The 72,089-nt window shown below is 43.8% G+C and overlaps 1 protein-coding gene across 7 annotated transcripts; it reads left to right on the forward strand.

Moving 5' to 3' along the window:
* The first annotated feature begins 2,156 nt into the window (after positions 1-2,156).
* LOC130362543 (uncharacterized) lies at positions 2,157-58,978 on the forward strand. Of its 7 annotated transcripts, XM_056567196.1 has the most exons (8): positions 2,157-2,261; positions 5,769-5,865; positions 7,713-7,763; positions 33,303-33,514; positions 38,220-38,403; positions 40,421-44,914; positions 45,035-50,042; positions 57,660-58,975. In XM_056567196.1, the coding sequence occupies exons 3-7, from the start codon at positions 7,713-7,715 to the stop codon at positions 45,227-45,229; spliced, it is 5,136 nt and encodes a 1,711-aa protein (XP_056423171.1). In that variant the 5' UTR covers positions 2,157-2,261; positions 5,769-5,865; the 3' UTR covers positions 45,230-50,042; positions 57,660-58,975. The 7 variants fall into 7 exon arrangements, with proteins under 7 accessions (XP_056423171.1, XP_056423172.1, XP_056423170.1 ...); XM_056567195.1 differs by lacking the exons at positions 2,157-2,261; positions 5,769-5,865; positions 7,713-7,763 and adding an exon at positions 25,893-26,005 and having other exon boundaries at positions 45,035-46,506; positions 49,922-50,042; positions 57,660-58,978; XM_056567199.1 differs by lacking the exons at positions 2,157-2,261; positions 5,769-5,865; positions 7,713-7,763 and adding an exon at positions 25,893-26,005 and having other exon boundaries at positions 45,035-45,131; positions 49,922-50,042; positions 57,660-58,977.
* Positions 58,979-72,089: the final 13,111 nt, after the last annotated feature.

A 72,089-nucleotide genomic window follows, 5' to 3' on the forward strand; every position in this document is an offset into this window, starting at 1 on the left:
TTTAGCCCTTCGGATCCGACAACTCCCGGAGTACACTAGTATATGCATTGGCCCACGGGAGGATAGGGTGGGCCTGTATGCTGACGACATGATTTTATTCATGTCTGCACCAGCGTGCACCCTTGCACTGGGCATAGGCCTTATTGACAGATTTAGGGTCTATTCACAGGTAGGGTCCAGTTTGCTGGGATTGCGAGTTGTAGACCAGTTTAAATATCTAGGAATCCTTATCAATAGGCAGTTTGGGGAGGATCATCGGACGAACATTCTACCATTGCTTCCCTATGTTCGCGATAAATTTCGGACATGGGCTGCTTTGCCCCTCTCTGTAGCGGGTCGCATTAATCTTATAAAACTGGTGATTCTCCGCAAGTGTCTTTACCTGTTAGAACATGCTTCGGCCATAGTACCAGTCTCCATCTTTAGGCAGTTGCACTCCCTCTTTCCCTCGCTTATATGGGGTTGTAATAGATCTAAACTAAAATTGGCTATGTTACAAAGGCCTAGAACTCAGGGGGGTTTGTCACTTCCCGACTTACAGCTGTATTATATGGCTGGTCAACTCAGGTACCTCAGACACTGGGTCTCTTCGCACCCCCTCCCCAACAGCGAATATCACCTCGCCCATAGTTTACATCTCTCCCATTTGTGGCCCATTCTGGAGGGTAGGATTGGCCTGGGGGGCCGGTGGCTTCCTTTGCATAGACTGGCTTTAAAACTCTGGACCTCTGCCAAGCGCTTGTTTGATTTCACAGATAACATGTTGGTCCGACAACTGTGGCATGACCCTACACTGCCGCACTTTTCCGCCCAACTTGACCCTCACTTCTGGAAATCCCATGGTGTGACCTTTCTTAGTGACGTACATGACGGAGACTCTTTTAGGGACTTTCAACACTTTATTGATGAGAAGTCTGTCCCTAGACAGTCCTTTTACCGCTACCTCCAGCTCAGACACGCCTTCCAAATGCAATTCCCTGGGTCTAGTAATCCCTCCTCCCGTTTCCCGATTATCACCACTCAGGGACCCCAGGGCCTTATTTCTGCCCTGTACACCGCCCTTTTGAATGCCAAATTGGGGGGTGAGCCATTATCGGTGGAGGCGCGCTGGAGGGCTTGTGTAGCTGACATGACTGATGAGGAGTGGGATGAAACCCTCTCCTCACATCTATACATCTCACCTTCCATAAATAATCGCTTGGTACAGCTGTACGTGTTCCAACAGTCGTACCTCACCCCGATATGCTTGACTAAAATGGGTAGACGACCTGACTCCTCTTGTCACCGTTGTGGGAACCCTGACTCTGATTTTATGCACATGATGTGGTCTTGCCATTATATAGGTTCATTCTGGTCCGATGTTGTACATTTTATCAATACATTGATGCAGCGTCCGATCCCGTTACTTCCGAAACATTGTCTCCTGGGTCTCTTTGATGAGGAACAGTGGACACCTACAGAGGTTATATTTCTCAGAGAGGTTTTGTTCCTTGCTCGCAAGGCCATAGCGTTGCGTTGGATGGACCCTAGAACCCCCACGCTAGCCAGCTGGAAAGCCCTTGTCAACGCCACGGTGAATTATGAGTATTTAGTTTATAAACATCGTAAGAACCCTGCCAAGTTCCATAAAATCTGCCTGGTGCACCTCCCCCCATGTTCAATACACTGTTTTCTGCCGTTAGAGACCACCTCATGTCCCATTCTTCCTCCCCAGCTACTTGATTCCTCTCCTCTTGCCTGTCCCTTGCTACTACTCTCCCCCTTATTCTCCGCCTTCCCACCTTTTCCCCCCCTCTCTCCCCCCCCCCCCTCCCTTCCCCCTGACCTGGATGGGTTTGTGTGCTGTTATGTGTTTGTCTTGTCTTGTCTTTGTTTTGTCCTTGTTCCCTCTTCCGAAGTTATCATGTTCCCACTATATAGTGGTTGGTTTACACTGTTATTATCTGTTTTAGTTGTGGTTCATTGCTAATGTATCTGCTACTATTGCACTATAAGATGTCGCTCTTTTTCCGGCGTGCCTGCCGAACGGTACCCGAATGACTCACTATATACTTTGATGATGTTTTTTTGTATGTACTGTGTTGAGCACTTACATTGCAATAAAAACAGTTAAAAAAAAAAAAAGGGGGTTGTGCATTGAAAACTAACTTATCCCTTATCCACAGGACAGAGGATGAGTAGCTGATCGCTGGGGGTCCAGACGCTGGGACCACCTGCAGTCTCCTGCATGGTGCTCCAGATCTCCCAATGCATGGGAGTCGGTAAGTGTCCTCCATTAATCTCTGAGGGAGAGCTGGAAATACACAAGTACGAACTGAAAAACACCAAGTGGATTTTTTTTTAACGATTTCTCTTTGATTTACAGCTAACATCTGGCCGCAGCATTTTTTGGCCAAAAAAAGCCATGCGGCAGAATTGGCGTTTTTCTTGGCGTTTTCCCCCCAAAATGTGCTGGTCACTGACTTAAAGTGGCCATAGCAGGGGCTGCTTGTTAAAGGTTAGCAGCCCGGCCATGGCCACTTTAAATCAGAGGCCAGTGGTGGTTTCTGCGGGTTCAGACTTCTCCCCGCTCTGCTTTTTATTTTTTATTTTCCTTGCGTCCCTTCTCCCCCTGCTTTTTATTTTATTTTTTTATTGTATTTTTTTTTATCAGGCAGTGGATCTTGCCGGCTGTGCGGTCAGTGAATCAGGAGAGTGATGTCCTCTGCCGGCTCCACTGCACAGCATCAGGGACGTCAATCATTATTCCCTGCAGCCGCCGCTGGTCAAAGTGGAAACAGCCCTGCTGCGGCCACCTTGGAACAGTGACCAGCGGCAGCAGCATTGAATGAAAAGTGACGTCCCTGATGCTGTGCAGCAGAGCCGGCAGAGAACGTCACTCTCCTGCTTCACTACCGCACAGCCTGCAAGACCCGCCGCCGGACCTGGCCTGCCGGGGTGCGGCTAGGTGAGGAAGATAAAAGAAAACAATAAAAATCAGGGGAAAAAGGGAGATGATGAGGCAGGGTGAGGGGATGCTGAGACGGGGACATGATGAGGGGGGGGGATGATGAGACAATGAGGAATGATGAGAGGGTGGGAGAATGATGGGGGTGATGAGAGGGGGGAATTATGAGAGGGTGGGGGAATTATGGGGTAATGGGGGGGGGAAAGGGGTGTAAATGTGGCACAGGGACTGATAAAAGGGAAGGAATGATGTGACACTTGGGTGAGGACCAAACTGAGGTGCAGGGGAAAGTTGGGGGGATGATATGGCATTTAGTCTAAGTCTTTTAACTTAAATTTCCCTGTTAAAATGGGGGTGCTGATAAATACGGTATGTGCCTGTTGCAAAATATATGCCGTGTGCAAATATGTACCTTGTGCAACCATAGCATAAAACAGCAAATAAAGACATTATTAATAAATATCCAACGATGTCACTGGACAAAATTAAAGGGGTACTCCGGCACTAAGACATCTTATCCCCTAAGGATAGGGGATAAGATGCCTGACCGCGGGGGGCCTGCCACTGGGGACCCCCGTGATCTTCCACGCTGCACCCCGTTAGCATCAGCCCCCGGAGCGTGCTCACTCTGGGTCTGATTACTAGCGATCACAGGGACGGAGCATAGTGACGTCACTGCTCCACCCCCGTGTGATGTCACACTCCGCCCCCTCAGTGCAAGCCTACGGAGGGGTCGTGAAAGCTGTCACGCCCCCTCCATAGGCTTGCATTGAGGGGGCGGAGCCATGACGTTACTATGCTCCGTCCCCGTGATCGCTAGTAATCAGACCCGGAGCGAGCACGCTCCGGGGGCTGATGCTAACGGGGTGCGGCGTGGAAGATCACGGGGGTCCCCAGCGGCAGGACCCCCACGGTCAGGCATCTTATCCCCTATCCTTAGGGGATAAGATGTCTTAGCGCCGGAGTACCCCTTTAACTTAGGGGCACAAACTGTGGAAAAAGCGACTTCCTAGAGTCCATCAAAGTCCTGGTCTTACTCATGCTTGCCCCTGTAGCTAGTCTGAGTTCCGCTCAGGTCGCTCTTGCAGCAATAGTCCTCTGGGAGCCCAGGCAACAATAGCGGAGGAGCAGAAAGTCATTGGCACAGTTAAATAGGGCAGGGATGGTAGAGCCACCAAAACAGCCAGCACTTTTTCAGATCATTACAACTTCTTGCAGCATGTCAAGGGAATACCTCTCTCCTAACACAGCACAAGCAAAGATAACTTCCTTTTTGAGGTGACATTATGATTTATTGCGAGCCTACAAGCTAGCAAGTTTGTAGTTGTTGGTAGGGGTCAGGGAAGTTTTTAGGAGTAGTTTCTGAGCACTGTATGTAACCATCAAAATCAATGATCATTATTAATTTACCATTGTTTAGATAATATCTAAATATCCTGCAGTGCAGTGACCGAAATATATTTCAACATATTAGGGACAACTCACAGTGGTGTGCACAATCCAAACTCCCACACATCTAGCGCCAATTTCCTAGGAAGCCAATTAACCTATATATTTAAGCATTGGAGGAAACCAGGATACTCTGGTCATGCTGCCCTGGGTCATATTCACACACATGCAGCATGACAACTGTCACTGTAAGTTCTTACAGGCAGAAACCTGACTAATATTACTAATATCACCTCATTGATCTTTTTCTTTGATCTGATTTACAGCTAATCCTAAAGTACAGTATAATATGTTGGCACTAGATTATTATAACTAGTGAGGCACCAGGCTGCCTAGGACTAACTTTTAATATGTGACACTTATTGTTACTCCCCTCACTTGGTCCTATTTTGTGAAGTGTCTCAGTCATGAGCAATTTCTTGAATGTCTTCCGTTTTTAGTTGTGAAAAATCATTACATTGTTCTACTGCCATTATATAATGGATATGCTCTTGTACCCGTCTCCGGAATTCCCTGCTTGTAAGACCCACATGTATTTTATTACATGGGCATACTGATGAGTAATCTGGTAGGTTTGTACCCTTCGTACCAGTGCCACATGTGTAAGAGCCCCATTTTGGACTTTTAGATCCAAATGCTGGAGCTGGAGTTGTGACCTGGTACTTATGGATCAAAATGTCCCCTAGGTTCTTTGTCAAAGTACATGCCTTCCATAATGTTTAGAAGGACAAAGTGTAATAGGACATCAATGGAGGCCAATATTTTTGTATCACAGAAGTCTTTTAAGACATCACAAAAATCTCACTTTGTCATGACCAAACCTGTTAACCTTCACTTGAAGAAGGAAATGCCAGGTACTATTTTTAGCACATACCTAAGCTCTCTGGATATTGCAGTGGCTTTATCCCCATTTCTTAAAACACACTCTTTAATTTGGTTTCCCAAATAATATGAGAAAATCCTGCAGGTTCTCAAAAATTGGCCATTCTTGAATATTTGAATAAGGATGGCAAGGGTACATGGATAATGCATGAAGTATGGTACTTGCAGATGTATGTAGTCTAAGATGTCATCTATATATTGCACCCAGACTTTTTCAATCCCAGGTACTAGGTCCACAAAGAACATACCCCTCGCCAAAGCCCCCAGAATACATTTGCATATCAGGGTGCACAATAAACCCCCATGGAGCTGTAGGTTGAAGGTTTTTCAAAATATAAAATAAAAATTTATGGGAAACTACAAATCCTTATGCCTGAATAAAAAAAGTCACAAAAATTTGGATCTAGTAAACTTGTACACAATAAGAACCCTAACTACATTGAGTCTGTCTTCATGACATGTAAAAGCATAAAGCGATTCTACATTGCAGGTGGCCAGCATCATGTCTGTTTTCAATTGAAGGTCATACAGTTTTCTGAGTACATCATTGATATCCTTTATAAAGATTGGTAATACTTCAACCAAAGGTAAGAGAAAGAAGTCATTGAACTTGCACAATGGTTAACATAGGCTTTTACATCCTGATACTATTAGTCTTCAAGAAGAACACTGCAAAACTGCTTGTTTTCTATAGGAGAGCACCTATTGCATGTCTTAGTAGGTATACCATAGCAGTGATCATAGTGTTCTTTCTGCTACATGGCATGTCCTACAGGATATGACTTGATAAAGTTCCAAGACGGACCAAAACATCATCTATTATTTTGAAATCAAAATAGACATTTCCCCATATTGGCTGCAGTATGTGTTTTATTACATCTATTGGTGATATGTTATGATCAATAAAAGTTTTCATCATTTACATCTAAATTCTTAGTGTGTTGTGGATAATGTTTTGGAGATTCTGAGAACAATCCTAAAAAAGAAAAATCTAAAAGTGTACCTGTCATTTTAAAAACTCCTATAGACTTGAATTAAAAGGCTGTCTCTGTTGCATAGTCATCAGGATAAGTCTGAACATTCAGACTTTGATCGATCAAAACTTTTCATTGCTCTACAAAACAAAACAAACAAAAAGTAAACTTGCCCTTGTCATGAAAAAAAAACAAAAAAAAAATAAAAACTTTTGACATGTGACAGACATTTTCGATCTGTTAGGTTAACAGTGAATGGACCCCTAGGATCACTATAATGAGTGGGGAGCAGTGTGTGCTTAAAGGAGTACTCTGGTGAAGAGTATTCCTGCTCCCTCCTGCCCGGGCTGCAAAAAAAATGAAAATAAACCATCTCTCACCTTCCTGGGTTCCCGCGGAGTGCCACTACAGCTGATCGGTCCTCCGATCCATCCTCTTCATACTTCTGTGTTTAACGAAGCGTCACATGGCGCTCACCCTATCGCCGGCCGAGGCTGAACATCGCGGCGGCCGGCAATAGGCTGAGCGCCATGTGACGCTTCATTACACACGGAAGTATGAAGAGGATGGACTGGAGGACCGATCCGCTGTAGTGGCGCTCCGTGGGAACCCAGGAAGGGGAGTGATGGTTTATTTTCATTTTTTTTGCAGCCCGGGCAGGACGGAGCAGGAATACTCTGCACCAGAGTACTCCTTTAACCATTTCCATCCAGCTTCACTAGGCGGCCCCTTTAAAACTCTATGTGGCCATCTTGTGAAACACAGCTTGTTCGGATGAGACCCCGACTGATCAAAATTCTTGACATGTTTCTTTGACCTGTTAAAATTATTACTATTATTATTATTATTTATTTTTTTAATGACAGGGACATTTTAAGACTGTGTCCAGAGTTTCACCTTGATAGTATTACTTTTCACTACTATAAATGCATATAAAACACTGATGCTGCTACTGTTAAAAGAGTACTCTCCGCAGAAAGCACTATGAATATTATCTATTAAGATGAGCAGTTCATTGGTTTTCAATAGCAATGGTCCAGAATGTAAATGTTTCAAACAATGAGATAGATTGGCAGCTTCCACTTCCTACATACCTGCATCATCACATGGAATCAAATGTCCAGAAGTTTTGGGGTAGTAAAAGGTTGTAAGATTTTTTTTGTATTCAAACACCAATATTACAGAGCATAGAGCATGTAAATTTACTGATGCACTGATGTATAATATTTACTAGGATTTGTTTTGTGTCTTTGAGGCTAAAATACTCATGAGGTAAATAGCCTGCAGTGCACTAGGTAAGAGTAACATTGTATTATTTCACAGAATAAGCTGTATAGAGCTCAGCTTGGTAATAATACTCCGTGGGCCTTCAGGTCGTGGTGACCAGTTGTCATTAGTTGCTAGGAGACTGCTTGCTTCCTGCAGTCGAGATGAGTGATGTAAAATCATGATTTATTTAGATGATGCGTGCACCTAAACTGAGAGAAAAGCTGAAGCAACGAGAGGACAAGGTAAGAAGGGTTTCTCTTTTATAACATATTCTTTCATTTCCCCTTTAAGTTTAAAAAAAAATCTTTCCGTTTTATAGTCTGCAGCCCAGGTGTTCTGTTGTATAAACTGTATTCATGATAAATATTCCCCAGATCTATGCCGATAGACAGGGCAGCTGCTTTATCAGGATAAGGTTTTGTCCGGAATGTGTATAATTGTTATTAGAAGCCATACAATTGTAATAGACAATATAGTAAAATCCAGAAACACTGATATTTGTATACATTTCCTTTACATTCAAGGTTATCATTTATATAACAATATTAAAGGAAAGATTAATAAGAACTATAAACAGATTTTTATAGACCTTTAGACAGTAAAGAATGTTCATGTGTTCCCTAGTGATTTCAACCCATAAGGTAAAAGTAAAAAACATCCTTTATATTTATAAATAAGAAGTTAGAGCAGCAGGCAATACTTTCTTTAAGTGACAGAGATATTAGCATCTATTTTGTTATGTTGGCCATTTTTGCCAAAGTAACTAACTAAGAAGGTAAAATTGTTGTTACTTTTGTCACAACATGCCGGAAGGAATAGACTGGCACAGCTTAGCACAAATATAGCACTTCCACAGAGATTACTGACATGTTGTAGGGGGCAGTAAAGGGTTCACCACAAATGCATGAAGTCCCGTTCTCAGTGCTCAATCCCAAAGGGTAAGATTCATGTAGGAAAGCAAGTACAGTGGATACAGCAGGCTGCGTCCACACTTGTCCGGTTTTCCTGCACTAACGCAATAAAGAAACGGAATCTTGCACTATTTCCGGTGGTGAGTGCCTCCTGTATCTACTGTACTTGCATTGTTACTTTTGTAATAGTCTCCAAGAACTGAAAGGAAGTTGTCATTCTGTAGTTGTATTCTGTTATTTTTTAATAAAACCCTGCAGTGAATATATTGTATTACTTAGACCTACAGTGAGGTTTCACTGAAGATCCATCCTCTCACATCATAGACCTCCGATTCGGCTCAGTCCCCCGCCCCTGTATGCAGCTGGACTACTATCGCCCATACATGGCTGCCCATGGAGGAGGACATGACAATACACATCACTCTGCCTCTTCCACTGTGCCTGCACTCCTTGCTCCTTGCAGTGTATTGCTATGGAGGAGACAGGGTAACATGTATTGGGTTTGCAGGGTTTTATTTAAAAAAAATTGTTAAAGGTGGACAACTTCTTTAAGGCCCTTCAAGACTTGGCTGACCAGGGCACAATAATAAGAGTTCATCTCAGTGATCAGTGCTTGTTTATTGAGCCTTCATTCTGAATACGTTGTATTGTTCATAGGGCCACACATTCTCTGTTTACATCGGGCAATGTGCAGCCAATACTGGTATATATTTGATTGTCTGCGCAAAAGATGTGATCAGCCGACAAGTAAGAGTCTTGTCATTTTGTCAGCTTTTCTCTAGCCTTTTTACACAGTCCAGTTAAGACTCATTTAGCCAATAATCATCTGGAATAAAGGACCTATAGGCCAGGATAAAACTGTATAAATTGAATGGATGCTAACAATAGATTCTACTGTATGCCATGCCTTACATTATTAAAAAAAAAAAAAAAAAATCATTGAAATATACGGCATATGTTTTATTGCTGGACAGAATAGTTCAGAAAAAAACTATATTACGGAAACTACTGAAACGTAAACTGCAGTGTGGATCTAGCTTTAATAACAACATACAAAGTTACTGTTGGAGATGCATCTTTTTCTATGGTTTGACTCCACGAAAACTGGAAATGGGAACCATGGTGACTGACAACGGGAAGAACATCTTGCGTGTACTGCGACTGGAAAGGCTGAGCCATGCGCCCTGCATGGCACACGTGTTTAATCTGGTTGTGTAAAAATTAGGGATGCACCGAAATTTCGGCCGCCGAAAATTATCGCCTGAAAATGCCCCTTTCAGCCTTTTCGACTAAGGGAATTTCCTGCCGATAATTTCAGTGGGCATGGCCTAAAATAGGGGCGTGGTTTTCAACTTACACTCACTCCGGTGTGAGTGCCGGCACCTCACACCGGTGCTACACCCCCCGGCCTCGTGCGGCTTGTTCCAGCCCCCCCCCCTTCCCCAGGTTTCGTGCGGCGCGGTCCAGGCCCTCTGTCACTCCTCCCAGCAGTGCCGAGAGCGCTGGGAGGAGGTGACTTAACCCTTACACGTGTGTAAATGGTGCAGCCGTGCGGCAGGCGTTTGATGCGAGCTCAGGAGCTGAGCTTGCTTCATGCTGGCTAATTCCGGACATCACTGACCCATGTGATGTCTGGCATTAACCCTTTAGACAGCACAATCAAAGTTGATTGCGGTGTCTAAAATGCTGAAATACATCTGCGGTAGCTCAGTGGAGCTGATCGGGACACCCGTGGGATCCGGATCAGCTGAGAGGACAGGCGGAGGTTCCCTACCTTTGTCCGTCCTGTGTGATCGGCCCTCCAATAATGCAGGCAGCCTCAGCAGCCTGTAGAAATGGAGCGCCAATAACACTGATCAGAGCTGTGCTATAGCCTCCTAAAGCATAGCATTAATCAGTGTCCAGAAGTTAAAAAAAAAGCTTACATTTGTGTGCCTGCAGCTGTTACAAAACTACAACTCCCAGCATGCTCTACAGCCATTGGCTGTCTGGGCATGCTGGGAGTTCTAGTTTTGAAACAACTGGAGGCACACTGTGGAAAACACTGCCCTATGGGGACAAGGCAATAAATGTAAAAAAAAGAAAAGCCTCTCCCCCAAAATAAAAGTTCAAAATAAAAGGAGAGGAGGAGCAGCTAGAAGAGCTAAAGGGTTATGAGGAAGGCGAGACAGAGGACCCAGACACACCGTGGCAGTATGCAGTGGAGGCAAGGAGTCCCTCTGAGTCACTTGCACAAATGGCACGATGCATGCTAACTTGCTTGCGTAGAGACAGCCGAATTGTCACCATTCAGCAGCGGGATGACTTCTGGCTCTCCACCTTATTGGACCCTCGCTACCGCCACAAAATAGGGGCCTTTTTTACACCCACTGAGAGGGAGGACAAAATGACCTACTACAAAGGCATCCTATGTAGTCAGTTGGCCGATGCCTATCGGGGCCATCGTCCATCCTCTCGCAGGTCTTACTCGGGGGCCCTCTGTGCTCCCTTTCTACTGCCATGGCTGCTGGGGAGGGGTGGGGTGGCAGGAGCGGTACCAGCTCCATAAGCAGCAGCCTGAGTCTACAGTCGCTGATGAGTACCTTTCTTCACCCGCCTAGTGAAGCAACTCATCAGCAGCAGGTAGACATGGAGCAGGACCTGAACCAGCATGTGGTGGCATACCTTGACATGGCCATGCCAACAAACCTTGAAGATCTGCTGGACTTCTGGGCAGCCAAACTTGATTTATGGCTGCAACAAGCAGAGTTTGCCCTGGAAAAGCTGTCCTGCCCAGCCAGTAGTGTGCCATCAGAGCGGGTGTTTAGTGCGGCGGGGCCATAGTCACCCCAAGGAGAAATCGTCTGTCCATGAAAAATGTGGAGAGACTGAACTTTGTGAAGATGAATCAGGCATGGATCAGTCAGGATTTCCACTCACCAATGCCTGATGAATCAGAGTAGATTGAACATGGTGCTACACCAACACTTCACAAATATAGATAGTGCCAAACAGATTTAAGGCCCTGCTCCCCAGTTACAAACATTCCAGCCACCTTCATCACCGGGTACTGGTATTGCCACCCACCGCACCACTCTGTCACCGGGTCATTTTCAGGACTCCTGATGCTGCTGCTGCCACCTCCAGGCTGTTTCATTCAGCCACTATTTTGTCCCCATATGCTTCTGCCAACTCCAGGCTGTGCCATTAAGCCACTATATTGTCTCCTTATGCTTTCCCCACCTCCAGGCTGTGTCATTCAACCAATATATTGTTTTCTGATGCTGGTGGGACTGTCTTGGATATTACCTACAATTTTTTAATGGTAGCACTAGCAAACATACATGCTCAATAGAGATTTCAACATTGATCTTTTTATGTTAGGGGTTGTGAAGCCCTCTCATGTACGCATCCTGCTGCCTGATCCAGGCTGTGTGTTTCAGGAACTACTTGGTTTATTGATGCTGCTGTGCCTGTGCCTAAAATTTGTTGATGTTAGCACTAGCTAACATGCATCTTCTATTCAGATTTCAATATTCACATTTTAATGTTAGGGGTTATTAAGCCCTCTTGTGTACTTCTGCTGCTGCCTGATCCAGGCTGTGTTTTTCAGCAACTATATGGTTTATTGATGCTGCTGGGCCTGTGCCTAAATTTTTTTGATGTTAGCGCTAGCTGACATACATCTTCTATACAGATTTCAACATTAACATTTTAATGTTAGGGGTTGTGAAGCCCTCTTGTAAACTCATGCTGATGCCTGCTCCAGGCTGTGTGTTTCAGGAACTACTAGGCTTAGTGAGGCTGCTGGGCTTGGACCTTAAATTATTTGATGATAGCACGAGGTAACATACCTCTCCAATAGAGATTTTAACATTGATCTTTCAATCTTGGGAGTTATGAAACCCTCTTGAGTACTGCTGCTGCCTGCTCCTGACTGTGTCTTTCAGGAACTACTTGGCTTACTGATGCTGTTGGGCCTGTGCCTAAATTTTTTTTATGTTAGCGCTAGCTGACATACATCTTCTATACAGATTTCAACATTAACATTTCAATGTTAGGGGTTGTGAAGCCCTCTTGTAAACTCATGCTGATGCCTGCTCCAGGCTGTGTGTTTCAGGAACTACTAGGCTTAGTGAGGCTGCTGGGCTTGGACCTTAAATTATTTGATGATAGCACAAGGTAACATACCTCTCCAAAAGAGATTTTAACATTGATCTTTCAATCTTGGGAGTTATGAAACCCTCTTGAGTACTGCTGCTGACTGCTCCTGACTGTGTCTTTCAGGAACTACTTGGCTTACTGATGCTGCTGGGCTTGGGCCCTAAATTTTTGGATGTTAGCACTAGCTTACATACATGCTTAATTGAGATTTCAACATTGATCTCTCAATCTTAGGGGTTATGAAACCCTCTTATGTACTCCTGCTGCTTACTGCTCCTGTATGTGTCATTCAGCAACTACATGGTTTAGTGATGCTGCTGGGCTTAATCCTTACATTTTTGGATGGTAGCACTAGCTAACATGCATCTTCAATAGAGATTTCAACATTCACCTTTTAATGTTAGGGGTTGTGAACCGCTCTTGTGTACTCATGCTGCTGCCTGCTCCTGTCTGTATGATTCAGCAACTACATGGTTAAGTGATGCTGCTGGGCCTAGGACATTACCTATATATGTTTATGGTAGCACTAGGTACCATACATCTTCAATGGAAATTTCAAAATTCATCTTTTATTCTTAGAGATTGTGAGGCCCTATTGTCTCCTCATCTGCCGCCAACTCCAGGCTGTGCCATTCAAACACTATATGGTCTCCACATGCTTCAGCCAACTCCAGGCTGCGCCATTCAGCCACTATATGGTCTCCTCCTACTGATGCCACCTCCAGGCTCTTTCATTGTGCTGCCATGTGACATGTGACTCCTTGTTACATTTGGTCCTTTGTACTCACACGCCGGGGCCCGGGACACTAAAACTTGGGAGTTAAAAGTTACATAGTTACATAGTTAGTGTGGTTGAAAAAAGACATACGTCCATCAAGTCCAACCAGGGAATTGAAAGGATTTGAAAGGATTTCAAAATCCTCAATTTCAATTTCAAAATCTTAAACTTCTATTTCATATTCTTATATTTCAATGGTCTCCTCATGCTTTTGCCAACTACAGGCTGTGTCATTCAGGTAATATATGGTTTACTGATGCTGCTGGGCCTGGGTCTGGGAATAAAATCTTTTGTTATGGTAGCACTAGCTACCCAAAATCTTCGGTTTAAATTTCAGAACTCATTTTATAATCTTAGGGATTGTGAAGGCCTAATGTCTACTCATGCTGCTGCCAAATCCTGGCTGTGCCATTCAGACACTATATGGTCTCCTCATGCTTCAGCCAACTCCAGCCTGTGTCATTCAAACAATATATGGTTTACTGATGCTGCTGGGCCTGGGAATAATTTTTTTTTATAGTAGCACTAGCTACCCAAAGTTTTCGGTTTAAATTTCAGAATTCATTTTATAATCTTAGGGATGTTGTTACGCCGAGCGCTCTGGGTCCCTGCTCCTCCCCGAAGCGCTCGCGGCGTTTTTCTCCCTGCAGCGCCCCGATCAGACCTGCTGACCGGGAGCGCTGCACTGACATTGCCGGCGGGGATGCGATTCGCATAGCGGGACGCGCCCGATCGCGAATCGCATCCCAAATCACTCACCTGTCCCGGTCCCCGGCTGTCATGCTCTGGCGCGCGCGGCTCCGCTCTCTAGGGCGCGCGCGCCAGCTCTCTGAGATTTAAAGGGCCAGTGCACCAATGATTGGTGCCTGGCCCAATCACCCTAATTAGTTTCCACCTGCTCCCTGGCTATATTACCTCACTTCCCCTGCACTTCCTTGCCGGATCTTGTTGCCATTGTGCCAGTGAAAGCGTTTCCTTGTGTGTTCCTAGCCCGTGTTCCAGACCTCCTGCCGTTGCCCCTGACTACGATCCTTGCTGCCTGCCCTGACCTTCTGCTACGTCCGACCTTGCTCTTGTCTACTCCCTTGTACCGCGCTTATCTCAGCAGTCAGAGAGGTCGAGCCGTTGCCGGTGGATACGACCTGGTTGCTACCGCCGCTGCAAGGCCATCCCGCTTTGCGGCGGGCTCTGGTGAATACCAGTAGCAACTTAGAACCGGTCCACCGACACGGTCCACGCCAATCCCTCTCTGGCACAGAGGATCCACCTCCTGCCAAGCCGAATCCTGACAATTGTGAAGGCCCAGTGTCTACTCATGCTGCTGCCAACTCCTGGCTGTGCCATTCAGCCACTATATGGTCTCCTCATGCTGCTAACACCTCCACACTGTGTCATTCAGCCACTATATGGTCTCATGCTGCCAACACCTCCCCGCTGTGTCATTCAGTCACTATATGGTCTCCTCATGCTTCAGCCTCATCCAAACTGTGTCATTCAGCCACTATATGGTCTCCTCATGGTACAGCCTCATCCAAGCTGTGTCATTGAGCCACTATATGGTCTCCTCATGCTGCCAATACCTCCGCGCTGTCATTCAGCCGCTATATGTTCTCCTCATGCTTCAGCCTCATCAGAGTTGTGTCACTCAGCCACTATATGGTCTCCTCATGCTGCCAACACCTCCACACTGTGTCATTCAGCCACTATATGGTCTCCTCATGCTGCCAACACCTCCACGCTGTGTCATTCAGCAACTATATGGTCTCCTCATGCTGCCAACACCTCCACGCTGTGTCAATCAGCCAATCGAATTTTTCAAAAGTTCGCACATCTCCAGTTCTAGGCTTGGACACCCCTACATGTAACTCTACAGTGCCATGACAGTGCTGAGCTTCTTTATACAGCACCACATTCTCTATCCATTTATATTAATGATTCACCAATTATTATTAAAGGGGTATTCCAGGAATTTTGTTTATTTGACTATGCTACAGGGGCTGCACAGTTAGTGTAGTTCATAATATAGTGTCTCTACCTGTGTGTGATGGTTTTCTAACAATTCTTCTGTGATTTTCACCCCAATATTTATTTTTACCAGCGTACAAAATGACTGTTGTCTCAGATTTTTCCCAGGTTGCAATGCAGCCGAGACCTGACTCACTAGTCAGCTGATGACAGGGAGCCTGTCTGCTTCAGTGGGGGGAGGGATCGCTTGGTGGAAGAGAGATCAATCTGCTACTAATGCAACAGCTGTAGGCACCCTGATTGAAAACCACAGGTCTTTTGATGGATGCAGCTCATTTATGTTTCAATGGGTGGGAGGGAGGAAAATGGATGGGATTTGTAGTCAAAAAAATAAAACACAAACAGGAAATACCAGTTCACAAAAAGCTAGCCATAGCGTTATGGTAATCTCACAACATAGCAATTTAGCCCCAAGACAAGTGCATGTTCCTAAGCATGTTCATTACTGCCTGCCAGGTACGTACTAATATCACCATATGGTGGATAACCCCTTTAAATTGAAGATGGCATGAAATTAATTCTCGTTTAACATAATTTTTACTATTTATTATAGAGAATATTTAGTGCAATTAATAGTACAATAAATAAATATAACTAAAAATTGAGCATAACATATGATCTTCTTATTGTTGGTTACAATGATATCTCCCAGAAGGGAACCTGAGGACAGTGGTTGCTGGGAAGAAATGAGGGAGCGGGGGAGGGGTGAATGTTTGTTTAATTACATTATATAAATGAAAAGGAAATACAGGCACTCATTAGGGGACTGAACTGTAACAGATGTCATGTCAGCAAATTAGGAAATACAATGTGCTTTACTATTAGATTACACTATATATAGAGTATAATGTAATATGTTTTCTTGATTGTTCATTTATGTCACAGAGCTTATGATACTTGTTTTGGTGAAAATGAACTTATCCCCTATTCACAGGATGGGGATAAGTATCTTACCACAGGGAGTCGGACCGCTGGGACCCCCGTTGATCTCTGACATAGGCCCCGGCTCTCAGAGTGTGTGCAGTAGACGGGCCACACTCCATTAATTTGAATGGTCAGCACCAGAGATGCCCAATTCAGCACTATTGCATCTCTGGTGCTCCCATACAAATAAATGAGCCTTGTGCCATCTATCACACACATTTACTGAGATCATGGGGTTCCCAATGGTCAGACCCCCCACGATCAGATACTTATCCGCTATCCTGTGGATAGGGGATAAGTTCATTTTCACTGGAAAACCCCTTTAAGTTGTTACACACACACATTTGGTTGATCATTTGCACTTTTTTCTCATCAGACGGGTGTGAATTGTCACGATGCCGGCTGGCAGGTAGTGGATCCTCTGTGCCAGAGAGGGATTGGCGTGGACCGTGCTAGTGGACCGGTTCTAAGCCACTACTGGTTTTCACCAGAGCCCGCCGCAAAGCGGGATGGTCTTGCTGCGGCGGTAGTGACCAGGTCGTATCCACTAGCAACGGCTCACCTCTCTGGCTGCTGAAGATAGGCGCGGTACAAGGGAGTAGGCAAAAGCAAGGTCGGACGTAGCAGAAGGTCGGGGCAGGCAGCAAGGATCGTAGTCAGGGGCAACGGCAGAAGGTCTAGAAACACAGGCAAGGAACACACAAGGAACGCTTTCACTGGCACTAAGGCAACAAGATCCGGCGAGGGAGTGAAGGGGAAGTGAGGTGATATAGGGAAGTGCACAGGTGTAAACAATAATTGGAACCACTGCGCCAATCAGCGGCGCAGTGGCCCTTTAAATCGCAGAGACCCGGCGCGCGCGCGCCCTAGGGAGCGGGGCCGCGCGCGCCGGGACAGAACAGACGGAGAGCGAGTCAGGTAGGGGAGCCGGGGTGCGCATCGCGAGCGGGCGCTACCCGCATCGCGAATCGCATCCCGGCTGGCAGCGGAATCGCAGCGCCCCGGGTCAGAGGACGTGACCGGAGCGCTGCCGCGGGGAGAGTGAAGCGAGCGCTCCGGGGAGGAGCGGGGACCCGGAGCGCTCGGCGTAACAGTACCCCCCCCCTTGGGTCTCCCCCTCTTCTTAGAGCCTGAGAACCTGAGGAGCAGACTTTTGTCTAGGATGTTGTCCTCAGGTTCCCAGGATCTCTCTTCAGGACCACAACCCTCCCAGTCCACTAAAAAAAAATTTTTCCCTCTGACCTTTTTGGCAGCTAAAATTTCTTTGACCGAGAAGATGTCCGAGGAGCCGGAAACAGGAGTGGGAGGAACAGACTTGGGAGAAAAACGGTTGAGGATGAGTGGTTTGAGAAGAGAGACGTGAAAGGCATTAGGGATACGAAGAGAGGGAGGAAGAAGAAGTTTATAAGAGACAGGATTAATTTGACACAAAATTTTGAAAGGACCAAGATAGCGTGGTCCCAACTTGTAGCTAGGGACACGGAAGCGGACATATTTAGCGGAGAGCCATACCTTGTCTCCAGGGGAAAAAACGGGGGGAGCTCTTCTTTTCTTATCCGCGAACTTCTTCATGCGTGATGAAGCCTGTAAGAGAGAATTTTGGGTCTCTCTCCATATGATGGAAAGGTCACGAGAAATTTCATCCACAGCGGGCAGACCAGAGGGCAAGGGAGTAGGGAGGGGGGGAAGAGGGTGACGGCCGTACACCACGAAAAATGGGGATTTGGAGGAAGACTCAGAGACCCTGAAGTTATACGAGAATTCGGCCCATGGGAGGAGATCTGCCCAGTCATCCTGGCGGGAGGAAACAAAATGTCGCAAATAATCACCCAAGATCTGGTTAATCCTTTCTACTTGTCCATTGGACTGGGGATGATATGCAGAAGAAAAATTTAATTTAATCTTGAGTTGTTTACAGAGAGCCCTCCAGAATTTAGACACGAATTGGACGCCTCTATCCGAGACAATCTGCGTAGGCAATCCGTGAAGACGAAAAATGTGTACAAAAAATTGTTTAGCCAACTGAGGCGCAGAAGGAAGACCAGGAAGAGGGATGAAATGTGCCATTTTGGAGAATCGATCAACGACCACCCAAATAACAGTGTTGCCACGGGAAGGGGGTAAATCAGTAATAAAATCCATACCAATCAGAGACCAAGGCTGTTCGGGGACAGGCAGAGGATGAAGAAAACCAGCGGGCTTCTGGCGAGGAGTCTTATCCCGGGCACAGATAGTGCAGGCTCGCACAAAGTCCACAACATCCGTCTCCAGAGTCGGCCACCAATAGAAGCGGGAGATGAGTTGCACAGATTTCTTGATACCCGCATGACCTGCGAGATGGGAGGAGTGACCCCATTTGAGGATTCCGAGGCGTTGGCGAGGAGAAACAAAGGTCTTTCCTGGAGGAGTCTGCCTGATGGAGGCAGGAGAAGTGGAGATCAGGCAGTCAGGTGGAATGATGTGTTGCGGAGAGAGTTCAACTTCTGAGGCATCCGAGGAACGAGAGAGAGCATCGGCCCTAATGTTCTTATCGGCAGGACGAAAGTGAATCTCAAAATTAAATCGGGCAAAGAACAGAGACCACCGGGCCTGGCGAGGATTCAGCCGTTGGGCAGACTGGAGGTAGGAGAGGTTCTTGTGGTCGGTGTAGATAATAACAGGAGAACTTGATCCCTCCAGCAGATGCCTCCATTCCTCAAGTGCTAATTTAATGGCTAGAAGCTCTCGATCCCCGATGGAGTAGTTCCTCTCCGCTGGAGAGAAGGTCCTAGAGAAAAAACCACAAGTGACAGCATGCCCGGAAGAATTTTTTTGTAGAAGAACAGCTCCAGCTCCCACTGAGGAGGCATCAACCTCCAATAGGAAGGGTTTGGAAGGGTCAGGTCTGGAGAGGACGGGAGCCGAAGAAAAGGCAGACTTGAGTCGTTTAAAGGCGTCTTCTGCTTGAGGAGGCCAGGACTTGGGATCAGCATTTTTTTTGGTTAAAGCCACGATAGGAGCCACAATGGTAGAAAAATGTGGAATAAATTGCCTGTAATAATTGGCGAACCCCAAAAAGCGTTGGATAGCACGGAGTCCGGAGGGGCGTGGCCAATCTAAGACGGCAGAGAGTTTGTCTGGATCCATCTGTAGTCCCTGGCCAGAGACCAAATATCCTAGAAAAGGAAGAGATTGGCATTCAAACAGACATTTCTCAATTTTGGCATAGAGTTGGTTGTCACGAAGTCTCTGAAGAACCATACGGACATGCTGGCGGTGTTCTTCTAGATTGGCAGAAAAAATTAGGATATCGTCCAGATATACAACAACACAGGAGTATAACAGATCACGAAAAATTTCATTGACAAAGTCTTGGAAGACGGCAGGGGCGTTGCACAGTCCAAAGGGCATGACCAGATACTCAAAGTGTCCATCTCTGGTGTTAAATGCCGTTTTCCACTCGTCCCCCTCTCTGATGCGGATGAGGTTATAGGCGCCTCTTAAGTCCAATTTAGTGAAGATGTGGGCACCTTGGAGGCGATCAAAGAGTTCAGAGATGAGGGGTAAGGGGTAGCGGTTCTTAACCGTGATTTTATTAAGACCGCGGTAGTCAATGCAAGGACGTAGGGAGCCATCTTTTTTGGACACAAAGAAAAATCCGGCTCCGGCAGGAGAGGAGGATTTACGGATAAAGCCCTTTTTTAGATTCTCCTGGACGTATTCGGACATGGCAAGAGTCTCTGGGGCAGAGAGAGGATAAATTCTGCCCCGGGGTGGAGTAGTGCCCGGGAGGAGGTCGATAGGGCAATCATAAGGCCTGTGAGGAGGTAGAGTCTCAGCTTGTTTTTTGCAGAACACATCCGCGAAGTCCATATAGGCCTTAGGGAGACCGGTTACTGGAGGAACCACAGAGTTACGGCAAGGGTTACTGGGAACCGGTTTTAGACAGTTCTTGGAACAAGAGGACCCCCAACTCTTGATCTCCCCAGTGGACCAATCCAGGGTAGGGGAATGAAGTTGAAGCCAGGGAAGTCCAAGGAGAATTTCCGAGGTGCAATTGGGGAGGACCAAAAGTTCAATCCTCTCATGATGAGATCCGATGCTCATAAGAAGGGGCTCCGTGCGGAAACGTATGGTACAGTCCAATCTTTCATTATTTACACAATTGATGTAGAGGGGTCTGGCGAGACTGGTCACCGGGATGTTGAACCTGTTGACGAGAGAGGCCAAAATAAAATTTCCTGCATATCCAGAGTCCAAGAAGGCCACTGTAGAGAAGGAGAAGGCAGAGGCAGACATCCGCACAGGCACAGTAAGACGTGGAGAAGCTGAGTAGACATCAAGGACTGTCTCACCTTTGTGCGGAGTCAGCGTACGTCTTTCCAGGCGGGGAGGACGGATAGGACAATCTCTCAGGAAGTGTTCGGTACTAGCACAGTACAGGCAGAGGTTCTCCATACGGCGTCGTGTCCTCTCTTGAGGTGTCAGGCGAGACCGGTCGACCTGCATAGCCTCCACGGCGGGAGGCACAGGAACAGATTGCAGGGGACCAGAGGAGAGAGGAGCCGAGGAGAAGAAACGCCTCGTGCGAACAGAGTCCATATCTTGGCGGAGTTCCTGACGCCTTTCGGAAAAACGCATGTCAATGCGAGTGGCTAGGTGAATAAGTTCATGTAGATTAGCAGGAATTTCTCGTGCGGCCAGAACATCTTTAATGTTGCTGGATAGGCCTTTTTTGAAGGTCGCGCAGAGGGCCTCATTATTCCAGGACAATTCTGAAGCAAGAGTACGGAATTGTACGGCATACTCGCCAACGGAAGAATTACCCTGGACCAGGTTCAACAGGGCAGTCTCAGCAGAAGAGGCTCGGGCAGGTTCCTCAAAGACACTTCGGATTTCCGAGAAGAAGGAGTGTACAGAGGCAGTGACGGGGTCATTGCGGTCCCAGAGCGGTGTGGCCCATGACAGGGCTTTTCCGGACAGAAGGCTGACTACGAAAGCCACCTTAGACCTTTCAGTGGGAAACAGGTCCGACATCATCTCCAGATGCAGGGAACATTGGGAAAGAAAGCCACGGCAAAACTTAGAGTCCCCATCAAATTTATCCGGCAAGGATAAGCGTATCCCAGGAGCGGCCACTCGCTGCGGAGGAGGTGCAGGAGCTGGCGGAGGAGATGACTGCTGAAGCTGTGGTAGTAACTGTTGTAGCATAACGGTCAGTTGAGACAGCTGTTGGCCTTGTAGCGCTATCTGTTGTGACTGCTGGGCGACCACCGTGGGGAGGTCAGCGACAACTGGCAGAGGAACTTCAGCGGGATCCATGGCCGGATCTACTGTCACGATGCCGGCTGGCAGGTAGTGGATCCTCTGTGCCAGAGAGGGATTGGCGTGGACCGTGCTAGTGGACCGGTTCTAAGCCACTACTGGTTTTCACCAGAGCCCGCCGCAAAGCGGGATGGTCTTGCTGCGGCGGTAGTGACCAGGTCGTATCCACTAGCAACGGCTCACCTCTCTGGCTGCTGAAGATAGGCGCGGTACAAGGGAGTAGGCAAAAGCAAGGTCGGACGTAGCAGAAGGTCGGGGCAGGCAGCAAGGATCGTAGTCAGGGGCAACGGCAGAAGGTCTAGAAACACAGGCAAGGAACACACAAGGAACGCTTTCACTGGCACTAAGGCAACAAGATCCGGCGAGGGAGTGAAGGGGAAGTGAGGTGATATAGGGAAGTGCACAGGTGTAAACAATAATTGGAACCACTGCGCCAATCAGCGGCGCAGTGGCCCTTTAAATCGCAGAGACCCGGCGCGCGCGCGCCCTAGGGAGCGGGGCCGCGCGCGCCGGGACAGAACAGACGGAGAGCGAGTCAGGTAGGGGAGCCGGGGTGCGCATCGCGAGCGGGCGCTACCCGCATCGCGAATCGCATCCCGGCTGGCAGCGGAATCGCAGCGCCCCGGGTCAGAGGACGTGACCGGAGCGCTGCCGCGGGGAGAGTGAAGCGAGCGCTCCGGGGAGGAGCGGGGACCCGGAGCGCTCGGCGTAACATGAATGCTAGACTTGGGTGTACGTTTGAGACTAAAAGCACATGAATCAGGCTCAGGGGGTGTGAATAATAGGTTAAGGGGATGTGAGTCTAACATTTACACCCTGTTTTTATATAAAGTTTACACTTATCTGACTATCCAAGGAAAAGTGCAGATAGTCAACCAAATAGTTAAATCCCTTTATCTTGGAAACAGGGGGACTTAGCAATACAATACAATATGAAGGTCCTCTTTAAAGGAAATCTGTCATCAGAATCACCCGCACTAAACCTGTTACACAGGCTTGTAGTGCGGGTGATCCTGATTAAAACGCTCCTTACCTGGTTAAAAATGGTTCAGCGCTTCTTCAGATATCTTTATTTTTAGTTTTCTGTTATTCCCTGGCTTGGGACTCAGTGGGAGGTGTTATCATCTGGGACTCGGCTATTCGTCATTCTAGCTGGGCGGAGCTGCCGCCCGGCTCATGAATATTCATGAACTTATCCTCCTGGTCTAATTCTTCTTTCTCGGTCTAAGTTCATGAATATTCATGAGCCGGGCGGTAGCTCCGCCCAGCTAGAATGACGTGTGGCCGAGTCCCAGATGATAACACCTCCCACTGAGTCCCAAGCCAGGGAATAACAGAAAACTAAAAATATAGATATCTTAAGAAGCGCTGAACCATTTTTAACCAGGTAAGAAGCGTTTTAATCAGGATCACCCGCACTACAAGCCTGTGTAACAGGTTTAGTGCGGGTGATTCTGATGACAGATTTCCTTTAAAGGTAATCTTGGTTACTAATTTGCTGGAATGTTTTAAAATGGCCAACAGATTCCCTTTAGTTTTCTTTCAGTCCCTTCTTTTTTGGGTAGCAATAGGTTTAGAACGGGAAAATACAGTGAATTTGTGTGCAGCTTACAACTAAATAACCGAGGTTAACTGGATAAACACATTTGCCCTATGGTGTAATAGAATTAAAAGAAAATACCAAAGAACTAGTGAGTAATGTACTCTTAATAATGTGTAGTGGTAAAATTGTAAGAATAATTCTAAAATAAAATAAATAGAAATGAGAGGTCATGCTTCAAGTAGACATGACTATTTATTTAAGAACAAAAGCATATAAATTTATTTAAAAATTTAACCTGATCACAGGTAATATCGCTCATGAATGAAGCATAGAATAACCATAAATGTAGATATATAAATTTTGCCAACAAATAGATTACTAAAATTTCATGAAAATCTGAAAAAAAAAATAATGCAGACCTGAAAACTCAAGTCCAACATATGGTGGACCACGGTTTTAGGTCCGGTGGGAAAACCGCATACGGGACAAAAATGAGCCGACCGGAGTCAGCGCTTCACATTACATATGGGCCGCATACGGCAGGGATACAGGAGTGCACGGTTTTAGCTCCCCCAGCCTTATGCGGTCCCGTTTTGCATAAAACGTGATCTGAACCCAGCCTTATTCAGCAAGTCAGCACCTGTAATAGCTGGTATAGCTGGTTCAAGGGCTACTCTGGTGGAAAACAATTTCTTTCAAAACAACAGGTGCCAGAAAGTTATACATATTTATAAATTAGTTCTATTAAAAATCTTAATCCTTCCAGTACTTATCAGCTGCCATTTGCTCCACGGGAAATTGTGTAGTTCTTTTCTGCCTGACCACAGTGCTTTCTGCTGACACTCCTGTCCATGTCAGGAACTGTTCAGAGCAGGATAGATTTGCTATTGGGATTTGCTCCTACTCTAGACAGTTCCTGACATGGACAGAGGTATCAGCAGAGAGCACTGTGGTCTGACAGTTTAGAACTCACTGTTTTAGTTCTGCCGAGGCCGGTAGGTTTTTCAGGCCTAGAGTGTCTTTGCAAGTAGCGCATATCCGTCCTGCTAGTCTGGCATCCACGAGAGCAGCAACCCAAGAGAGCGATAATTGGCTACAGCTCCCTTATATGAGCAGGGACTGGACTAGTGCTTTTTGGTCAATACTGATGTCAATCACCATTACTAAGATTTGTGGGTAACACGTGACCCAAGAACCTCCTAAAGTCCTCCAACATACCATAGAGGATATTAACATGGTTACATGACCGAAGGTCCTGCGACGCTAAACAAGGTAAGTCCTATACATTATATTAGATATATACTATTATTAAATATATACATTTATTAACATTAGATAATTAGACTTGAGGAAGAGGCGACTAGGGGCTACCCCACCTAAGGGACCCTACCTGAGCGTAGTTACTCTGACTTTGGGGACCTCTAAACTAGGTACGGTATGTAATACGGTACCGGGACACCACAAACCCCCCTACTTAAAATAAGTCGGCATCGACGTCTGTCCCTTAAGACTGAGGGACGAAGTGAAGGTCGGGTAACAGCATTCTAAAGCTACTTAACATTTTTTTAGGTACATACATTTGTTTGGGTAAACTCATGAACAGGATTGGTTGGTTCATGAATTTAGTAACAGGATGATATCATTCACATGCGATACATCATATTTAGCATTTTTTTTTCCTAAGCTCACTAGACAATTTAAATCTCACTATACATTTTTGCCATGTTAGCTACCTGTTTAGTACACTGGAAACTTTACTGGCTTGCCTGAGGCTTTCTACCAATAAAACTGGATACTAGGGTCCATTGGCTACACGCTCTTATCCCTAGAAAACAACAGATAAACCTTACCTAGGTTACCTTTTATTATGTGTATTATTTTTAGCTCGCAAGAGCACCTACTGGCCAGGCAGGGCATCTCGCACACATAGGAGAGAAAATAATTAGTATACATGCCAGTGGCAGTAATTGGAAAATAACAGCTACAATTCCCAAAGCATTTACTTGAGTGTGAGATATTTTAGTTGTTTGTTTGGTGTACTAAGTTTAAGTGAGGTAAGTACACTTAAGTGATTATTTTGAGGTACTATGTGAGAGGTCAGTCTTGATACCTTAGGGGTAGTTTTCCTTGAGTGGACCTTTGAGAAGGTGTTAATGATGGGTGACAGAACTGTTATTCCCAGAGAAGCTGAGAAAGCCACCTACTATCAACTACTACAACACCTATTATTTACATTTTTTATGTACAAATTTTTTCTGTGTACAATAACCATTTACATTTAGTTACACTAGCACAAATATTTATTAAACACTCCAACAGGGTTAAGGTGCATTCACCTGATAAGGGCAATTTTTTGCGAAGAATGTTGAGGTATATACATGTAAACAAGCGTACAAGGAACAGCAGTCCACCTGCACTAAGAGTCTAAACTTCACGGCTACCAGCTCTAGCTGGGCACACACTTACGAATCTCCTACCACTAGGAGTCTCTTGGTCTAAGGACCAGGCACAAAAGCTTGATGGTTACATTACAGCTTGAACAATTTTAATTAAACATTTTAAAATGATACAACAAGCCAGGGAATCCCAGCAAATAAAAATTGCAAAACCATGAATAAACAGTGGTAATACAATAACAGTGGGTGTAATATCATGTATACCATACTTATACACCGTATAGGACATCTGTTAACAAATAATGGGAAGAGCCATAGACATAGCTGGTATAATAAAAGAACAAATTGGTCTACCATGCGAGTGGTCTGGGGAATGAATGATGTAAGATTTGGCCACTGTTTAAGCTTTCAGACTGAACGGGGATTGAAGCCAAAACTGCCACTTATTGAGAAAGGCAAGGTGAGTGTCATTCCCATAGGAGATAATTATTTCATAGGTACATACTGTGTTAATTTCTAGTTGGAGGTCTGCAAAATCAGGAATTGCCTCTGTTTTCCACTTACGGAGTAGGATATTCTTAACTACTGCACATATTATACACATAAGGGCTATGCTATGAGGAGGCATATCGGAAATCCCTATGAAAAGGAGAACCAATTGTGGGGTCCAATCGATCGGTTCAGGGAGAACCCTCGTTAACAAATCCCTGCAACAATCCCAATAATGTCGTATTAGGGAACACAGCCATAGAATATGTAGCAAGGAGCCTCTGCAACCACATCTCCTCCAGCATTTGTCCGAAGTTGTGGGGTATATTAAAGAGAGACAGTCTGGGGTATAGTACCACCGGAGAGTGGTTTTAGCTATTGATTCTATATGTGAGGAAGATTTGAGGTGTAAACGTGACATTTTAGATGCCTCCATTCATCAACGGAGTATACAGATTGCAGGTCCCGTTCCCAACTACGCATCAGGTGAGTTTTCCCACTACTAGCGTCATGGAGTAGGGCAACATACAGGGGCTTCAGCCCTTTACGGGATGAGGATATGTGGAGATAGGCCAGCTTATCTAGTTTGATACCCGAGGAATGCATTCCGCCTAGCAAGTGTCTGACCTGCAGATATTTAAAGAAGTCAATATTTGGCAGTGAGAATTTTGTACAAATATCCCCGAATGGCGAAAAAGTGGTGGATGAATGTATGCCCCCTACTGAGACCACGCCTCTAGCTATCCAGGACCCCAGATTTGTATGTGGAAGGAGTGCATTGAGAAGGGTGGTGGATATACTAGTTATATGTGGGGGGGGGGGGGGGGAGGGGGCCTGAATCGGAAGTACTGTGGAATATCGTCCAGTCTCCTATAGAAGCAGTCATCGTAGGGCATAGGTCTTTACGGGGTGGTAAATTCCAGAATGGCATCAGCAATAGGTCCTTTAAGGTATAAGGAAGGGCCAACGATTGTTCTAGGTGTACCCACGGAACTTCTAATGATCCCCGAATCCAACTCCCTAACACAGAGACCAGGGTTGCTACATAGTAAAGTCTCAGGTCCGGCATTGCCAGGCCACCGGAGTCCCTTTGTCTAGTCAGGATGTGTCTGGCTATCCTGGGTTTTTTATTGCCCCATACAAATTAGAAGAGTAGGGAATGGGCCTTAGCAAAAAATCTGTCCTGGGGAGGACCACAGGCAGAGCACGGAAGAAATATAAGAACTTAGGCAGCACGAACATTTTGAAGGCAGCTATTCTACCTGTCCAGGAGATTTCATGTTTAGAAAGCGTCTGTAGCTCTGTGCCCACTTCCTCCAGGAGAGATTCATAATTGAGTTTGTATGTCAGAGTAGGAGAGCTCGCTAGTGTGGTGCCGAGATAGGAGATCCCTCCTTCTACTTTCCAGTCGAACGGATATTGTTTGTGCAAAAGGTCCACTCTGTGCGGGGTTAAATTAATAGGGAGGGCTTGAGTCTTAGATGAGTTTAAATGATAATAAGAGAGGTGTCCGTATTTAGTAATTAAATTGAGTACCGCCTCCAAGGAATGTTCTGAGATTGTTAGGGTCAGGAGCACATCGTCTGTATATAGCGATATAGTGTGGGCTCTACCGACAATTTCAACTCCACTGATATTTGCATTCTCCCTAATGGCCTGGGCCAATGGCTCCATAGCTAGGATAAAAATAAGGGGAGATAGGGGGCACCCCTGCCTAGTACCATTAGGCAATGCTAACCCATCTGAAAGAGCCCCATTTACAAACAGCTTAGCGGTAGGGTTACTATACAATGCCTGAATAGCTGTAACAATGGAGCCCCCAAACCCCATGCGTTGAAGTACGGAGAAGGTGAGCGACACCGAAGGCGGTCCAGAGCTGACTGAAAAAAGTTACTTAAGTACGGGGTAAAAATGTGTCTAAATTGTTTATAGTGATGACCGGCATAGCCGTCTGGACCAGGTGCTTTGTCTCTAGGGAGGGAGTTAATGATCAAGTCTATTTCGATGTTAGTTATAGGGGAGTTGAGTGTGGTCAATTGGGGTTCAGATAGCCGGGGAAGGGCTAAAGGGGACAGGAAAGAGTTAATATCCTCCTCTAGGTTTGTCATATCCCGTATGGAGTTTTTAAGATTATATAGATCCTCATAGTAAGCTTGGAATCCATTTGCAATATCCCTTGGAGACAGCAGTTTAAGTCTAGTATGAGGATGATATAAATGTGGGATTCTACTTTTAAGATGAGTGGACCTAAGGCGTGTCGCCAACAGTTTACCCGCCCTATTTCCCATAGAATAAAATTTTGCTTTAGATTCACGAAGAGATTTTTCATTAAAATCTATAAGGAGTCCCCTGAGTTCTAACCTAAGTTGTCTGAGTGTTTCTGCGGTGTCGAGGGCGAGGGGGATGTGCGATTACTGGATTCTGCATGTTGCAATTTGTGAAGCAAATCTGTAACCTTACTTTCTTTAAGTTTCTTGTATATAGCCCCTTGTTTAATAAAAGAACCCCTGATAGTGACTTTATGGGCATTCCACAGTACATTAGGGGTTAGGGGAGGAAGGAGCATTAAACAAAAAAAAATCTTTAATTTCTTTCTCAATTTGTTCCCTGTGTTGTGGTATAGAGAGCAAGAAGGGGTTGCTCCTCCATAGATACACCGGAGGTGTGACATAATGCTCAGAAAGGGTAATGGCCGCGTGGTCTGACCAGGTAATCATGTGAATTGCGGAGGACTGGGCTAGCATGAATAAACATTGTGTACCCCTGAATGAAATGTGTACTCTCGTTCACCATAATGGTGTATACGCCAGACATCGTATAATTCTTCTTTCCACAGAGTAGGTGCTAATGAAGAAGGTGTGCGTGTTATGGGAGAAGTCGTGTCCACCTGAGGGTCAGTGGACAAATTGAAATCTCCACATATGATAATTTTAACCTGGCCGAGAGACCTGGCTCTACGAACTACTTTGTGAAATGAGGGCAGTTGGGCCTTGTTAGGGGCGTAAAGGGACACCACCGCGTAGATAGCATTATTTAATGAGCACACTAAGACAAAATATCTCCCCATAGGGTCAGCATAGTTTGCAATTTTAGAAAAAGCTACTGTGTGTTTGATCGCTATGGAGACCCCCCGAGACTTAGTGTGGTAGTGGGAATGATTTATGTGAGGGAACAATCTATTTGCCAGTCTAAAAGCATCTTGATGTAAGAGATGCATCTCTTGGAGACAGAGCACATCACACTTCAATTCCCTAGCTTCCCTCCAAACATGTGCCCTACGCATGGGGCTATTAAGACTATTGGTATTTAAACTAGCAAATGTCAAGACCATTATACAACAGTAAAAATAGCATATACAGTGTCGAATGAGATTGGTCATCAAGGAGAGAGGAGATGTCTCCCAGAGAGGATGCTACTCTCAGTGGAAACACAGCTATGTGATTAATCAGGATGTCCGCACACCAAAAAAAAGACAAAACGAAAAACAAAACAAACATGAACAGAGGCATAGCATATGTAAAAACCTGTTTTGTAAAGAGTCCGCGGTAATCCAGGATCTGCCTAGCTAGGCACAATTCTTAAATGTTGCAGAAAGTCTGTGAAGAAAACTTTAAAGCAATATAAGTGTCACAGCTCAGATGAAACTCTTGCGATGTCGTCCTGCTCCTCGCCTAGAGCCTCTACCCCTCTCAGAATCACGAGCAGGCAAAGAGTTAATGTGGCTCTCCCATACCACATTAGTAAGGGTAGAGTGTGACACTGTAGGATTGAGGTTAACAGTTGGTGCTGGTTGATTCAGCCCCACCTCCTCGTCAGGAGTGGGCCGCAGCACATTCGTCAGTACCTGATGAGCAGACCAAACCTCCTTGTCTGGAGTAGGCCTAGGTACTTCGGTTGGTACCCGAGGTCGAGGCCAAACCTGGATAGGAGTAGGCCAGGGTACTTTGTTGAAGGCAGAAGTAAGTGGCTGTGTGGAGTCCCAGTACAGGTACATTGTGTCAAGGTATTGTAGGCCCTGTCAGATTGAGACCTCCAGTGTCCTGGGGGGCTCCCCTGGAGGGACTCAACCATTTTGAATGTGTATTTGCACTGTTATAACTTAATAATCCGTTATTAGGTATCTGTAGCTTTAAGTATGTTACCTAGCAACCTCATGCTCAGTCGGGGTATGTGAGAGTGGAGGACTGAGGGCTAGACTAAACTTTTGTGTAAGGTGTTATATTATGTCATTACTTGTATGTAACTTTATAGTAAATCCACAGCTCCCTGGCCAATGGGCTTTAGTTTAGCCTGCCCTGATAAGGGGTGGCATTTCCTGTGTAGTTCAGTTCAGAAGTGGAGTTCAGAGGTGCAGTTCAGAGGTGGAGTTCAGAAGGGTTCAGAGTTCAAGTGTGGAGAGAAGCTGAGTGGAGAGGAGTGCAGGAGTTCAGAGTGAAGAAACAGCAACTCATTTCAGTTCAGAGTACAGAGTGGAGAAATATCAAGCCTTTACTTCGGCCTTGATCAGAGAATTCCTAAAGGACAATTCAATATCTTCCGGCAAAAAGCCACAAATCTACCGACACTTCAGTTAGTGACTTTAATCTCAAGCCTAATATAGCGCAGACCTAAACCTCCTAGTCCGGCCGTAAGAGCCAAGCATATATGCAATATCAAGTCCAGGCACTACAAGCTGTGTGGTCCTCTAGAGACTGTCTGTTAATCCTTTGGGAGACTTTGGTTGAGCGCTGTGGAGATTGTATCACCTATCTTCAAATTAGTAAAGCCTCCGTTAAACTGCAACCTAGTGTGGAGTCAATTCTTTCCTTGCTAGCCTGTGGGGAGACGGAGTTCCCCGGACCTGTAGTACCCCGGGAGATACCAAGACTACAGTGGCGTCACGTGACATTAAGGGTTAATACCATCCGACCCTGGGTTCCTAACCCCCCCAAGAACCAAGTAGCTGACCCCAGCGTAGCGGTGGCTGCGGACCTCACCCGTGGCCACCACAGCTGCTGCTGTAGAGACTCCTCCTCCTTGGGTACGTAGGTGGAGGCATCAGTAGCAGGCCATTTCGGCCTCAGCTGGAAGGGGTCCGCTTCCCAATCATCAGAGGGAAAGTACTTGAAGGAAAGTTGGGTTGGAGCGGCTGGTCTGGTGACTGTGGCAGCCCACTCTCCTCGCAGGCCCTGGACAGGGGTGTACTCCACTATTTCACCCACCTCCAGGGAATGGAACTTTTTGTGGAGATATGGCCTCTGTACAGTTCGCCGGTTTACGAGGATGGTATAGCCGGTGTGGCAATCAAGAAGGGTACCGTAACCTTTGACCTTGTTGAACTTGGCCACTGTTGCTCTACAACATTCCAAGGGCTTCTCCCCTTCTCGGGGATGGTCCCACATGCGTATGAAGAGTGCCTCCATCTCTTTGGTGTTCTCTTGGTAGCGGATCCTCTCCTCATGAGGCAGATGCACATGCTTGGGGGCATACAGTTCTCTGTGTTGGGCCTTTAGCTTGTCCATCAAGTCGGCTATTTCGGCCTCCTGACGGGTCCTTTCTCGCTGTGCCTTAGGAACCGGTTTAAGGGGCTTCCCAGGCAGGGGTTGAAGCACATCATTCATATACTGAATGAAGTCAGGTTCATCCCCAAAGACCCATTGGGGCAATTTTGGTGAGCACGGTCGTGCACTCTGCAAAGCGGACAAGGGGACTTCTGGCTCAGGGCTGGTGGAGGAAGAGAAGGCAGCCTCTGATGGCGTACTTACAGAGGATTCCTCTGTCGGGATCTCAGCCCACGAACCCCATGTCTGGTGGTGAGGGGACAGTCTCACCGGTGAAGGAGTTCCAGGTGTCCCTGTGGTCTCCCCCGGAGGGGTATCCTGCCAGTCGTCGTCATCATCGGGCAGTGGGGGAAGATTGCAGGCCCCCTCTTCATCCAATGACAACCGCTGCAAGCGGTCGGCAAGATCGTGGAACAGTTGGGCTGCGACCGCCGCAACTTTCCTTTGTTCCGGTGCCATCTTGGAACGCACACATGTGCTCTCTGCACGCCGCACCATACGCAAACTTCCGTACACTTATGTGGTGCTTCGCAACACATGGGTACAGTCTTTTATACAGGGGGAGTACACTTTAGTTGGTGGCAACAGCTGGAGGCACACACCCGTAACCTGTTTGTAAGATGCCAAAAAGCTATGTGATAGCCTGGGGGATGTAGGGTATGGGGAGTGTAGCTGTGCGGTGACCAAAGGGGGCTTGTTAACCCTTGCTATTCGTGACGCCAGGGTGGGGGCTCCTCAGTAATGCTTGTCCTACCGCCACCCTTCCCAAGAGCTATAGGGAGGTAGATAATAATAGAATGTCCACAACTGGAGAGTTTTCTGAAACAAGTATAACTTTTACTGAAGATTTTTTGCAAGCTTCAATAACGGAACAGTCTCTATGCATACAACTGCTTTCTTTGGAGATTGACAATGGTTGGGACTTTAGCAATTTAGAGTCTTTAAGTATTATGCGCTGTTCCACTGGATTTAGGGGATCAGTTGCAGTCCAGTAGTCACGCTAGCTTTAGCGGGGGTAGTTTAGAAGTCACGGTTTTAGTTCTGCCGAGGCCGGTAGGTTTTTCAGGCCTAACGTGTCTTTTCAAGTTGTGCAGATCCGTCCTGCTAGTCCGGCATCCATGAGAGCAGCAACCCAAGAGAGCGATAATTGGCTACAGCTCCCTTATATGAGCAGGGGCTGGACTAGTGCTAATTGGTCCATACTGATGTCAATCACCATTACAAAGATTTGTGGGTAACACGTGACCCAAGGACCTCCTAAGGTCCTCCAACATACCATAGAGGATATTAACATGGTCACATGACCGAAGGTCCTGCGATGCTAAACAAGGCAAGTTCTATACATTATATTAGATATATACTATTATTAAATATATACATATATTAACATTAGATAGTTAGACTTGAGGAAGAGGCGACTAGGGGTGCCCCACCTGAGGGACTCTACCTGAGCGTAGTTACTCTGTCTTTGGGGACCTCTACATTAGGTACGGTATGTAATACGGTATCGGGACACCACAACCCCTTCCTCAGTAGCTTATCACTTAGAAGTTTACAAGGGGATTTAAGCATGGCTTTGTGGTCCTGATATCGAAAATGTGGTTAGGTCACTTGTGGAAGAATTTTTCATATATCATTCACAATATTTGTTAAGAAATTTAATTAATAAGAAATGTATAATCCATGTTTATTTCTTATATTAATGTTTCTTTGCCATTGTTTTTATAGGAGATGGATTCCTTTTCTTACTGTGACATCAGTTCAGTGTTTATAACCAAGACAATTCACAGGATTATATCCCCGATGGCCGTACAGCTCTGTCATTTGATCATCTCCATGCAATGTAATGGTAACAAGTATATTGTGATAAGCGGGGACCTGGAACAATTGGCTGAGGAGTTATCCAAATTTACAGAGCATTTTGCCAACACTTCCCTCAGGTATGTGGTTTATAATAAAACAGTAATGTAAAAAAAACATTATAGCTTCGGCACCTTAGACATCCGGTGCATAGACCAAACTGCGAGCCTCCGGCGCTGCACCCTACGCTCTAAACAAACGCTGGTGCAGCACGGAGATTGCGGGGGTCCCCAGCGGTGGGACCTCCACGATCAGACATGTTATCCCCTATGCTTTGGATGGGGATAAGATGTCTAGGGGCGGAGTACCCCTTTAACTCCTTGGGGACGGAGGGCGTATGCATACGCCCTCGCGTCCCGTCACTTAAGGACGGAGGGTGTATCCATACGCCCTCCGCATTTTCGATCACCACTGCTCGCCGGGTGGTGATCGGACCGGGATGACTGCTGATATCTATCAGCAGACATCCCGTGGCAATGCCTAGGGGGGTCCTGATACCCCCCATGTCAGCGATCGCGGCAAATCGTTGGTCAATTCAGACCAGCGATTTGCCCGCGTCCGGGCTAATTGGGTCACTGGTGACCCGATCTCCCGGAAAATAAGCATGATCGGAGCTGTCAGAGACAGCTCCGACCATCTAAAAGCATAGGAGCGAGGTGGCAGTGTTGCCACCCCCCTCCTATCCCCTGCTATTGGTCGGTCAGGCTGACCACCAATGGCAGGAGGGGGGTGGGGGGGATAGAGTTCATTTCCCCCCGCTCTGCCCACCGATCGGAAGTCAGTGCAGAGCGGGGGGAATAGGTGCGGCGAGGGGGGAGCATGGTCCGGCTTACCCAGACCGGTGGAGGCATCCTGGACCAGCGGCAGCAGCGGCGGCAGCGACGGCGACGGCAGTTGGAGCGGCCGGAAAGTGCGGCAGAGAAGGCTGCAGTGAAGATCGCGGTAAGTGATCTTCTCTGTGGCCTTCTAAAAGCTGCAAAGCTACAACTCCCAGCATGCCCACACAGCCAAAGGCTGCCTGGGCATGCTAGGAGTTGTAGTCTTGCAACATCTGGAGGGTCACAGTTTGGAGACCATTGTATAGTGGTCTCTAAACTGTGGTCCTACAGATGTTGCAAAACTACAACTCCCATCATGCACTGACTGTCTGGGCATGCTGGGAGTTGTAGTTTTGCAACATCTGAAGTGGCACAGTTTGGAGACCACTATAAGGTGGTCTCCAAACTGTAGCCCTCCAGATGTTGCAAAACTACAACTCCCAGCATGGCCAGACAGTCAGGGATGCTGGGCGTGTAGTTCTGCAATATCTGGCCCTTCATATGTTGCAGAACTACAACTCCCAGCATGCCTGGACAGTCTGGGCATGCTTGGAGTTGTAGTTTTGCAACAACTGGAGGGCCACAGTTTGGAGACCACTACTTAGCAGTCTCCAAACTGTTCTTCCCCAGTTGTTGCATAACTACAACTCCAAGCATGCCCAGACTGTCCAGGCATGCTGGGAGTTGTAGTTCTGCAACATATGAAGGACCAGATATTGTAGAACTACACGCCCAGCATCCCTGACTGTCTGGCCATGCTGGGAATTGTAGTTTTGCAACAGCTGTAGGCACACTGGTTGGGAAACACTGAGCTAGACTCTGTTTCCTAACTCAGTGTTTCCAACCCATGTGCCTCCAGCTGTTGCAAAACCACAACTCCCAGAATGCACTGGGAGTTGTAGTTTTGCAACAGCTGGAGGCACATCGGTTGGAATCACTGAGCTAGAGTCTAACTCAGTGGTTCCCCACCAGTGTGCCTACAGCTGTTGTAAAACTACAACTCCCAGCATGTATGGTATGGTGCATTCTGGTGGTTGTCATTTTGCCACAGCTGAAGGTTTGGGTTGCACCCCCCCCCCACCCCATGTGAATGTACAGGGTACATTCACACGGGTGGGAGTTTACAGTGGGTTTCCTTCTACAAGTTTGAGCTGCGGCAAATTTTCCGCCACAGCTCAAACTACCAGCGGAAAACTTACTGTGAACCCTCGCCTGTGTGAATGTACCCTAAAAACACTACACTACACTAACAAATAATAAAAAGTAAAACACTACATATACACCCCCTTACACGTTCCCCCCCCCCCCCCCCCCCAATAAAAAGGAAAACCGTCGGCAGTGTTTCCTAAACAGAGCCTCAAGCTGTTGCAAAACCACAACTCCCAGACAGCCATAGACTGTACTGGCAGGCTGGGAGTCTTGCAACAGCTGGAGGCACCCTGTTTGGGAAACACTGCTGTAGGGTTTTACTGTAGGCAACTGGGTCCACCCCTATTGCAAATTCCTTATTCAGGCCTCAAATGCGCATGGTGCTCTCTCACTTCAGAGCCCTGTCGTATTTCAAGACAACAGTTTAGGGCCACATATGGGGTATTTCCGTACTCGGGAGAAATTGCACTACAAATTTTGGGGGGCATTTTCTCCCATTACCCTTTGTAAAAATGAAAAATTTTGGGGGAAAAACTGCACTTTTGTGAAAAATTTTTTTTTTCATTTACACATCTGACTTTAACGAAAAGTCATCAAACACCTGTGGGGTGTTAAGGCACACTGGACCCCTTGTTAAATGCCTTGAGATGTGTAGTTTCCAAAATAGTATGCCTATTGGAGTTTTTTGCTGTTCTGGCACCATAGGGGCTTCCTAAATGTGACATGCCCCCCAAAAACCATTTCAGCAAAATTCACTCTCCAAAATCCCACTGTCGCTCCTTTCCTTCTGTGCCCTCTACTGCGCCCACCGAACACTTCACATACACATATGAGGTATTTCCTTACTCGAGAGAAATTGGGTTACAAATTTTGTGGGGATTTTTCTCCTATTACCCCTTGTAAAAATTTTTAAACTGGGTCTACAAGAACATGCGAGTGTAAAAAATGAAGATTTTGAATTTTCTCCTTTACATTGCTGCTATTCCTGTGAAACACCTAAAGGGTTAACAAACTTTCTGAATGTCATTTTGAATACTTTGAGGGGTGCAGTTTTTATAATGTGGTCATTTATGGGGTATTTCTAATATAAAGGCCCTTCAAATCCACTTTAAAACTGAACTGGTCCCTTAAAAATACTGATTTTGAAAATTTTGTGAAAAATTTGAAAATTGCTGCTATACTTTGAAGCCCTCTGATGTCTTCCAAAAGTAAAAACATGTCAACTTTATGATGCAAACATAAAGTAGACATATTTTATTTGTGAATCAATATATCATTTATTTGGAATGTCTGTTTTCCTTACAAGCAGAGAGCTTCAAAGTTAGAAAAATGCAAAATTTTCTAATTTTTCATGAAATATGGGAATTTTTCACCAAGAAATGATGCAAGTATCGGCAAAAATTTACCACTAACATGAAGTAGAATATGTCATGAAAAAACTATCTCGGAATCAGAATAAAAAGTAAAAGCATCCCAGAGTTATTAATGCTTAAAGTGACAATGGTCAGAATAGCAAAAAATGCCCCGTCCCTAGGGTTATAATGAGCTACGTCCCCAAGGAGTTAATGTTGTGCCTGTGGTAAAAAAAAATTACAAAGAATATAAGTGAGGAACAAGGAAGTACATTGTGTAGTTATACATTACATGTAAGATAGCAATTCATAAGGTATTCATTTTTTTAAGGGGGCACATTTAATGTGTCAAGTGAATGAAGGGGAACAGTTTGCGTGTTCTGGGCAGTAATAGGACACTCTGTGTGTAGGAGGGGCACTAAGGGAGCATGTTGAATGAGGGACACTAAATGACCATTTGTATGAGGGGGATACTGGTGCATTTTGTGTGTAGGAGAGACCAAGGGCCACTTTGTTTATGTGGGAGGCACTTTGTGTGCGTGAAAGGGGGAGGGGCAATAAGGGTACTTCGTGTGAGTGCAAAGGGAACACTGAGGGGGTACTTTTAGTGTATGAAGAACACTAAAGGGGAAACTCTTTCTGTATTGAGGAAAATCTCTCCTGCTCTGTGAGGCTATCCCTTCATACATTTCTCCCTTATTGCTGCCCAAACAGCAGTGTATATGGTATTTTATAGCCCAGCTACAGTGTGTGTGTGTGTGTGTGTTACACATGGGGACGGCTCTATTGCTCTTCTCTCAGTAATGCGGCAAAGCATTGGGAGAGCTCGGCTGTAAAGTTGCAACTGGAGCTGGTTGGAATCCGCACAGTGAGGCCCCCTATGATTATGTGGATTTCTAATGAAATTATTTTCTCATGGACTACACTACTTCTGGAGGTGGTACGCATATGAAATATACCAGTCAGTATACAATATCAATAATATGAATAAAGTTTATAGTGGATAAAAATGTGTCTTGATCATGTTGCAGTGTACCAGTATACTTGTTTTGTGTTTGGCCAGAATGTCACAGAGAGCCACAGGCCACTTAAATGGGAATAGTTATCTGATCAGGTACAGTACCAGATATCAGAGTTGTGCCTTGTAACCAGTAGAGCACCTGTATGTCCATTACAAGACCAGGACAGATCTGTGTCCATTGGAAGAGTGACAGGAAGAACAGATCATGAAAATAGATATTGAATTCATACTATAAGCATTTTAGAAAATGTTATAACATTTTATTACACAAATAATTACATCTATTTGTTGAAACAGTATACCCTATTAACTATTAAAACATTGATAATTAACATATTCACAATGATCCCATAATGTCTTGTATTCCAGGTTCATTTCTGTAAGTGTACAAATAAATGGTTTCATTTTTCAGTACATGGTCATGATTAGATGTCTATCTGCTTAGGCTGAAAGAAGAGTATGATGATGCAACTTTTGCGCAAGAAATGGAAAAAGCAGCAAAATCGCTTCAAGTATTTGGGAAAAACATCCTGTTGTCAATACAGAAACTATGCATTCAACCTACAGTTCCAAATCACCAAGAGGAATTGGTTATTGCAGCACAAAATGTATTGATGGGAACTTTAAAGGTAGAAAAGTTACATTCCTACCATATAATATTATGAATAATAATATGCCTACATTGGATTTACAGTTCTAATTGAAGAAAAAAAATATTTGAAGACATACATTTTTTGTATGTAGCAATTTAAAAAATGTAATAGTTTTAATATACAGTATACATGTAGTTTATTTTTACAATTGTACAGCCATGGTTGTGTCTCAAACCTTTGTCTGTGGGATTATTACTGTAGATTGTGACAGTTCTATTCCATATGCCTAAAGGGTGTGTGTGTGTGTTGTTTGAGCAGCAGAGCTATGTGTGTTAGTGCAGCACACAATTGTGTGTGTATGTAGGTAAGCAGAGCTGTGTGTATGTGGGTTCAGCAGAGCTGTGTGTGTAAGGGGAGCTGAGCTGTGCATGTAGGTGCCGCAGAGCTATTGTGTACAGCAGTGCGTTGTGTATAATATGCATGCTGCAGTGCCATGTGTGCCATATAGTAGCTAATCATGGTAATTTAGGAATGCTGATCCAAACAATAATAGATTGCCAGATAGCATTGCAACAGGTTTATCCTTCTCAATAGGATTATTTTAATGTTACTTTTGATTTTGATGTCAATATTATACACCAGTTTCTGAAGTTTACTATAGTTTATTTAAGGTGCCCTATTTACAACAACATACTGTATTTATCGGCGTATAACACGCATTTTTAGGCTAAAATTTTCTGCCTAAAGTCTATCTGCGTGTTATACTCCGATAAGCCGCTGCAGTTCAATTATTTCAAGCGGGCGCTTTAAATCAATTAACTGCAGTGGCTTTTGCAGGTGCAGAGACCTGCCATCGCTGCTGGCTTCTCTGCCCCTGCCTGTCCTGGGGTCTAGAGTCCTGCTGCCGCCGCTTCTCTCCCCCTGGCTATCGGCGCCGCTGCCCCTTCTCTCCCCCTAGCTATCGGTGCCGCTGCCCCATTGTCGGCGCCGATAGCCAGGGGGATAGAAACGGCGCCGGCAATGGGGCAGTGGTGCCGATAGCCAGGGGGAGAGAAGGGGCAGCGGCACCCATTGCAGGCGCCGTTGGCCCCGTTTCCTCCCCCATCCCAGGTTGTATAATTACCTGTTGCCGGGGTCGGTCCGTGCTGCTTCTGGCCACCGGTGTGGCGTCCCCTGCGTCGTTGCTATGCGCTTCGAGACGCAATGACGAGTGACGTCACTTGTCATTGTGCCGCGCCGTGCAGCGCATAGCAACGTCGCAGGGGACGCCACACCGGAGGCCAGAAGCAACACGGACCCGACCCTGGCAATAGGTAATTATACAACCGGGATGGGGGAGGCAACGGGGCAGCGGCGCCGGCAATGGGTGCCGCTGCCCCTTCTCTCCCCCTGGCTATCGGCGCCAGCAATGGGGCTGCGGCACCGATTGCCAGGGGGAGAGAAGGGGCAGTGGCGCCGATAGCCAGGGGGAGAGAAGTGGCGGCAGCAGGGCTCTAGACCCCAGGAAAGGCAGGGGGAGAGAAGCGGGCAGCGACGGCCTCTCTCCCCCTGGCTTTCCTGGGGGCTTCTGCGGGGTCAGAAACAGTCTATCGGGGTATACACATGCACACACACGCACCCTCATTTTACCAAGGATATTTGGGAAAAAAAAGTTTTTACCCAAATATCCTTGGTAAAATGAGGTTGCGTGGTATACCCCGATAAATACGATATTTATTTACTATATTGCAAGATGTAGGTAGAAATAGATACATAAACTAAAGTAAAATTTTTCATCTTTCTATTTGTTCTCATAAAAAGGTAGATTTCCAGGGTGGGCAATGAGTAAAAAATTTGGTAGGGCCATACAAAAAATTGTTCGTGATCTCTGGATCATTCATGTTGCCCTTTATTTCCATCATTCCTCAGTCACATATCCCCTATTGCATCCCCCTGTTTGGCTGTGTAGTAGGGCCTCAACCTAACATAGGAAACTGATGACTATTATTGTAATGTTAAGCATTACTATCTACATATGTGTTTACACAAACCCAATTCTTTGTTCTTACAACAGATACTTCAGCTAGAAGATGATGCAGGAGTTAGAAAGATACATCGAGCTGCAGATTGGCTCCTTGAGTGTTTGACTTATTTACAAAAAGCAGAAAGCACCTCACACCTGCAGGCAAATTTCTGGGAATTTTCTGAAGCTCTTCTCTTATTGAACTGCCTAACCAAGAACAGAGTTTTTGATCTAAAAGATTCCCTGCACCAGAAACATTTGGCACAAAAATTGCAAACCCTTCATAAATGTGTCCCAATGTTGTATACAGCACTTCAAAGCAGTATTAAGCATCCTTGTAATGATCAAATAATTGATTCCAAGTTGTACATATTTGATCAAACATCAAAGACAATACACGATCTTAAACACTTGCTGACAACTGACCCAGATAGGCATGAAGTAAAGAAGCAAGGCTCATTTACTCAAGAATTATATACTTTACTCAACATATTATCAGATCCCAAGCCAACGGAGCTTCTCAACAGTGATTTAGACTTTCTTGTAGGAGCCATCATTTTTTACTGCATTTATGTAGCTGATTATTCAAGACCATATATAAAACTACAGCTGGTAAAACACTGCCAAAATCTACTGGAAAAAAGAAAACGGCTGTGTGACCACTTGAAGGAGTTACAGGAAACACCATGTAGAAGTCTATTTGATCTGCAAGCGCAGTGTGCATCTATGAGAGTCCAGCTTAATGATATTAATGAAAACCTGATATCTTCTATATTTTATCAGATTCTAGATGCTTTTACTGTCAAAGATCCATTAAAAAGGTTGTTAAGAGCTGCTCTCAAAATGAATAAGAAAACAAGTCTTCACTCAGAACATCTATTTGCTTCCAAGGCTTTCCAACCACTTCTCCAAGCCTTTCAGAATCATACAGACCAGTTATTGAAGATATCTAGCTTTGTTTTAGCCCAATGCTCTCAAGAACAAATAATCAATGAGATACAGAGTTCTGTCGATTGCTTATGTAGAGTAAGGAATGAGGTAATTGCACTTGTTCTTGACACCAATAAGGCAAACTATGAATGCAAAATGTTTGAAAAGGCACAGTCTATTTACCAGAAATGGATTAAGGCTACAGAAAGTTTAATCATGAGTCTTGATGGTATTTTAACTGTACACCAGTTCTTGGAATTGTCCATTAAAGAGATTCAGAAGAATAAGTACCGCTGTGAAAAACTCCTGAGAAGTCAGGAACCAGAAATTTTTCAGTATCATGCTGCAGACTTATGTGATCTGGCAGAACGTGTAGCCCAGGTTGTTACCAGGCATGTTGACCAGAGCAAGAGCCCCATATTCAGGAATGGCTTGCGAGTTTTGGTTAGACAATTGGAAACATTGGTGCTTGAAACCAGAACAGCTATGATACAATGCCTTGAGAAAATATCATGTTTTACAACTCAAAACCATTTCTTGGAAAAAGTCAATCTTTTGTTCAAATCTATATATAATGTTCAAGAAGGGATTACTGGTAGCAAACATCCGGATCTGCTAAGTCCTTTAAGAAATGAAGGTGGTCCAGTCACTCATAAAGTTACCACAATTGATTTAAATGAATCGGAGGAGTCACATGATTACAATGAGAAAACCCATAGGGAGCAGCATAAAACATGTTCATCATATGAAGGATACTTGAGCAAACCTGTTCCTTTATCCAACACAGGGAAAATGATAAGAAAAAGTGTAAATGTTGAAAGCACAATACAAGTAACAGATTTTCATCCACTAGTAAGTAAACTTCTAAGTGCAGTAAAGAAGCAGAACACTAAAGAGATCCATGAATGCAGTTCTCTTTTACATGAAATCTATGACATTTACCTGGAGGTGGCAAATGATGCATTACTTCATGGAAATATTGTGGAAAAAGATGAACTTAAGTATAAAGACACTGAAGCCCTAATATTAACCCTTGTCCAGTTTAGCAAGAAAGAAAATATAGAGCCAGCATTAGAAATCGGAACTGCCATGTTACTTTCACATCAAATTGAAAACATGAAAACCTACTTTATATCTTTGGCAAATTGTTGGTATAGTTTTTCTTACCATTTATTTTGTAATTCAAAAAACACTGAATGTGCCACCATCAATGTTGAGCTGTTTAACAGATTAATGCAATGTTTTTCAAGGATTGTTGAAGCAATAAGGGAACATTTACTTGGCCACTATGTTGATGGCCTGAAGTTTACAGATTTTTCTGGAATTCAAGAATATGTGGTAAAAATTCAGGTCCAATTCTCCAAGTGCCAGGCCACTGCTAATCGGTTACTTACAGAAGTTCTTTGTAGTGGAATGCAGTCTGAGAATAGTAAACTAGAATATGTGTGCATTTTCTGGGCAGTATCTGTACAACAATTATCTAGATTATTAGATGTATTCATTGGTACTAATAATTTATCAATCACTGGACCAACCGATTGGACACAACTCAACATTTCTGAGAGTAGAAGTCTAGTTTTCCTATGTGAAACATCATTGTGGCTACAGGAAGCTGCAGTTATCCTAATTAATAACTTTATTGATGAAAAAGAACAGAAAAAAGTTTTGTTACTCAAAGAAGAGATGGGCTGTCTGACCGAGTCACTGCTGAAGTTAAGAGAAGACCTTAACTCATCTTCTCCTACTGATCTGTCCTTTAATGTAGACTATATGCTATTGCAAATTGAACTTATGTTAAAGACAAAACTTATTATGATCCATGTAAAGAAGTTGTATAGGGGGAGTCAAACTTTAATACATTTTGACATTTTTTCATGTAACTCTAATAATAGATTTCTTGCTATGAGATCTTTGGAAAATAATGCAAAATCACTGGTTGACAAAGTTACTTTGGTGAAAGAGACACTTAAAAACTCTCCTGATGTCATAAACAATGAAGAATTAATTCTTTTAGTAGATCACCTGCATTCCCTTACACAAGATATTGCAGCAAGGTCAAAACTATTCATGGACATTCAATATGAGTGGGATCTTTTAATGCTTGAAGCTATGCTCTTGAACTGGTCAGCTAAAGCTGAACAATTCATTTCACGTGTATGCACTGATGCAGAGTTGGATGTGTCTGTTGTAAAGTTCATCAAACAGTGCCTAACATCTAGGGAAAGAACAGAGACCACAATGACAGATACTGATGTCCTTTACAATGATACTTCAAATGTGTCCATTCAATCAATGAATATTAATGTGAAACAACAAAGAGCAGAAACTGAATGTGAACAAAAAGCCTCAACCTCGACAAAACAAGATGCAAAAAATGAAGACTGCAGTGTGACTGTTTACAAACAAATTGCAGCTTGCAGTAATAAACAAAGTGAAATCAATAGCAGTGACAAAGTTACCTTAGAAAGTGGTTTAATCAGTAAGGAACAAAGTGCAGTTGATGGAACACAACGGAAGAAATTAAACAGCAGACAAAAGTCTTCTGTCAGAAGATTAATGAAGGTGGTCCGTTCCAAGCGAGGAATAGCAACTAATGACAAACACAATAAAAACTTTACTGAAAGACATTCTAAAGCGCATGGTGTGACATTGGAGAAGACAATGAGCACAGAATCTGATGAATCTCATCTTGAGGTTAATATAAAAAGGGATAATGGAGAAGATTTAATTTATCAAAATCTTCATGTGAACATTGGAGTAGAAAATAGTTTGGTCAATCAGGAATCACCAACGTTGACATTAGATACAACAGTTATTAGAGCTGAAAAAGAGACAACCGATCAGGAAGCTAAAAATCTGAAAACACACACACTATTTACAGTTGTTAAAAAAAGAGTTAGTCACCAAGAAACAAAGCTACATAAAACACCCGAAGCAATGCAGAAAGACACACTCACTCAGCAATTAATAAATGAAAAAGAAATTCCAGAAAACATACAAGGAATATCGATTGAAGAAACAAAGGATAAGCAAACAAATAGACATAGCACAATGGTACAGAATAATGAAACAAATCTGGAACCAAAGAAAATAGGCACATTACACAGTGACGAACAGAACAAAGAAACCAATCACAAAGTAAGTGATCAACTATCAGGAAATGCGTCAAGACTGGGAGATGAGCTAAATGTAGAATATCCAGCACCCAATCACTCAATATGCGAGCAGCAAAAAAAATACCAACAGGAATCAACCAATTATAAAATGCTGCTTGATCACAAAAAAGGAAGGACAGAAATAACTAAAAAGGAATCTGTTATTGCCAAACCATGTATGACACCCATTGATTCACAGAAAGAATTTTTTAGAGGACAGAAGAAGACCCACAAAGAGCAACCCAGATCTGAAACTGAGAATAAGCAACTTAGTATTTCTAATAGATCAGACAACAGCAATAATGAAACACAACAGCAAATTAAACTGAGGAAGGAACATAAAACTTGTCCAATAGCTCAACCAGGTATGAACATATTGAAGATGGACTACAAGAAGAAGCCAGCAACTGTGTTCTGGGACAACCTTAGCAGTACCACAGTTGTTGTTGAACACGCAAAGGTAGGACCATAACTGTTCTATTAAGAGATTAATGGAAGCTATACAGCTGTCATTCATTGTGTGCATCATCTTCATCTACATTTTTCATTATTTTAACAATAACAATTTGTATACTGGCAGGTGAAGTGCACATCCCTTGAAGACATGCAGAATGTTCACAGGCATTCTCAAAGATTCACTAAATGTCTTCTGGCTGAAGAAGTAGAGACATGGGAGGGTGAGACAAATACAGTTGTTAAAATCACAAGAGAAATGGCAACCCAAATGTCTAACATGATACAATATTTAGACAGAAAAGGACCCATAAAGGTATAATCCTATTGAGAGTGGATTTTAATGATGGACTGTTTTGCAGTGATATGCATGTAACATAGTTTGTAAGGTTGAAAAATAGACAAGAGTTCAACCTAAAGCCCTACTGTGTTGATCCAGAGGAAGGTAGAAAAAAAAACCCTATAAAGGCTGATGCCAATTGCCCTATAAGAGGACAAATTCCTTCCGGACTCCAATATGACAATCAGAATAAATCCCTGGATCAATGTTCTATCCCCATAAATCTAGTGTCCATAACCTGTTATATTATATTTTTTCCAGAAAAACATCCAGGCCTCCCCTTAAACTTGTTTATTGAGTCAGACATCACAACATGTTTTCAGCATGGTTCAAGCATTCAGGTTTTCATTCAGCAATATAAAGACTTCATGACAGCACCTTTTAAAGCTCTAAAGGGGGAAATTTACTAACATTAGTATGCCAGTAATAACCAGATTTATGCTTTTTTTTTTTTGTAAAGCACAGACGCACAATTGGCCCTCATTTAATATTTCAAACCCGACATGTTTTGTCGGGATGTGCGCCAGATTCTGTCGCATTGCGCCAGAAATTCTGTCTGCTCCAGAATTTGCGCCAGAATTGAAAAAACCCTGACTAACTCTCCATTTTGCCAAGTAAATCCAAAAATGGGCGTGGCCGTCGGCGAAAGGGGCATGGTCTCCAAGAAGGGGCGTGTTCCCAACATTTTTACAAAAACCCAACATGTTTACTAAGGTTTCCACAGAAAATGTGGTGGATTTGAGCTTAGGAAAACCCTACAGATCTGAGCATGTGTAAAAAAAAAGCAAAGTGTAGGGAAAGTTGAAAATGTAGGGAAACCTTAGCAAATACCATGGAAAATAAATTGTAGGGAATTAAAACCCACAAAGAAACCTACACTCCACTCTTAGTAAATGAGGGCCAATGAGTTACTGGCATATTTTACAATGTATTTAAAAACTTTTGATATGTGTCTCTAACACCCTCTTACTTTTTTGCATGCAATTTTGTGCAGTGAATGACTTGCGGTACCTCCTCCAATACACTGCTAATTATAAAGTTATAAGAAATCTACAAAATTTATGTTCGTTGTATTTTCTAATATAGCGCTCAGAGCAGTTTATTGCTTCTGCTAAACAAATAGCTACCCTTGGGCAAGCTTTTGTAAAGTTTATTGGAATAATGGCTAAAAACTGCACAGACGAGAGAAATACATGTGGACTGCTGTGTGGCATGGAACAGGTACAAACAATTAGCAACCAACTCAACATCATTTCAAGGTATAAACATTTTTTTTTATATATAATTGTTTATCTATTAAAGAATTTTTCTTTAAAACATATTTTTTCAACAGTAAAGAAAAATATAGGTACTTAGAACGTTCTTTTTCTCTTCAAGAATTCAGCAAATTAAAAGGATAAATGTTTAATACTGTATAAAGAATGCTTATTTTTCAGAATGTGATCAGAGATTCAAATGTTAATGATCCTAATAGAGTCTCCATATAAAAGATTATAATAGATTGCTAAAATGAATGCCATTACATTGTATACTCTTTTAGGAAATGTACCCATCTCCCATTATCTCACATTAAACTTCTGAAGCAAATATAGAGAAGCTACTCTCTGCCACACTGTACCAAACTTTTTTCAGCGATCACTTAGTATTGGAGTTGCTCTGCACCCTGGTGGGTCCTTGTGGTTTTAGCAGCACTACCCCTAGCTGCTATGCAATAGTCTAACAACAAATTTTACACAGAATGTTGAATTCAGGTCATTATGGTCCATGGGAGGACCAAGGTAATTGTTACCTTGGCCCCAAAAGTCCTCTTAATCTTTACACTGGTGCCTGGAAACAGACCTTCCGGTCCACAACACTTAGAGCATGTCCCTCTGGCCTACATTATTAGGACAACAGGAAACAAAAGTATAAAGAGGAGACCACAAGAATTATGTAAGGTGGGATATATGAGAGTTACTGTCTTTACAGGTAGAGCAGAACCTGATACAATCTGCTATTTCATCACATGGATTGGTTCCTAAAACAGATGCTGATATTTGTAATATTTCATCTCCTCATCCCCTTAACCAAGTAGCAGGAACAATAAGGATATGGCCACCAGCCATTAGGACTAAAAGTCATGTACTAACTGATCTTAGAGAATTTAAAATGTGCTATTGTAATGACTGTTTTTGTGTTTTTGTATTTTTATGTCCTGGGCTCTGTTCAGACACTGGTTTTTATGTCTGAGCAGTTTTTGTTCTAATTCTTCCTAGCCTTAGAAGAGTTAAGGTTCTCATCCTATTGCGGCTTGGGTGTGGCTTTAAAACTCTAGCTCTGCCCTGGTGATTTAACTACTTTGACTATGTTTTATTATGCACATTTGCTTTAGTGCTACTCTGTTCATATCTGCTTAGTCATTATTTATATTGTGATATTTCTGTGTTTTTAACCATGGTTAATAGTCTTGTTTGTTGTAGATTTTAGACTTTAGTACAATTGTGTGTTTTTAGGATTATTGTATGTCCGTTCTGCTTGTACCTTGTTTCTTAGTTTGTGTTCACACTATGAGCTGTGTCCCTCCACCTTGTGGAGTTTTTGAATATATCCTGTCTTGTATTTTGAAAATTATCCTGTCTAGTATCCTGACCTGTGTTTAACCACGGTGTGGAGTTTGGTTTTCTTTTATCCATTTTTATAGAGTTCGTGATTGCTGATCTTTAGAGTTTATAGTACATGAACTGATCATAGAGTACATGATCACTGATCTAGTGTTTCCTCTGTGCTTTACCATTGGTCTATATTGTCCTCTGTGCTTACTCACTGATCTGTGTCCTCTGAAATTTATCTGTTTATGTTAGTTATCTTAGTCCAGTGTGAACAGTGTTCTATGTTCCTGATCAGTTTGTTTAACATTCAATTCTTCTGTTCATCCCTGCATTTCCTTGTCTCTGCTGTTTACTAATTCTATTCCTTGTCTAGTTCATTTATTCACATCTGTCGTTTATCTGGATTCTGGTTTCTGAACTGTTTGTTAGTACACTATTTTCTGCCCTGTTTGTTGTATTTATATTCTGTCTTTCTTGTTTTATGCCCATTGCACTTTAGCGTAGGTAGGGACAGTAACCATGGTTGTCTATCCGCTGTTTAGGGCGGATGGACAAGTAAGCAGGGAGAGTGTTATTAGGGGCAGCTTAGGCCTCACTCTCCCTATCCATCCCAGTCATAACAGCTATTTTAGAAATATTGTTTCCTGTAATTTTAATAGTTTTATGTAGTTGCTATAAAGACTCTAAGTATCTCTGTAGATCATAAGTTGTTGCTTTCCGTATTACCTGTTGACTGCTAGTGAGCACTTAGTTCCAGTGAACACATTATGTGTAGTGTTGGGACTTATTACCCACATTTGGTGTTTCTAGGTGTGTAAACATTTGTGCTGTGCTCAATTTCTAACATAAATCTGGTGTGAATGTGAGATGTTGTAGAGTGTCATTTACAGATAGTCAAACCTGCAGAGGAAGAGAAAGGTCTGTCCATGTCACTGAGTATAAGATTAGACAACACCAGGCATGTCATAAAAATGAGTTTGAGGATTGAGCATGGAATTGTCATAATATTCCTTTATAGGTCAACCATTTGTGGATGAGAATCTACAAGAAAGACATGCAATTTAAAGGGTTTTTCCAGGACCTAAATCAAAATATTAAAACCATCCAGCTGTATAACAGATAACTAGACAAATCTTTCCATGTACCTCTTTCAAAGTTTTCCCTTTCTCCTGCAATGTTACAGCTAAATGCTAAATGTATGTTCTAGACTCTTCCATTTTCTCGCCTTTTTTCCTAATACTATTAAATAATGATATTGTCCTGGATAACCCCTTTAAAATAAAATAATTCTTCTGTCTCAGAATACAGACTTGTGGCGGCCACAGGGTGTTAGTAAGAGTACCTGTTCACGTCATGATGCCAGGGCACCATTATCGTATACACGGTCCGAGGTTGGGGACAGCTTCTCTTGGGCCAGACACGATGAGGAAATAAACACACAGACGTCAGGTTACGGATAACTGTCTTTACTGAGCTTGTACAGATGGTAATACACAGACAGCTGGCCTTGGTGTGAGAGTGCAGCGTACCCCTTGCGAGCCCTGTTGCCTTGCTGAGACTTATGGTGCTTTCACCGGACGGAATTGTAGATTGTAACTTGAGATTCTGGTTGCTAGGGTCCTTCCAAGGAACTGTAGACTATTCTGCATGTATTCCTCCTGCAAGTGAACCTTGTAGGATGACCAGTAGGAAGACTAAAGCTGGAGTAGGCCTCTACTCAGAGTACACGGCACAAAGCACACCTGAGCTTAGCTATTTCTCAGGAGCCTGGATGAAATTAGACTTACTAACTCCTCCCCTGTACCTCACTATTCAGGGAAGACTTTTGTGGTCTCATTGGCTCACATGGTCACATGGGTTCACTGTCACATTTTAAAGACACAGTACACAGTATTATAAAAATATATTACTTGATATTATAAACATTATTACTGTGGAACTTGTATGGGCCCAACACCCTGTGCTGACGAGCTGCCTGAGACAGTCCAAAGGCCAGGGACAGCCTCCGGTACTGGGACACCACAGATTATTACAAATCTACACTGTATATTGCTTTACACTATATTTGTCATTATTTTTATTTTAGTGTAAAAACAGCCACAGGATGTGATGACTACTCTGCCGAGGATGTGTTACTGAAAAACGCACAGAACCTGATTCATAGTGTTTTACAGACATGGAAAGCAGCAGAGGCAGCATGCATTAAGGTAAACTGATCTGTCATAGCATATTTCGACAAGTAAATGATCCTTTAATGTTCACTGTCTGATTTCTGTATATAACAATAAGATACCTATTTCCAGTATATGATATAGTTAAAAAATAATTAATTATATAAAAATTCCAGTGGATCAGAACATTACATACAGCTACGAGTTGATTGTGCCTTTAAATAGCTTGGAAAAGTTGAGAGAAAAAAAAACATGTTATAGCTTTAGAACCTCTGATTGGCCCCTGGCTAATTGTTATAATGTGAGGTAACTGTAGGTGTCCCTTTGGCAGGATTTTGAAGCCTATTAAGACTTAGGAAAAAGAGTTGTGAACATCCTAAGGAGCAATTTCCGAATGCCTGAAGGCCCCATGTTACACACCATGGGACCATGCAGCCATCATACATTTCAGGAAGATGAAATGTTTAGTCTCCTAGAGATGACTGTACCTTCATGCAAAAAAATTCTCCATGGTATCACCTGTCTCACCCTCTCATATCTATCTCTGGTACACCATATAATAGTAACATTGGTTAGGTGTGCATCACATCCACCAATTACACCGCAACCCTCTCAAAATTCAGGTCCGGGAGTTCGACACAATACACATAAGAAGAAAGAACAACTATTGGTTGTGGGGAGAGCACAGGTCAAAACAATATATGCTCATTCATACGTCAGATAGTATTCTCTCTATGGGGGTGCGTGTAGTGAAATCACAACTTTCAGTTAAAAGGATCCAATAAAATCTCCTTGTTCACATAGAATTTATAGTTCTATGTGAACAAGGAGATTTTATTCTTACCACAATATATAATATCCCTCCATTAACCCCTTAAGGACAATGGAAGTGAATATGCGCTGTGACAATGGTGCTCTGGTACTTAAACCCTTAAGCCCATTTGGCTTAAGAGGTTAAGGTTTTTTTTTTCCTCCTCGCCTTCAAAAAACCATAAGTATTTTATATTTTCATCTACAGACTAGTATGAGGACTTGTTTTTTGCGCGATCAGTTTTCTGTTGTAATGCTATTGCTCACGTTACCATAGAAAGTATGGCGCAACCCAAAAACTACTATTTGTGTGGGGAAATTAAAAAGAAAACCGCAATTTTGGAAATTCTGGAAGGTTTTGTTTTCACGCCGTACAATGTACAGTAAAAATGACATGTGTACATTATTCTTTGGGTCAATACAATTAAAATGATACCCATGATAACGTACTTTTCTATTACTGTTGCGCTTAAAAAAAAATCGCAATCTTTTTAACCAAAATAGAACGTTTAAAATACCCCTATTTTGAAGACCTATAACTTTTTCATTTTTCCTTATAAGCGGCAGAATGAGGGTTCATTTTTTTTGCGCTGTGATCTGTACTTTTTATTGATACCATATTTGCTAATATAAAACTTTTTATCAATTTTTTTATCAATTTTTGGGGGGGAATAAAATGTTATAAAAAAGCAGCAATTTTGGACTTTTTTTTTTTAATGTTCATGCTGTTCACCGTACGGTATCATTAACATTATATTTTAATAGGAAAGGCAAGGCAAAGTAACCGGCACTACTGTCTAACGGTAATGGACATGCAACAGGTGGGGTGAATGAAGAATCCTCTCAGGGTGCTAAGTCCAGAACAGAACAACTTCAAAATCCACATGAAAAGAAAAAAGGACTGCACTCACCAGGGAGATGCTTCAACTTCTTTATTGTGCTTCAACCATGGTATGAAATCATGGAGACAGTGTCAAACAGGTAAACATGGCAGAGACGCCGGGGAGCCAGCGCTGGCTCCCCGGCGTCTCTGCCATGCTTACCTGTTTGACACCGTCTCCATGATTTCATACCATGGTTGAAGCACAATAAGGAAGTTGAAGCATCTCCCTGGTGAGTGCAGTCCTTTTCCTCTTTTCGTGTGGATTATATTTTAATAGTTGGGATATTTACGCCCGTGGTGATACCAAATATGTATATTACATTTGATTTTTTTACACTTTTTGGGGGTGAAACAGGGAAAATGGGACAATTTACGTTTTTATTGGGGAGGGGGGTTTTCACATTTTTTTACTGTTTTTTTTTTTTTTTTTTACTTTTATTATTGCACTTTAATAGTCCCCATAGGGGACTATTTATAGCAATCATTTGATTGCTAATACTGTTCAGTGCTATGCTTAGGGCATAGCACTGATCAGTGTTATCGGTCATCTTCTGCTCTGGTCTGCTCGATCTCAGACCAGAGCAGAAGACCTGTGGAAGGCAGCGGAGGCAGGTGAGGGGACCTTTGCCATTCTGGATGACTGGATCGCCGCGACAGCGCTGCGGGCGACCATCCATTTTACTGACCGCAATGCTGCAGATGCCGTGATCTGTATTGATCACGGCATCTGATGGGGTTAATGGCGGACATACGCGCGATCGTGGATGTCCGCCATTACCGGCGGGTCCCAGGCTGCTATCAGCAGCCGGGACCTGCCGCGAATGACCCGAGCATCGCTCCGATGCTCGCGGTTATGTGTAGGACTTTAATGTACATCCTGGTGCATTAAGTACCACCTCACCAGGATGTACATTTATGTCCTGCATCGTTAAGGGGTTAAAGGGGTACTCTGCCAGAAAGCATCCTTCAGATGAGGGATAAGATGTCTAATCCCTGGGATCTTGATACAAGGACCCCCCATTATCCGCTCAGATACTGTGATCAATAGTGATCACAGCATCTGCGGCATTAGCAGTGCTGTGGGCGACTGATCAGACCACCTGCAGCGAAATTTAGCGGTTCGATCAGTCAGGATGGCCGCCAGAGGTCCCCTTACCTGGCTTGCAGCGGCTCTGGAAATCTGCTTTTCTGCTTTGCCTTCTAGCAGCCCAGAGCAATAGATTGCCGTTATTACTGATCAGTGCTATGCCTATGCATAGCACTGAACAGTAATAGCAATCTAAGGATTGCATTATACACAGCTATATGATCCCATAGGGGACTGAAGGAAAAAAAAAACATATATAATATATATATATATATATATATATATATATATATATATATATATGTATAATGTGAATAAGCCTCTCTCCCAATAAAATGTTAAATCCCCCCTTTTCCTAATTTACAAAAAAAGTGTAATAAATAAATAAATTCAATAAACATATTTGGTATCACTGCATGCGTAAATGTCTGAACTAATAAAATATAATGTTAATGATCCCATACAGTGAACCTAGTGAACGGAAAAAAAAGTCCGAAATGCTGCTTTTTGGTCACATCACATTTCAGAAAAATGAAATGTAAAGTGCTAAAAAAAAAAAAGTGATATAAATTGGTCTAGATTAAGGGTGCTCACACGTACAGGATCCTGCGCAGGATTTGTAACTGCAGATTAGAAGCTGTGTGTCACGTATGGGCAGGGAAGGAGTGCAAACTAATCTCGCCAGTTCCCCTATCCCAGCCTACTTACGTACCTGCCCTAAACGACAGGTCCGTATAAACGAAGATAGTCCCTTTCTGTATATGTGAGGGGCGTAATTGTCAAAATAATAAACTAAAATGACACAGACTAGGTCCCGGGACAGTGGGATAACAGACAAACAAAATACGACTACACACTCACACAATAGTCCAGAGTCAACTAACCGTGTCAAAGCCAAGAGAAGTCAAAGTACCAAGTCACTAATACCAGAGAGAAGTCAAGATGAAAGCCAAAAGTCAAAGATGCAAGGGAATACAGGAGAAACAGGGACTACACACTAGCTACTGGAGCAAAAAGTCTCTCTCACAGTCACTGACTGAGAGCCAACTGCCAGGTGAAATAGGCAACTCACAGGTGCTCTAATCAAATGGTCAGCTGAGCAGTTAGACAGCTAGGTGTAACCTGGCAACAAAAGCAAACAAAGAACCCGTCAGAACCTTTTAACCCTATAGGTTCTGACTGGGATGTGCACAGGTTGACTAGAAAGGGGGCTTGAGCCCCTGCCCTTTTGATGTTACTCCTATAAGTGCCCTGGACAGTCTGGCATTACTATTTGGACATTTATATGCAAAATTATGGGAAGTGCCCTTTTTTCAGTTCAGCCCCTGCCTAAAATGTATGTGCACGTCCCTGGGTTCTGACACTGTGCTCATTCATTAAGTTTACATTGAAATCTGCAGCAGAAAATCCTGCGCATCAAATCTGCTTATGTGGGAACGTACCCTAAATGTTAATAACTGTTTATTCATGAACACCAAAAAAAGAAAAAACCCTACAACTAGGTAGGTTACTGTGCAATAGAACTAGCACCACCGAATCAAAGAAGATTAATGCACAGGACCATAGTAAAGTACAGAAAGTATAAATTTTATTGAATTATATTTAAGAGAACAACATAAAAACATATATCTTAAGAAATAGTAGGAGAAAAAAAGACAAGCAGTCAGGCACCAGAATATAGCAGAGAACTGGATGGATACAAAGTCTGACAAAGCAAAGCAAAATATATATGCAGATGAGCAGAAAATGACAAAGAAGACCAGTAAACCATCGAACACCCCACTGCTAAACAGGACACAAAGACATGTTAATACCCAAATGGATGCCAGACCATACCCAACAAACCCCAACGATTGTTTCGCTCACAATGTGCTTCCTCAGGGGGCATGCTATGTATATAATATATATATATATATATAATTCACATATATATATATAAACATATATATAATTCAATAAAATTTATACTTTTTGAACTGTTTATTCATATAAAATATATACCACCTTTCACACACTATATTCAAGCCCAAACTAGGGGACAGTGTACATCCTCCTTTTTTCTCTTTCCAATAGTGTTAATATAATTGTTTTAATATATGGATTAATAAATAAAAAGAGAATGACTAATTATCTACGACAATACCTAGTCTAATAGTCACTGAACTGTATCTGTTGGTACTTTACAAGGGAAGGGAGGAGTGGTGTGTGGAATGCACAATGCTTTCCACAGGGAGTCACATGACTCATCATGTGAATATGCCAAAAGTTGAAGAGTGTGAGATACTCGCCAGCTTTACTCAGTACAAACACATGAACAGTACCTATGTCAGTGAAGCATACATTACGGGAGACCATGCCACTTAAATAGGTATATATAGTGGATAACATGAAGGTATACTATATCCTGAGGAAGGGAGCAATTCATTTGAGATTCTGGTAAAGGGTTAACAGTATGTGCTTTTTTTTATATAGACTTATGTGGACAGGTAGACTTTATTGGATGCTTTTAATGGAAAACGGTCATCCTGTTTACCCACACTAATCCCAATACACTGGGTTACAGTGTTGGTGAACAGGCGACTGATGAGGGGTCAATGAGTTAAATAGGTACTTGTAGTCTGGAATTGTGTCCCTCCGAATATCCTCTTCTATCCCTGCTGAATTGCGCACAGGAGGCGGGCCCGCTGGGTGAATTGAATATTTATTGGCGCTGGTCATGTGAGCGATTGTGCCTACTAAGCGCTCACCCAATCAGCGCCAATGAATATACAAACAGCAGACCCGCCTGCTGTGTGCAATTCAACGGGGATAGAAGAGGATCTTCGGAAGGACACAGACTACAGGTACATATTTAACTTATCGACCCCTCTTTGGTCTCCTGTTCACCCACACTATAACCCAGTGTATTGGGTTTTGTGTGGGTGAACAGAATGACCGTTTTCCTTTAACTGAAAGTGAGAGAGATGAAACCTTGAAATTGGAAACATAACTTGGCCCTGTGACAAGTGGACGTGGAAGGGGGTAGTTATGACTTCAATACACACACACCCTTAGAGAAGTGCCAAATGTGGAATGGCCTGTTCATATCATATATTGTTTTGGTTAAAATATGGAGGGCATACTCCAGCCAACCTCACACTGTACACCCTAACATACACTGCTCAAAAAAATTAAGGGAACACTAAGATAACACATACTAGATCTGAATTAATTAACTAATCGTATAAAATACTTTTGTCTTTACATAGTTTAAACAAAAATTACACAAAATCACACAAAAAGGGTCAATGGAAATCAAATGTATCAACCCATGGAGGTCTGGATATGGAGTCACACTAAAAATCTAAGTGGAAAACCACACTACAGGCTGATCCAACTTTGTTGTAATGTCCTTAAAACAAGTCAAAATGAGTCTCAGTAGTGTGTGTGTGGCCTCCATGTGCCCGTATGACCTCCCTACAATGCCTGGGCATGCTCCTAATGAGGTGGCGGATGATCTCCTGAGGGATGTCCTCCAAGACCTGAACTAAAGCATCTGCCAACTCCTGGACAGTCTGTGGTGCAACGTGTCATTGGTGGATGGAGCGAGACATGATGTCCCCGATGTGCTCAATTGGATTCAGGTCTGGGGAACGGGCGGGCCAGTGCATAGCATCAATGCCTTCCTCTTGCAGGAACTGCTGACACACTCCAGCCGCATGAGGTCTAGCATTGTCTTGCATTAGGAGGAACCCAGGGCTAACCGCACAAGCATATGGTCTCACAAGAGGATCTCATCTCGGTACCTAATGGCAGTCAGGCTACCTCTGGCAAGCACATGGAGGGCTGTGCGGCCCCCAAAGAAATGCCACCCCACACCATTACTGACCCACCGCCAAACAGGTCATGCTGGAGGATGTTGCAGGCAGCAGAACGTTCTCCATGGCATCTACATGTCCGTCACATGTGCTCAGTGTGAACCTGCTTTCATCTGTGAAGAGCACAGGGCGCCAGTGGCGAATTTGCCAATCTTGGTGTTCTCTGGCAAATGTCAAACATCCTGCACGGTGTTGGGCTGTAAGCATAAACCCCACCTGTAGACGTCGGGCCCTCTTACCACCCTCAAGGAGTCTGTTTCTGACCATTTGAGTGGAAACATGCACATTTGTGGCCTGCTGGAGGTCATTTTGCAGGGCTCTGCAGGGCCTTGCATAAAGGAGGAGGTAGCGGTCCTGCTGCTGGGTTGTTGCCCTCCTATGGCCTCCTGATGTACTGGCTTGTCTCCTGGTAGCACCTCCATGCTCTGGACACTACGCTGACAGACACAGCAAACCTTCTTGCCACAGCTTGCATTGATGTGCCATCTTGGATGAGCTGCACTACCTGAGCCATTTGTGTGGGTTGTAGACTCCGTCTCATGCTAACACTAGAGTGAAAGCACCGCCAGCATTGAAAAGTGACCAAAACATCAGCCAGGAAGCATAGGAACTGAGAAGTGGTCTGGTCTGTGGTCACCACCTGAAGAACCACTTCTTTATTGGGGGTGTCTTGCTAATTGCCTATAATTTCCACCTGTTGTCTGTTCCATTTGCACAACAGCATGTGAAATTGATTGTCAATCAGTGTTACTTCCTGAGTGGACAGTGTGATGTCACAGAAGTGTGATTGACTTGGAGTTACATTGTGTTGTTTAAGTGTTCCCTTTATTTTTTTGAGCAGTGTATGTATGGAGAACAAGGGTGTGATACCTTTCTTGTTTTGGAGCCCAGCTATATTTATAACAGTACAAACAAAACATTAAGTCAAAGTTAAACAGTAAATATTGCCATAAATAAAATCATGTATATACTTTTTCTTCATTTTATGTTTCATATTGTTTTTTTTTCTTTGACAGATCACTGAGAATCCCATTAACAGCAAAGAAGAGGAGGATGTGGCCGCATTTTGTTCCCAGTTAAGAAAGAAGTTGCTGCGTCAAAGAGCTAAAGAGACTGAATCTTAAAATATTTATCCCTGTGGACATACTGTGCTATGAGAAAGTACATGCCCCTATCCGATGTCAACTTTTGTATATTCATACACTGAAGGGTTTTGATCCTTAAAACAGACCTGTCAGCAGGTTTTTAGGGTATAAAGTAAGAGTAAGGCTGTAAAGGGCTTTTGACCCTAAAATTTTATAATTCCACATCAAGATATCAGAGTTTATCAGAGATATCAGAGATATTTGACCCCTTCCACGTCAAGATATCAGAGTTTTAAAAGATATGCAAATTAGGCTTTATATCCTTAAAGGGGTATTCCGGAGCTCCAGAGTTCTGAAGATTTTGTTCAGAACGCTCGGAGCCAGAGGCTGTGATCGTGACTTCACCGCCACACCTTCTCATGACATTATGCCATGCCCCCTCCATTCTTGTCTATGGGAGGGGGCATGTTGGCAGACATGGCCCTCCCATAGACTTGAATGGAGGAGGAATGGTCGTGACCCAACAAGGGGACGTGGCCATGACCTCACGACCACTGCCGTAGGAGCCCAATGTTTGTTCAGAATGCTGGGGAGATAACAGGGGGCCACAGAAGCGGGACCCCTGCAATCAGACATTTTATCCCCTATCCTTTGGATGTCTAGCAGCGGAGTACCCCTTTAAAGCGTATCTGTCAGAATCCACAAAAATGCTTCTAACACCTATATTTATTATAAAAATACCTCTTTTTATTAGTTCACAGTGTTAGAAATGACTAGTGGACAAGCTGCTGCTGCTGCAGGACTGGATAGTGTCCCATTAGGTATGGGGACTCCTAGTGGTGGGATTTTCGGGGGCTCCTTTCTTAATTAAATATTCAGAAGTTTTTTAAACAACCATATTACCATATAACAACCATATTTCCATAAGTAACAACATATAAAAAGTTTTTGGATCTGATAGTGTCCGTTTATACCTAAATATAATGGGGAACAAAGTAATTACAGTTTTGAAAAAACCACAGCATTCATGTAAAGGGTTTTTCCAAGATTAATACATACCCCTGGCTCATAAACTGCAGTGGAACATGGTGGCAGGAAGCTAAACTAGGCTCCGCCCCCACCCTCCGAACTCGTGCACCACGCCACGATATGTCATGCTGCGGAGTCTGGTGAATGCCGGACCCCGGGAGTAAGACACCCCCTCCCAATGCCAACCTTGGGACAAAGCCCTTGAGATAGAGCCTTGAGCTGCGGGCTTCATTTTACTCCGGTAATCCCCTGATTGACCCTGATATCTTTTACTCACCCTGCCGGGTGATGGGAGAGTGGAGAATACGGGAACACTGTGCTGGTGGTTCGCGGTGAGCAGGAAGCTTCGGAACACAGATGGAAGCTGGCGCAGAGACCCGGAGGTCACGTTGTCACGCGGTGGTTGCTGAGGGAACGCCGGCGTGTGCAGGCAGCTGATGCCGGTGTGGAGGAGAGCAGCCAGGGATTGTGGACTCCTTGCATTGAGCACAGGAGGGAGGAGAAGCTGGCTGAAACCAGGTGAACGGCGTGCAGAATGGGTGAGACCGCTCCATTTCTTTGTCTTTAAAAGGGTTGACTAGCATTTATTCTCTGTACTACCCTTATAGGTTGAATAACTAACTAACAACAGCTTCCAAGTTGCTAATATCTATTTGGCACATTGGTAGTGAATAACTTTTTGCATACTAACCTACAATTAAACCAGGGCGAGTCCTGCAGGAATGCACAGGAATGGCGTTCCTTTGCTTTTAACAAAGGAGGAATGCCGTCCCTGTTACACTAGTCCTGCTGGACCAATCTCTGAATTATTCTTACCCTCCCTCAGTCTCCTCCCCTGGCCCGGACTGCTAGATGCTGGAGATGTAGGACCTATGATGATGTCACCATCACATGTTGGGGGCGGAGCTTAGCTGTGGAGGAGAGGAAAGATCTTGGTTGAAGGACCTGTGTGATGCTGTGGAGGAGGCGGGGCTGAGCTGGAGGAGACATGTCATATGTCACCCCAGTAAGGTAATTACATGGAAGGAGATTTGTTACAGTGTGTCACCACAGTGGTAAGGTGATTACATGAGGAGGAGGTTTCTTACAGTGTGTCACCCCAGTAGTAAGGTGATTACATGAGGAGGGGGTTTGTTACAGTGTGTCAATCACAGTAGTAAGGTTATTACATGAGGAGGAGGTTTGTTGAAGTACATCACCCCAGTAGTAAGGAGATTACATGAGGAGGAGGTTTGTTACAGTGTGTCACCCCAGTAGTAAGGAGATTACATGAGGAGGAGGTTTCTTACAGTGTTTCACCCCAGTAGTAAGGTGATTACATGAGGAGGGGGTTTGTTACAGTGTGTCAATCCCAGTAGTAAGGTGATTACATGAGGAGGGGGTTTGTTACAGTGTGTCAATCCCAGTAGTAAGGTTATTACATAAGGAGGAGGTTTGTTGAAGTATATCACCCCAGTAGTAAGGAGATTACATGTGGAGGGGGTTTGTTACAGTGTGCCACCCCACTAGTAAGGAGATTACATAAGTAGGAGGTTTGTTACAGTGTGTCACCCCAGTAGTAAGAGATTACATGAGGAGGAGGTTTGTTACAGTGTGTCACCCCAGTAGTAAGGAGATTACATGAGGAGGAGGTTTCTTACAGTGTTTCACCCCAGTAGTAAGGTGATTACATGAGGAGGGGGTTTGTTACAGTGTGTCAATCCCAGTAGTAAGGTTATTACATGAGGAGGAGGTTTGTTGAAGTATATCACCCCAGTAGTAAGGAGATTACATGTGGAGGGGGTTTGTTTCAGTGTGTCACCCCAGTAGTAAGGAGATTACATGAGGAGGGGGTTTGTTACAGTGTGTCACCCCAGTAGTAAAGAGATTACATGAGGAGGAGGTTTTGTTACAGTGTGTCACCCCAGTAGTAAGGAGATCACTCAAGAATACAATTAAAAAAAATATATGCTTTACAATTTTTTTTTAAAGCACAACAATAATAGAAAAGTTGTTTGTAGGCATGGGTATCATCTTAATCATATTGACCCACAGAATAAAGATGGCATATAGTTTTTACCATAAAGTGCACTCCAAATAAACAAGCACAATCCCCCCCCCCCCCCAAAAAAAAAAAAAAAAAAAAGATGCTAAATTGCATTTTTCTTTTCAATTTCCCTCACAAATTATATATTTTTTGGTTGCGCCATACTCTTTATAGTAAAATGAGGGATGTCATTACAAAGTACAATTGGTCGTGCAAAAACAAGCCTTTTATGGGTCTGTGGATGGCAAAATTAGTTATAGCTCTTAGAAAGCGAGGAGGAAAAAAACAAAACACAAAAAAGTTAACTTTCTGTGTCTTCAAGGCTAAAATGGGCCGTGTCCTTAATTCTATGAAGGTTTTTTTTACAGTTTGTTATCAGAAAGGTAATTTGTTACAGTGAGTATTCTTGAGTGACAGTCACCCAGGGCCGTCACTGCCACATTAGGAATGCAGCCACCCTCTACCACTTTAACAGGGCAATGGCTGCTGGGAGTAGACGTGCTGAGACAGTCATGTTTGCTAGAATGCACCAGGCCCTCTGCTGCCCGCCAATGAGGCGCAGAACAGCCACTTCTGTGGATTCGGACTGTGATGGTAACTGACTTAGGTCAGGGCCTACTGCCATATAGGGGCTAACCAGGAGGGCTGGTAATCTCTACAGGGGGGGCATTATTACTGTTTGGGGCACTATAGGTGCTGTAAAAGGGCAGAGCCTAAAATGTTTGTCTTGCAGGTTCTGTGGTGACAAGTTGTGGCTGGAATTAATCGTCATGACAATCTGTGCCGGATAGAGAAGAAAAAGGAAAGTAACCAACTCTGATCAGAGAAGACGTCACATGCGAATCACCTGATTTAACTGTATATAATCGCTTATATGGTCTGCAGAGCCTATGTACAGCTGATATCTACCATTATATGCTCAGCATATGTGGGAATTAGGGATCGACCGATATCGATTTTTTAGGGCCGATACCGATAATCTGTCAACTTTCAGGTCGATAGCCGATAACTTATACCAGAATATCGGTATAAGTTATCAGCTATTTCAACCCCCCGGCGGGGCAGAAGCCAATGCTGATCAATGATTTAAAACGTGCGCTTTAAATCAATGAACTGCAGCGGCTTTTGCCGGGCCAGAGACCGCTGCTGCCGCCCGCTTCTCTCCCCCTGCCTGTCCTGTGGTCCTGAGTCTAACCACCACAGTTGCCCCATCACCTCCCCCCCATCCTCTGCTCACATACTGCTGCCGCCCTCCCCCATCCTCTGCCCACATACCGCCGCCGCCCCATCGCATCCCCCCATCCCCGGTGTTATAATTACCTGTTCCCGGGGGTCCGCGATACTTCTGGCTCCGTCGGCGTCCTGCGCTGTCACTGTGCGCCACGTTGGGGACGTCACTCATCATTACGCAGCACACAGCAACAGCGCAGGAGCCAGAAGTATCGCGGACCCCGGGAACAGGTCATTATAACACCGGGGATGGGGGGAGGCGATGGGGCGGCGGCGGTATGTGTGCAGAGGATTGGGGGGGCGGCGATGGGGCAGCGGCGGTATGTGGCCAGAGGATGGGGGGAGGCAATGGGGCAGCGGCGGCAGTATGTGGCCAGAGGATGGGGAGGCAATGAGGCAGTGGCAGCGATGGTCGTCTCTGATACCGATAATGTCCAAAATCGTGATTAGCAGCCGATAATATCGGCAAAACCGATGATCGGTTGATCCCTAGTGGGAATATCTGTAGAAGTGGGAGTAGGGGGCAGTAGGGGCATGTGGATATGTTTTCTCTGTAGTGAGATTTTGACAGGATTGGTGCAGGGTGAGAATACCGTATTTATCGGGGTATACCACGCACCGGCCTATAACACGCACCCTCATTTTACCAAGGATATTTGGGTAAAAAAAAGTTTTTTACCCAAATATCCATGATAAAATGAGGGTGCGTGTGTGCGCGTGTATACCCCGATATACCCCCAGGAAAGGCAGGGGGAGAAAGGCCGTCGCTGCCTGCTTCTCTCCCCCTGCCTTTCCTGGGGTCTAGAGCGCTGCTGTCGGCCCTTTTCACCCCCTGGTTATCGGCGCCGCTGCCCGTTCTGTCCCCCTGACTATCGGTGCCGGCGCCGACAGCCAGGGGGAGAGAAGGGGCAGCGGCACCCATTGCCGGCGCCTCTGCCCCGTTGCCTCCCCCCATCCCCGGTGGCATAATTACCTGAGTCGGGTCCGCGCTGCTCCAGGCCTGATTCGGGTCCGCGCTGCTCCGCTACTCCAGGCCTCCGTCGTTGCTCTGCGCTGAACGGCGCGGCGCATGACGTCAGAGCGCCGCGCCGTGCATAGCAACGACGCTGGGGACCAGCGTCGTTTCTATGCACGGCGCCGCGCTCTAACGTCATGCGCCGCGCCGTTCAGCGCATAGCAACGACGGAGGCCTGGAGCAGCGGAGCAGCGCGGACCCGACTCAGGTAATTATGCCACCGGGGATGGGGGGAGGCAACGGGGCAGCGGCGCCGGCAATGGGTGCCGCTGCCCCTTCTCTCCTCCTGGCTGTCGGCGCCGCTTCTCTCCCCCTGGCTATCGGCGCCGGCACCGATAGTCAGGGGGACAGAACGGGCAGCGGCGCCGATAACCAGGGGGTGAAAAGGGCCGACAGCAGCGCTCTAGACCCCAGGAAAGGCAGGGGGAGAGAAGCGGGCAGCGACGGCCTCTCTCCCCCTGCCTTTCCTGGGGGGGGTATCGGCGTATAACACGCACACAGACTTTAGGCTAAAAATATTAGCCTAAAAAGTGCGTGTTATACGCCGATAAATACGGTAACTTAATAGTGAGCTTATGTGGTGGAGAGCAGGTGTGGACTGGTGAGGACAGTCAACCCTGCCATGGTGAGAGCATGGCAGGAAAGATAGATCGACTGGGGCCTGGTGAATTGAGTGAGACCAACTCATGTTTTTGACACCTTTTTCTGCGTTAAGATACTGGAAAACTACTATTAATAAGCTATTACCCTATATACAAGTATACACGCTGCACCTGGATTGGAGGACAAAGGACATTTTGCCAATAGAATTAAAATGCCCCCAAAAAGGAAATCTACAAGTCCGGTAAAAGAAAATAAGAACATGGGGAAGATGGATAAATATATGGCATCACCAGCATTGGCTTGGAGAAATAAGCAAGGAAAGCAAAATGTAAGGGAGAATGTAGGGGAAGAGGAGGAGGAAAGCCCAACAGTGACAATGAAAGTGATATTGGAGTCGATAGTGAAATGCAACACAACCATTGAGGCTGTAGCTGATCAGATAGGAAGTATAGGGTCAGATGTGACATCAATACTCAATACTCAATGAGAAAACTTAGGGAAAGATGTAAAAAAATGGAGGAAAAAGTGTCAGATTTACAGGATGAAATGCAGAAACCAAAAAAAAAAAAAACGGTAGAAAAAAGCCAGAATGAGAACAAATTTCTAACTCTGAAAGTAATACAAATGGAGGACAGATCTAGGAGAGGGAATTTAAGACTGTTGGGCTTCCCAGAGGGGATGGAGGGGAAGGACCCAGTAGGCTTTCTGCAAAGATGGATAATTGAGGAATGTGGAGGGGGAAAATTTCCCCCACATTCGGTATTGAGAGAGCACACCGGGCAGTAAACCTAGAACATTATTGATAAAATTAACAAATGAAGGAGATAGAGAAAATATTTTATGAGTACTGAGGGAGAAGAATAATGTTATGTATAATATGCGGGGATCCGATCATTCAGAATGCCGCAAGGAGGTCCCCTCACCTTCCTCCTTACGGCTCCCGGCGTCTTCTGCTCTGGTCTGGGATCGAGCAGACCAGAGCAGAAGATAACCGATAACACTGATCTGTTCTATGTCCTATACATAGAACAGATCAGTATTGGCAATCATGGTATTGCTATGAATAATCCCCTATGGGGACTATTCAAGTGTAAAAAAAAATGGAAAAAAATGGAAAAGTAAAAAAAAAGTGAAATATCCCCTCCCCAATAAAAAAGTAAAACGTCCGTTTTTACCCCCAAAAAGCGTAAAAAATAAATTTAATAGACAAATTTGGTATCGCCGCGTGCGTAAATGTCCGAACTATTTAAATAAAATGTTAATGATCCCGTACGGTGAACGGCATGAACGTAAAAAAAAAAAAAGTCCAAAATTGCTACTTTTTTATACATTTTATTTAAAAAAATTATAAAAAATGTATTAAAAGTTTCTTATATGCAAATGTGGTATAAAAAAAAAGTACAGATCATGGCGCAAAAAATTAGCCCTCATACCGCCGCTTATATGGAAAAATAAAAAAGTTAGAGGTCATCAAAATAAAGGGATTACTAATTTGGTTAAAAACTTACTAATTTGGTTAAAAAGTTTGTGATTTTTTTTAAGCACAACAATAATATAAACATAAGTAATAATGGGTATCATTTTAATTGTATTGACCCTCAGAATAAAGAACACACGTCATTTTTACCGTAAATTGTACGGCGTGAAAACGAAACCTTCCAAAATTAGCAAAATTGCGTTTTTCTTTTTAATTTCCCCACAAAAATAGTGTTTTTTGGTTGCGCCATACATTTTATGATATAATGAATTATGTCATTACAAAGGACAACTGGTCGCGCAAAAAACAAGCCCTCAAGCTAGTCTGTGAATGAAAATATAAAAGAGTTATGATTTTTAGAAGGCGAGGAGGAAAAATGAAAACGTAAAAATTAAATTGTCTGAGTCCTTAAGGCCAAAATGGGCCTTAAGGGGTTAAGGACAAAGGGCGTATCCATACGTATCTATCAGCAGGCACCCCGTGCAAATGCCCAGGGGGGTCATTAGACCCCCCCATGTCGGTGATTGGCGCAAATCGCAAGTGAATTCACACTTGCGATTTGCGCCGATTCCGGGTCATTACGGGTCTATGGGGACCCGGTGACCCGGAATATAAGGGTGCATTCACACGGAGTAATTCAAAAGGAATTTACTCGAGTAATTCCTCTTCAATTCTCCGCTCCAAATTAATGCACATCTCCTCTGCCCATTGACTTTAATGTTATTTCTGCTGTCCTGTTCACACTGCGGAAATTCTGCTAGCAGAATTCCGACGCTGGATTCCGTTCCACTTGAAGAAAGAACATGTTCATTCTTCAAGCGGAATCCGCCAGCAGAAATCAATTGAAGTCAATGGTAAAAAAAAATTCAGCCCGACATCGTTTTCGCGCGGAATTCGCGGGCAATTTGCACGCAATTTGCACGGAATTTGCGCGCAATTTGCGCGGAAATGGCTGAAAAACCCTTCACTTCTTTCTCCCCCATGTCCGCTCACAAAAAAAAAAATTCCGCCCGTAAATTTTTCAGCGTGAATTACTCTCCATTTACTCCATGTGAACGCACCCTAAGGGGGATCGCGGTTGTCTAAGACACCCACGATCCCCCTGAAGCGATAGGAGTGAGGTGGCAGGGGTGCCACCCCTCCTATCCCTGCTATTGGTGGTCTAGACGTGACCAACAATAGCAGATCGGGGGCGGGGGGCTTTACTTTAGTTTTCCCCGTCCTGCCCACCCACAATAGGCGGGCCAGAATGGGGAAAACGAAGAGGACCGGGCGCCGACGTCCACTTACCCCTCCGGAGGTTGCGGGCGACGGGGATCGGCGGGCGGCAACGAAGATCTGCGTGCGGCGTGTGGCAGAAGAGGTCGGCTCCCTGGATGCGACGGAAGCCGGTAAGCAGTTGCCTAGCAACATCTAGAGGGCTACAGTCTGAGACCACTATAGCGGTCTCTAGACTGTAGCCCTCCAGATGTTGCAAAACTTTAACTCCCAGCATGCCCAGACAGCTGTTTGCTGTGTGGGCATGCTGAGATTTGTAGTTTTGCAACAGCTGGAGGTCTACAGTTTAGAGACCACTGCACAGTGATCTCTATACTGCCCTCTAGATCTTGCAAAACTACAACTCCTAGCATGCCCACACAGCTGTTTGCTGTCTGGGCATGCTGGGAGTTGTAGTTTTGCAACATCTGGAGGTCCACAGTTTGGAGATCACTGTTCAGTGGTCTCTAAATTGTACCACTCCAGATGTTGCAAAACTGCAAATCGCAGCATGCCCAAACAGCAAACTGCTGTCTCGGCATGCTGGGAGTTGTAGTTGCGTACCTCCAGCTGTTGCATAACTGCATCTCCCAGCATGCCCTTCTGTGATCAGTACATGCTGGGAATTGTAGTTTTGCAACAGCTGGAGGCACACTGGTTGGAAAATACTGAGTTAGGTAACAGAACTTAACTGAAGGTTTTCCAACCAGTGTGCCTCCAGCTGTTGCAAAACTACAACTCCCAGCTGGTACTGACAGACCGTGCATGCTGGGAGTTGTAGTTTTATATAGCCAAAAACAAAGAGACCCACAATACTAATATTATTTGAAAAAGTATGACAATCTTTATTAGACAATATAAAACAAACAATTAAAAATAATTAAAAGGCAGAGGATAACCTTAGGCAGGAGACAACAAGTGCCAGTGAATCTAGTATGGGTAATGTAGGTATTCAGTCGAGAGCATATACAATATAAAACTGACACGGCTGCAAACTCATAATATAGTACAATATAGATATAACATCTAACATACATCAGTATAACATAGGGAGCAGCAATGCAGTATAACAGACAGAAATAGGGACCCAAAATTAGTAATACCTAAAGAGACTACCTGTCATATACCCACAAGCCAGGAACACTAAGCACCAACACCCCAACGCACGTTTCGCGTATGGGCTTCGTCAGGGGGAAGTATCGACGAAAATTTACCACCAACATAAAGTAGAATATGTCATGAAAAAACAATCTCGGAATCAAATTTATAAGTAAAAGCATCCCAGAGTTATTAATGCTTCAAGTGACAGTGGTCAGATTTGCAAAAAATGCTCCCATCCTTAGGGTCATAATGGGCTCCGTCCCCAAGGGGTTAAAGGGGTACTCCCTCAGAAAACTTTTTTTTTCTTTTTTAAATCAACTGGTGCCAGAAAGTTAAACAGATTTGTAAATTACTTCTATTAAAAAATCTTAATCCTTCCAGTACTTTTTAGGGGCTATATACTACAGAGGAAATACTTATCTTTTTAGATTTCTCTGATGTCATGACCACAATGCTCTCTGCTGACCTCTGCTGTCCATTTTAGGAACTGTCCAAAGCAGGAGAAAATCCTCATAGCATACATATGCTGCTCTGGACAGTTCCTAAAATGGACAGCAGAGGTCAGCAGGGAACACTGTGGTAATGACATCAGAGAAATCTAAAAAGATAAGCATTTCCTCTATAGTATATAGGCCCTAAAAAGTACTGGAAGGATTAAGATTTTTTTAATAGAAGTAATTTACAAATCTGTTTAACTTTCTGGCACCAGTTGATTAAAAAAAAAAAAAAAAAGTTTTCCACGCGAGTACCCCTTTAAATCATTATCTAGATGGAATTGAGTCACCTAGAATCCCAGAAGAAGAACTGGAGGAATTCAATGCCCCATTGACGGTGAACGAATTATACAAAGCATTGGGAACTATTGGGAGGAACACGTCTCCAGGAGGAGATGGGTTCCCCTTTGAAATTTATAGGAGATATGGAGAGATTCTTATCTCAGCTTTGGTTAGAGTTAGAAGTAGTTCTCTTGAAAATGGGGCATTGCCAATAATCAATGAATGATGCCAATATAATATTATTGTTAAAACTAGACAAACAAAAAGGAGGAAATAGAGTCGTATAGACCAATATCACTGTTGAATACAGATATTAAAATTTTAGCAAAAGCTCTAGCCAATAGAATACAGAGAATGATATCAGAATGAATAAATAAGGATCAATGTGGGTTCATACCTGGAAGAATGACAAAACATAATATTCATAGAGTACTCACGAATATACAGCTAGGTGAGGGCAGGGGTTCCCACTCCATCCTTTCTCTTGATGCGGTAAAAGCATTTGACAGAGTGGAGTAGGATTTCCTTTGGGGGGTATTGGGAAAATATGGTATAGGAGGAGATTTGATTAGAATAATTAAGTTGATGTATTCAAATGCTACGGGGGAGATAAATATAAAAGGTATGAGCTCGAATGGATTTGGGTTGACGAGGGGCACTAGGCAGGGTTGTCCCCTCTCCCCCTCCCTGCTATTTGCGATGATTATAGAACCATTGGCGAGTAGTATAAGAAAAGATGAATTAATAGTAGGATTTGGAGCTGGGGGAAGAGGGGACAAAGTTTCAATGTATACGGAGGATATCCTGATGTTTCTCGAGGACCCCAAAAATTCCTTGTCAAGAGTGATAGCGAAAATAATTACCGTTGATTTTCTGGACTGGCAATAAATTGGTCGAAATCGGTTCTTATGCCAATTGGATATGGAAATAAGGGTAATAAACAATAAACAATGGAGAAAATTTTAAATATTTAGGAATATATATATCTAATGAGATAGGAAAATATCATCAGTTAAACACTTTAAAATTAAGAAAGGATATAGAAAGGAAGGCGAATACATGGAATGATTTAAATTTATCAAAAGCTGAAAAAATAACATTAATTAAATCAGTTTTGATGCTAAAGATTCTGTATTTATTTGGGTCTGCACCAATTTGAAGCTGTTTAAAAAAAATATTTCAATCTTCAATTCATTAATCTGGGGTAGAAAGAGAACAAGAATCGAACTAGAATATTTTGCCAAACGAAGGAAAATGGTGGGATAGATTTTCCGGACATATACAAGTATTTCTTGGCAGGACAAGTTTATTTTTTGACTAATTGGAAATATTTTGCCTTTTTTGATTTTTTGTTATCTGGCAGTGGTGTGACCTTTATAGATATCTTCCAGTTGTTGGAATCAGGAAAGTTAGATGCAGGTGAATGGAGGAAGGTGTTGATGGTTAAAATCTTGGTTAAAACATGGAGGGTACTTAGGAGAGAGATGGATATATATTGGTTTAAAAAAAAAGCATTTCTTGAGTTTATTAATAAAGGAGGTCACATACATGCAGCTTACCCTGAGATCTTGGGGAAAATAACGAGGGGAAAAATACATTTCGTATGTGTATAGAGCTTTGGTAGGCATGTCCAAAAATAAATTACTCCACAAGAGCTCCCAACAATGGCAGGAGGAGACTGGTTTAAGTAAAATAATAGATTGGGATAGTGTACGGAAAAATATTAATCTGCTATCTCCAAACTTGAATTATAGATTAATACAATTTAATATTGTGTATAGACTTTATTACACAGCCTGCTTTTTACAAGGGATAGGTATAAGAAGAGGAAGCAACTGTAGTAGGTGTAATATAGAGAAGGCAGGCCAATTACATATACTATGGAGCTGTCCCGAGATCGTATAGTATTGGCGAGACATATATGGTAGAATGGAGGAGATAACTGGAATATGTATAGAGTTTTCCCCCCTGTTGGCCGTTCTGGGTGGTGACTCAGGCATAAAAGCCAGAAAAAAGGAAAAACAAAAATGTTTACGAATGTTATTCTATGCTTGTCTGTTGATTGTTAAGAACTGGATTTCCCCTAGGAGTTCTAGCTGTGTTGATTGGTATAATAATATAAAGAGGATAGAAGGTTATATTGTAAGGGGGGGGGGGGGGTTGGGAGGAGAGATAGAGAGTTTTTTTTTTTGGTGTACTACTGTTCGTGAGGGGGCACAGAGTTAGGAGGAAAGGTGGAATAAGAGTAAGGGAGTTTAATGGGGGTTATTTGAAGACAGGTTATTAAAAGGAACAACTAGATTATTATAGTTGATTATACAAGTGGGACTTACATGATATGGGGGAATTGAATGTTATTTGGTTGTTACCAGTCCTCCTTACTCCCTGCCCTCATAATTAGTTTTGTATGTAGGACTGGGGATGAAGAGGGGGTAGAGGGGGAAGGGTTTTAGTGTATGTATCATGATGAATTTTGGATGGGAGGATTGTTCTTCCCTTTTTTGTTTTTCTTTTGTAAACTGCAAAATGAAATGATAAAAGGATTTAAAAAATAAAAAATTAATACATACCACCACACCTGCCCTCAGGTTTTGTGGGGTAGTGCAACTCAGTTCCATTGAAGTGAAGGGAGACAATTTGTAATACCACAAATAACCTGAGGACAGGTATGGTGCTGTTTTAAGAAGAAATTAGGTCTGTTTTTCTGAAAACCCATTTAAGTAGTCACACTACATAAAATTAAATGTAACTGCCACTGATAGAAAAGCAAGGGACTAGCTTAATACTGCATGAGTTCCACTTTACCAGTACACTCCAACACACGTTTTAGACTCTAATCCAGTGTTTCCCTAAGATTGTGCTTCCAGCAGTTGAAAAGCTACTACTTCTTGCATACCTGGACAGCCTTTGGCTGTCCGGACATGTTGGGAGTTGTAGTTTTGAAACAGCTGGAGGCACACACTTTGAAAAACACTGCTCTAGTCCTTCACCCATGGGTCATTCAGACACGTCAAAAGTTTAGATTGCAAGGTAGCGCGCTTCACTATTTGCTTGGCCCACGATCCGACTGATGTGCTCCACTGTAGTCTATAAAGCACATTAGTTGTATCAGGCTGCCTGTCTAGCTATAACTCACAATCATACTAGGTCTCAGGACTAAAACCCATTGTGATCTAAACTTTTGATCCATCTGGATGACATGTCTCAAGTTTATACGAAAGTAATGCTTTAATAACCTATAGTGTATGAGAGCGAATACATCACTACAACTGAACAGCCTACAACATGACCTAAGTCAATTCCAGATCAGATTTCTTCATTCAAAGCTGACAAATATGTTAGGTTTGCTATACTTATACATTTGCAGAAACTACTAAAGCTGTACATTGTATATTTGTTAGTTTTAGATATTTATCTTCTTTGACCACTAGGTGGCGGACATGAGCTATGTATAAACCAAATAGATGAAACCAGAGTTTAGAAAATATTAAGATGACAGTACTATACTAGACACATATTATATTGCATAGACTGACACACAATGCACACACATTTTAAAATTGTAGCTAGCACTATTGCAGTGAAACATTTCTAGAAAATGAATATAAAGAAGTTGCCCTTCATAGGTATAACCCCTTTCTATATGTCCCTGTTTGGAACACAAGCCGCTTCCCCAGAGATACTGATCAGTAGAAATTAAAAAGGGATTGCTGCCTTACCTACTTTTGGGGAAACTATTATTTACTGTAATAGTGAAGGTCAGCTTAAAGAGTACCTTACCTCTCATGATCTTGTAAAATTTTATAATCCTCCCAGTTCAATCCCCAATCATAATAAACCACCCCCT

This window comes from Hyla sarda, chromosome 3, assembly GCF_029499605.1.
Source record: "Hyla sarda isolate aHylSar1 chromosome 3, aHylSar1.hap1, whole genome shotgun sequence".
Lineage (NCBI taxonomy): Eukaryota > Metazoa > Chordata > Amphibia > Anura > Hylidae > Hyla > Hyla sarda.

What these genes read in the sequence shown, in the direction of transcription:
- LOC130362543 (XM_056567195.1), top strand. Translation starts at nt 25,901, where the DNA reads ATGCGAGTGGTCTGGGGAATGAATGATGTAAGATTTGGCCACTGTTTA. An exon ending in CACTTATTGAGAAAGGCAAG is followed by an intron (nt 26,006 to 33,302) that starts GTGAGTGTCATT and finishes TTGTTTTTATAG; the next exon opens with GAGATGGATTCCTTTTCTTA. An exon ending in TATTGATGGGAACTTTAAAG is followed by an intron (nt 38,404 to 40,420) that starts GTAGAAAAGTTA and finishes TTCTTACAACAG; the next exon opens with ATACTTCAGCTAGAAGATGA.